Here is a 72,089-nt window from a genome sequence, read left to right as displayed (position 1 = left end):
TATGGGTTTCTTTTGTTAAAAACCAAAGAAGAGATCAAGAGCCACATCTGAATTACTTAAAACTTGAATGAGAATAGAAATAATCTTTATTTTTAGAGTTCAGGGTTTTTTTTTTCTATTTGACAAGACAAAAACAAGACACCTTCCTCTAGGGAGAAAATGTATCCTGCAGATCGAAAAAAAGCAAAGGCTTCTAGAAAATTTACTCTATACCAGAACAGTGACTGAAGCTAACGTTACTGAAGCTAACATCAAAAAACTTACATGACAGGATGATGTGATAAAAGGACCGAGAGTTGTTGGACATGAGGTGAGATATATTTCTGTGTGGAACATAGTTAAGTTATCTAGTGTTGTGAACAAACAGTGTGGATTTGTGCATTTTATATCAAATAATTTGGAGACTCAAAATTTCTTCTCTCTCTCTCTGAGAGAAAGAGGGGGTGGTGAGATATCAACTCTCAAAAGACGGCTGAAGAGGCCCCAAAGGAAGGAAGTGCTGTTTCTGGGCAGATCGATCGTAAAACTTGCCACCTCAGCCAGAAAATGCTCGGTGCCTGACTGTTAAAATGACAAAGAAACACTAACCAGAAATTACAAACAGCCTATCAGAACTCTTTTGGAAAGAGGGCAGGAAACCCTAAACTGCCCTAAACGTAACCATGGCAACTGACCTCCCTCTTTGTTTAATTACCTCACATCAAAGGATATTCTCCTCTTCACGCCCAGTTGTAAATTAGTGAGAAACTCCAGGACACCAGAGGACAGCCCTGAACTCTTTGTGTAAACAAAGTCTCCTCAAAACTCAAAGCATTAACTTATTTAATTAAATTAATTAATCTTTAAGTTACTTAACTAGGTCTCTCCACTCCATTTGAGTAGTTATGTTACCATGTTGTTGTTGAAAAGAATCTAAATAAGTTAATTTGGCAGTGTTTTAATATTCAGCTAGGTCACCTGACATTGCCTCATTTTATGTTGTAACCAATGCTTTGTTCCCAACACTTTATGACACTTCCTTTAGAAAGGATATGATAAAGAAATGTCATCCTATACTCGATTAATTTTCCAGCTCAAATTTAATGTTAAATAACTAAATTCCCCAGATCGTGAGCAAAGGGTTGTTTTAGGATTAATCAAAGCTAGCCTCATGTAACCCGAGCTCCCCTAAGTAGACAAAATAAGTAGTGCATGCCATCTTTCTGAAATGCCGATGTGATTCCTAGGAAATGCTAACCTTAAGGCTGAACTACTGACAATTGTTTTCCTTTTATCAAATGCTTAAAATTAAGAACGGTATACCCATGCGAATTTTGCATAGACATATTAAAAGTTTAAAGAAAAGCCATTTTCTCAGGAAACCGGAAACAAGCCCTCTGGGAACCACGCCCCAACCCACAAAAGCAGCGACACACGCTGTCTCCCTAAGAACTTCGACCCACCGCAGCAAAGGCTCTTTGTTCGTTTCAAGCCACACGCGCAAAGCGCCGCGACCTCGATTTTTCCCTCATTTCCAGCAACTTTACTAGCTTTTTATTTTCTTTGGTTTTGTTTTGTTAAAAAATATCAGCCCGTTAAGTTACACTAGTTTAATTCGAGAACGACCAAGTTCTTTTTAAGCTTTATTCGGCGAGCTAACTTACACTGATCCCACCGACACCGGACCCATCCACGTGGGCCTGCCAATAGTAACAAAGGACGACCAAACCTCTGCCCCGAGCCAGGGTTGTAAAGGCCCCTACTGCAGTTTCTTCAAAAAGCCGACAAAAGACAGACCTCCGGAGCAATTCCCTGGCAGAGAAAGTGACGGCTTTAAGCTGAACGCACGGAACTCCACCAGCGTGAGGCCGCCTACCAGCAACCCGGCTGGGAGAAACACAAGCAGTAAGACCAAAACCCTGCATTCTGTAGTCAGTGATGTCAGATAGTTTGTTAATAGATTATCTTTAACTCTTAAAACTCATAACTTGCGTTCATTATCTGCCTGTGTGAGTCAAATTCTCCCCACATGAGAACCCAATTTACATAGAACTCATAGTTTGTTAGCCATTGCTTATTTCTTTGATGTATATTTAACCACATTTATGTCACCATAATTAGTTAATAAAGTTCACTGTAATCACAGGAATTGTGTGTGTGTATTGCCTACCTCCAAGTTCCCTGTCATGAGAATTTACCCCTTCGATATGAGACTGACTGATTGATAATAATTAAGCGATTATTAACCACCGCTGTTTTTGAGAGCGTGTCGGAGTAGCTGCTTGGCGAGCGTTATATGAGGCACATTTAGCTTGTGACGTCACAGGGATGAAAGGGAAACGGCTGGACAACAAACGAGCTGTTTTCAGGCACCTCAGAGTTTTCTGCCTTAGTGCTGGACTTTGGGCTTTTTCAATTTGCAAACCTATTACATGCACAAAGACGAAAGATTTATATATATTTTATATAGTCACTTTGTAAAGATTTTTTCATATACTAAATTGCGCATGTATAAATCCTGCAAATAGGGTAAAGGAAAAAGGGGAAGACAGCCAACATCTGAAGTGATGAAGTTTTGGTCTGCACAAATAGTGCAGACACATGAGAGCATTATGATTCCTTTAGTCATCACAGAAGCGATCGGAGCGTTGCAAGACTAAAAATAAAGCTGTGGAGGAGCAAACAGAATTCACAATTTCTTTGACAGCAGAGGTTCAGAGGAAAAGAAAGAAAGAAGCTGCAGTAAGTAAATAACATAACCACCTTACAACAAAAAGCAATCCAGTACAAAATACAATTAAGCACCTAAACAGTGTAGCATTACAGCAAAGAATGAGGACAGCAGCAGAATTTGCAACTAGCCTCCCACAATTACTATTTGTCTCCATCTCACTCCACAGTGACAAATATAAAAACCTCCTCAAGGGTATATCCAATGTCCAGTCACACCAGCATTTAAAACCACATTTTTTCCTTTGAAACTGACCACCTTTAAAGGGAACAGGGAATCCAAAACAGGAACCTATTATAGCTGTATTAGCTGCTGCGCCGTTTATTTTTTACTCTTAGCAAAAGAAAACCGGTTTGCATATAATTATGAAACAAGAGTTGCTAGAACTAGTGATTTAACTCTGTACTATCTGACAGAACGCTAGCTAGCTAAAATGGCTATTGTGGCTGACCAGTCTTAGCGTGTTCCCAGCTAGCTACACTCGTTTGCTAACTATCCCAGATGAATATCCGTGGGCCTCCTTCTGGTGACAGGGCCTTCACACTGTGCAAAATCGGAAAAACTCAAGGAACATATTCGGCTGGGGATGATTCAGCCCTGTTCTGCCTAAAATCATTATGTGTTTTTATAGTAAGTACATTTTAAGTACAAGTTTAAAACTCTAAAGAAATTTGTGACAATCTATATGAATAAACGTTTTAATTAGGGCTGGGCATGTTAAACCGTTAATGCTGTTTTTATTATTATTATTATTTTGAAAGTCCGTTGCCCACTGGCTCTGCATGCACATACAGTGAAACCAGGAGGGGCGGGATGTTGATCAGCCTGCAAATCAGCCACCCAAACAAACAGCGGAGCGAGGCTTCGGCAGACTATGCTGGATGCAGAGTGTGGGAGAAGTACATAAACAAAAGCAAGACAAGCGATCAAATGCCATAGGTACACACTGCATGCTGATTAGTAAAACTCACAAACAGCGAGGATCAGTCTCGCATCACGTACAAAAAGTTCAAGACAAATCAACTTCAGCAGCGGGCGGGCGTGTTAACCTGTTGCTCAGAAGGTGCCTGTTACGATGTTATGATCGTATACAACTATAACATTAGATTTGATTCCATTAATGTTTAAGTTGCGATTTACAAGAAATATTTTATTGCTACTGTGTACAGGGAATACTGCTGGTAAAAAGAACGTGTTTGCAAACCACATAATTGCACTTTTGTGTACATAGCAGTACATTTAAATTAAAAGTACGCAATACACTACTTTAGAATTCATTATTCAGTTTTGCGCATAGCAATGCAATTAATCACAGAAAATCATGCGATTAATGGTGATTACATTTTTTTATCGTTGGGCAGCATTAGTTTTAATATTAATATCTACAACGCTTCAACTCTGTACATATTGTTATCTTTTTGAAATGTGTATTCTCACAAATCAGTTTGCTGTTGATGAATGACTGAGATTCATTTTGATATTTTACAGATAAATATGTATTGCTGAGGGCTTTGGTAAACTAAAACACCTTGATAAAGACCTGCTTTGTGTCAGCAGCAAGCCTCCTCTAGTTCAAGGTCCTTGCTGTGGACACATTATTATGTTAATTCAACAGTAAAGGTGATTTTTTATTATAAATACGAGAGGAGAGGAGAAGGGAGAAGAGGAGAGTAATAGCTGTGTCATTATAATGAGGACTTGACCTCACAACAGACATTTTAAAAATCAGGACCATATCTGGGCCTCTAACAAGTTTTAAGGGGGATTTTCAAGGTTGTCGGGCACAGGTTACCCCAAGTGTCATTTAAAAGATTAACAGAATGGCATGATGGGATGTGCGGCCCTCAGGGCTCCTTGTTTTACGAGCCGGCGGCTGGATGATTTAAGTAGCAGACACTGGAGGGACTCAACATCTACCTTTAACATACACCTCCTTCACACACACACACTATTTCCAGTTTCCATATCTTCAGGAAAAAAATATTTGGAAAAAATAAGAAAGCAGAAAGTGTTTTCCATTGACTGACCATTTCTCTGTCTGTTTTCAACAAGTCAATGGTAAATGTGGTAACATTCCCCTGCCTTCGACTTTCCTTGACTTGTTGCCCTGTCTGCCAGCTCCGCCACTTTAATGACATAACCTTCAAACTGTACCACAGTGGCAACACTTCACCAGCAAATCCACCATCATTATTTCCATCTTCACAGCCCTGTAAATCTCTGTCACATGGAAAATACCAACACAGAACAACTCTATAAGTAGGCAGCTGTTTTCAGTGAAAAACTGTGATGAAGCCACTGTACACAACCTGCTCAGCAGCAAACAGCAGACACACTTAGAGACTAGCATTGTTGGTGTTCCCAGATATCAGCAATTAACTTTGTGTGTACAATAGGAATAAAAAGTCCAATTCAGACTAAACAACACATTTTATTTTTATTTTTGCATTTAAAATTGAATTATTATATATTAGGATTAGCATTTGTGAATCTAGCTGTCACAATCATTTTTTTTTTATGTGTTGATCCTTGTTTTGGGTTTACATTGATCTCTCTGCCTGTTTGTGTAATTGATTATGGTCTGTCTGTAAACTGTCTGTCGGCCTGTGTTTGTTCCTCCGTCTAATTTTGTTTTGGGTCTGGTCCTGTCTGTTCCCTGTCTTGTTTAGAGGTTTGTTTGTGTCTGCTGATTATGTCTAGTCGAGTGCCCTGCCTGCCCGTGTGTCTGTTCTGCCCTGATAGGCCTGATTTGTACCCCGTTTGTGCTTCTGTCCTGCTCGTTTGCCTGTGTATAATTGGTTGTCATTTTTGTTCTGTCCTTGCCAGTTCATAATCGTATATTAGTCGTGTTCAAGGGTACTTGTTTGATTCCTTGTCTGTTCCTGTTTATTGTCATATCGGAAATACTACCTGCCCGTTTCATCACTACCTGTATGATCTGGATTTTGTTTCCTTCCCCACTTGGATTAATTTGTTCCTGACTGGACTGTTTTCTCTCTGAACCTTGCCACTAATGTAGTATGAACTTTTGTTAATAAATTATCGAACCCTGCCTGCTGGTGAACGTATCCTGCATTTGGGTCCTAAACTCTGTTATCATTCATCCACATATCGAGTACACAATGAACCAAATGCCGTTTCTCAAGGCCGGTGGTGCTCAATACAAGATTACAATAATCAGCTTACAAGACAAGAAACAAACATGTAACTACACTAATATTAAGGTAAGTGAACGTGGTTTGGCTGGAGCATTGTAAAGTGCGTAGTTCAAGCTCTATATGACTCTATACTAATAACAGCAGCATCAGAAATAAAAATAGCAGCAGCAGAGGTCAGTAATAACGCTGTAAAATGAAATAATGCTATGCAGTGTTAGCTACATTTATATGACGTAACCATAGACTGTATATAAAAAGGACGTAACATTAAATATCTGCATTTCATTACCACCTACTTGTTTGGATTGTTACAAATACTTTGCTGTTTTGTTATCGCATTGTAGCTCATAATAGTAATGAGGCGCCTAGAAAATCTCTCCCCTAGAGGTGACGCATCGAGATGCATCGAGATGCATTGTGATGCATTGTGCAAGATACTGAATCGAATCGTTGACCTGATTTTTGTAATCGAATCAAATCGAATAGGGAGACCAGTGAAGATGCACACCCCTAAAAACCACCATATCATTTAGGTTTGGGCACCTTCATTGTCAAACAAAGGTCAAAAGAAACTAACGCTGGTAGTCTTGGTAGGAAACCCAAAATGAACAGCGACCTTGCCTTTTCAAAGTCAATTGCTTTGCTGACCCATCCATCCAGACCACCAGCTTTTAAGGGTCTATATCAACATGCTACTTCTGCCTTTGCTCCAGACAAAAATATAGTCATAATTGACATTGGCACTAGAGGTCTTTGATAGGAAAATGTAAATGGTAATTTGGCATTTTCGCAAAAAAAAACTTGTGCTGTCATTTTGTAGGGAAGTACATTCTTAATAGGAATGAACCAAGTTGTAATAAACATGAATTATCCTTTAAAGACATCACATAGGCTACCTTCACACTGCAGGCCTTAATGCTCAATTCCGATTTTTTTCCGAGATCCCATTTTTTTTAATTTGACAGTTCACATTATTGTTTAAATGTATCAAAATATCAGACTCCAGTGTGAACTGTCCGCGGCCTTAAAGTGACCCGAATGCGCTCGGACAAGTAGCATGCACATAACTCAGAAGAGAGCCCCGGTCCGGTGGATTTTAGGTATAACAAAGGGAATTTGTGAGCAGATGATAGAGAGGTAGAGAGAAAGAGAGCCACATGTTTAATAATGGCTTTTTGTGGAGCTTTTTCCTTCAGCGCGGTTCCGTCTGCAGCAGAAGAGCTGCTCTACAGTGAAGTCGCATCAAATGGGACCTGAGTGTCCAGACTGAGGTCGAATGAAAAAAAGATCTGTATCGGATTTGGACCACATATGGAAGTGGCCCAATTCCGAACTGGAAAAGATCAGATTCCGTGTGACTTGTTCACACTGTCATAAAAAGATCAGATCTGAGTCACATATGGGCAAAAAAATCGGATTTGGGTCACTTTGGCCTGAAAGTAGCCTAACCATAGTCAAGTCATAGTTGTTGCTTTTAACCAGGGCTGGACTGGGACAAAAAATCGGCCCTGGCATTTTTGGCCCAGGCGGCCCACCAAAATCAGCCGGACACCCCCCACTAACACCATCCTTCCATTTAAGGACTCAGATTAGGGGTGTGACGAAACACTTAGCCTATTAGTAACATTGCACAAGATTGGGGCCATGACAAGACATGAATATATTTTAATAGGCCTCCTATTTTTTTAATGTATAGATTAAATAGTTTATAAGGGGGGTCTGGCGGTCCCCACCCAGAAGATTTTGAGCATTAAACACTTAATTTCCTGCACTCTTGGGACATTTTCTGGAGCTATTTTCTGCAACAGGGAAGCAGCAATCAGGTGGCAGGTGAAATATATAATTGAATACAATGTAAATTAACCTTCATAGTATTTTTATTTGTTTGTATTTTTCGGGGGGGGGGGGGGGGGGGGCAGTAAGAGAAGTGATTGGGCCGGCACAGTATCAGTAGAGAAAATTACCCAATGGGCCGCTGTCCACGCTTCATGGGCCAAACGTTTTTTAAAAACAGTTATATAAATACATAATTTACGTTACACAGGCCCCAAAGGTGCGCATTTGCCCAGTGTGCCAGATTACCAGTCAAGCCCTGTTTATAACTGGACATTTCTAGGCTCTAAGAATATATTGTAATAAATGAATAAGATAATTTATTCATTGACACATACTACGGCCCAGCTAGCAACACAGTTTAGAGCATGGTGGGGTTGTACCTGGATTAGAGCAGACTGGCTGGATGAGGGCAACACCTAAAGCTCTGTCTCCTCAACAACACACCCAAACAGAGCTGTGCGAGTATTTATCCTGAAGTCACCAAGGTCACAAAAAGGTCAGACAGAAACATCCCTGCAGTCTAAACACCATCAAGGGCAAAAACACTGTGTTTTTACTTCCACCCACACTGAATATAAATCAATATACTCTCACAGCTGCACCTGCACTAAAGAGTAACTGCACCCAGGCTACTAACCCTGTTTATGCGATGTTATGTTCACAAACAATCTGATTCTTTTCAATGGCTCTTTGGTACGAATAAAGGAAACCTACTCGTACTTGATGAGAGCCGTACTTTTAATCGTTGTACCCAAATGTCACTAAATGAAGTCCTCTTGACGTGAACAGTGTGCCACTAACGTTACCACTCTAGTCACACACTGTCGGCGACTCACAGCGTGCTAGTGGGTCTACCTGATTACTATCCATGTATGGTGTTGCATCAGTTGGAAGGGCTTAACAAGTTTTGTAATATTTAAGCTACGGTAGGAAATTTATTTAAGCATTTTTTTGGTATATATTTGTTGAAATTCTGACACCAATTAATAAATCAAATGCTGTGACACAGTAACGGGGGGGGAAAATTCAGTATGTGTCACAGGACTGTAAACAAGGCTTATTATGTTCTTCAACATCATTTTAATCTGTGGGCATAGGGAGAATATCGAGTCATTCCAAGTCTAAAGGTAAGCGTCCAAGTCAGGTCACAAGTTGGTGGTGTTTAATTCAAAGTCGAGCTGCAAGCCTTTGGACTGGATTTTTGCCAGATCAGATTTGTAACTCAAGTATGACTCAAATCCAAGTCATGAGCCCAGAATTATCCTTATCATTTGAGGATCATTTGGTAAGGATATGATCTAACTGAAACCTTAGTTACTGACCCAACCACTACCATCACCCTCCACATTAAATATTCACAGTCTTTCACCTCTGTATCCTCATAGCTGTCAAATGCATCTAAAGTATCATCATACAGTCCCCTAGTGCACAGTTTTATCTCACTCTCAGACTGGAGTAATGTCTCAGCTGAGAGGCAGCGTTTCTGAAAGAGTGAAAATGTTCTCTCTCAGCATACTGAGCCTCTATGCAACACAGACTAAGACCAAAGAAATGTCAGGCATGAGAGAAAGACAGAGGAAAAAAGACATATGGTTCTAATTTCCGACTTTCTGAGAAGTGAAAACCTGATACGCAATAGACATGTTTCCCCTAAAACTGTATTTATTTGTAATGTCATCACATTCAAAGCAATTAAGATTCCACCCCAGTATGAAAATACCAAAACCAGGAGAAAGGAGAGGAAAAGAGAAGGCAGAGAAAGAGACTGACATAGAGGGACATCAATGACCAACATTTGGCCATTTCATCGAACAATCTGTCTCCCTGGGCGACAATCCAAACGCAAGACCAAGTCCAAAGATCAGGCCCACAGTTATCAGGTATTTGAAAAGCTGTCAACACAAATGTGAGGCCAGTCATAATATTAAAATCCTCCACACAACCCTGAAGAGTCCACATACACACTGACATGACATCTTATGCAGTGCGACAGCAGGGTGGAGGCCGTGCTGCTCACACACTGCAAAGCACGAGACAGATGAAGCAGCCAGGACTCACACAGGTAAAGAAGCATGGTGTTTTGCACACACATGCATCACACTCATGTACACGTGAAACACACACTTACAATCTGTGCTAAGTGAGAGAGATGAATGGATTAGAGCCCCCTGTTATAGCAACGTTACCGCAGCCAGCACACCTGAGCTTCACTGCTGCCAGACTATGGAAGTCTGACTGTGTCCGTATTCAATGAATAAATAAGATTCTAAATTGTGTTTCAGAGGTCATGTGATTATACAAAATCAATGAAAAGGCACAGTTGGGTGTGAACATGTGCCACTTTTCTCTGGGTGGTGCTCATCCTGAGACTGATTTAAGTTCATAAATGTATGGAGGACAGAAGGAAAAAGAAGAGAAAGGGGTTCTGGAAAGTTCTGGGATCAGCCCCAGATGTCCTTTTTGTCTAAATGAATGCACCTCAAGAGCAGGAAAATACAAACTCATACATAAAATGAAATAACAGATGGAATACATTCTTCAGTTATTAAAAATTAACATTATTAACCTATATGCACCTTAAGGTCCTAGTAGAATCTGTAGTTTACTGCCTGGATTGTTGTGCGTCTGGGCAGGGCACAGTAAGACTGAACGTTTTTCTTCTCTGTCCTAACAGTAGAGTTATTATTATCCGCTGCTTGGACCGACTTGAGTAGAATTCTAAGGAAGTTTCTCCGCTGTTTTGACTGCCTTTGACCAAGATTGTAGCACAAACAGTCTGGATTTGCAGTGACGATCATGAATGCGATGGAAAAAATATCGTACGATAAGAAGCAAAAAAGCAAAAAAAGGGAAGGTGAAAAGCCTGATTATTTACCACCCATTTTAGAAATTACGCAGGAAAAAAATATAGTAAAGATTCTACAAAACAACAAATAGGTAAACCGGGTAAATTAACCTGTTTTTATTTTCTATTTAACTCTCTAAAATTGTATTTAAATGGTTTTTTGATTTATGATTTATGTAAAGTACTTTGAACTGCCTTTTTGTTGAAATGTGCTATACAAATAAACTTGCCTTTCCTTGCATACATGCTAAAAAATAGATTTTGTATTCCAGGGTAAAAGGAAATTAGAACCCCACCCCCACCCCACAAACACACAGTGAATTGTCGACAAGTGTATTGAGAGCTAATTAACTTTTGGAGAGACGTCCAAACCATTACATCATCATCAGTTTCACCAAGCAGCTGCAACCACAGAGACTCTGCAACAACATGAAGACCCAGAGCTGCACAAAGATGAGGAGGACGCCTGAGCTGATCTAACAGGATATGAAGAGTGGCAGCAAACACACACACACACACACACCACAAGGCCTCCAGGAACACCAACTGCTTCAAATCAGCAGTCTGTGCAGAGGGATGGAGAAAGAGAGGGACTCAGAAAATGATACTGAACTACACGGATTGAAAACAAACATACGCCCTCAGATGATGATGTAAAGCCAGCACTCACAGTAACCACAGAGGACCGAACAAAAGAAGCCAAAAGTTGTCAAACATTAACTGAAAACAAGCAGCAATAAAGCAGGCATTATAGTATACAATTGGAAAACGTTTTTTCTAATCAAATCTTAATTAACATTAACAAATCTGACAAGACTTTGATGACTGCTTTCAGTACCTGCTAAGCTACTTCAACATTTTAGTCAGTTCTCAAAAAAGTATTGAGGTTTCGTACCCAGCCCTGTGTTTACTAGTCTGTTTAAATTAGACAGAAGATGCTTAACAAAAACACAACACTCATATACTTTAAGACAGTACAATAAAAACATTTTTACAGATACATACACGATGGATCTGAAATCAAAGCATCGGGATGAATAACACAGATACACCACTCCTAGGCTCTAAGGATCCAGATGAAGTAACAAAATGTTTTCCAGCACACTTTAGGGTGGACACACAAACCAAAGATGAAGATCACAGCCAGCACAGGCCTTACACATTTTCCCAAAAGACTATCCCATTCATCTTGTTAGCATTTTGAGCATTTGGCCTCTGCCCAAGTGTTAATGACATGTGAGTGTTTGAGTGTGAGTCATCTGCAGCACAACTATACCATACATCTGGCAGTGCAGCAGCACCCAAGCTAAGCCTCGAGCTGAAACCCAGCCTGGATTAGCGGCGCTACTAAAATGCTAATCTAATTTCTCCTCTGAATATTCCATCATGAGATTAGAGCACCCAGCGGCATTGGGGGAGAGCTAAGCCTGGGCCATTTTATCAGAAGAAACTGCAATAGACAGAGTTGTTGCCCTTGGATGTTTTGCCTTTGTTTTTTTATGGGGGGGGGGGGGGGGGGGGGTAATGCAACCAAGGGTAATTGATTTCACATTGCAAGGACAAGTTAACACAAATCATGTAATGCAGTGTAATGGCAGTGAATGAAAGTGGATTAAATTACAGTGTTTTTAACAGTCCTGGTCCCTCCACCTAGTAGGACGGCAAACTCAGCCTCGCCCAAATACAGCCACTCTCTCTGGGGTGAGATGTGTCACATTTTAAACCTAAGCTGATATCATGGAAAGGCATTGTAACACATTGTTCTAAAATAAAAAAAATTTACATGTGGACATTACAACTGAAATTCATTTGGCCTACATTTTGCCAGGGTTTTTCCTGGCTCAGAATGGGGCTTTGGGGGGTGACTCTGCACGACAATAAACATGATCTGTACAGTAAAGACAATGAGTTGCCTTATGACCGAAATCTACGCATTTTCTTGTTATTTCTGACCCTTTGATGAACAAAATATATCCACAACCTACAGGAGTAAAGAGTATAAATTAGTGTATTAATAAATATTATAACATTAAATAAAAAGTATTATGTAAGTGTAATAATATATTTACACTTTAACAATATACTACACTTTATTTGGATCTATCTGTTCCATTTTTGTGGGTTGTTTTCAGTCATTAAATTATTGTGCAAGAAAAATACTCTACATGGTGGTTAGTCTCTCATTTGTTCATGCAAAGTACTAACTTAAAAACCGTGCATACAGAACAACAACTTTAATGTCCCGCCTGCTCCAGGCTGTGATTGGTTGGTTCACGAAAAAGAACTTTGACAGGCTTCTTTCTGCACACGGTTGCAAGAAAGGCAAAGAGCTTATCCCTGCTCTGTCTCCGCTGAGACAGATTAGCTGAGAGCGGGAAGAGGTGAGCGTCGCGTGGTCCCCAGAGATCCTGATATGGAGAGGGCAGGAAAGAGCATGTGATAATTGCCGGTAAGCAAAAATGAGTAAATGTAGCACCAGCACAAACGGCTTTTATAGTGTGAGAAGTAATCTCTCCCATTAGCGCTAACTTTGTAGCAGAGAATTCAGGTGCGGTCAAACCAAAGCAGCAGCTTTGAAAAAAAAGCCTGCTCTCCTAAAACAGTAAGACTACACTACGTTCCACAAGAACAAATACAATATACTCTCCATTTTCTGACCACGTCCCCAAATCAGTTTCATACAGTCCCTTACATTTCCAGAATGATTTACGTGCTATATTTAGCTGTTGAGTCATAACATTCCCATTCCTAAAATACCTTTTTTAAGTGAAACAATATTGAGGAGAAAAGCATGAACTCCTCAAAGAAATTCTTTCATGCATTCACTCAGCAGAAATTTCCAACATTTCCTGCCAACTAATCTTGTCTACACACACACACACACACACAGACACAACTCATTCCACACTGTTCAACTGGCTGATGCCCATGTGCAGCTACAAGGCAAAGCCAGCATGCATGTGTGTGATGATGAAGAGTGTTAACCAGTTCATAAGACTAGAGAACCTGATGGAATTGACTGTCATCACCGTGCTTATGCAGCATCCAGCAGACAGGCCCCTCATCAGTGCTATTGATCCACTGTGTGGTGGACAAAATACAGAGTATCCTCATGCTGTTATAAGGGCTCAACCCCACTGGCTGCTGGGCAATAACAACCTTTACCTCAAGGTCTGCTGAACATCAGTCCCCCCTAACTGACAGCACAGAGTGGGAGGGGAGGGAATAGCTCTGATGGATGGGACAGGGACGAATGACAGCATGTGTTATCAATTCCCCGTAGGCCATGTAATTAAGCTGCAGACATGCAGTGTATATACATAATGTCAGAGCAATAGAATTATGACATCTGAAATGCATTTTTGCATCTCTGAAATATAGCAAGAAATCTGTAGGACTCCTTTATGGCCACATGTGAGCCCACAGCTCATTTTTGCTGCATGGCCCCTGGTGGGTCATTCGGCCCTTCTAATTAATACTGCACTCACAGTTTATGAGGAGCTCTTCACCTAGAGTAATTCCAACAAGTCCTCCAATCTAAACGACAACATAGGTCGTTTTAACCAGCGTCCACAATAGCGCCCAACCAGTGGAATTCAAGAATTCAAAAAGAAACACAGACCTATTAATTTTATCAAATTTATGTCATTGTTGCTATCAAGCCAGAACAGTATACTGACCTTACTGAGCAGATCTGGAATCGGCATGACATGATGATGATCAGCAGTTTCTTTGTCATAATTATAGAATAACTCAGTTCCATTCATTCAGGCCACCCACTCAGTTTTTAGTGCTACAGTGATCCCTGGCCTCATGTTACTTACATAAAAAGGATTCCAATGAGTTCCATGCAGTGAGGTATACAGATTCAGTACTCAGTATCAGCAAGTACCTTGAGTTGAGGGGACCGTAAGATGTTAAGACACTGACTACTAAAATCCCAGTTTGGTAATCAGTGGATTAAATCCCAGAACTGTTAATTGGTCTACTTCATACGCTGTTCAGTCAGAACATGAGGCAAATTTAGCAGTGACGTAACTGCATAAAAAAGTCAACAGAAAGACACAGAAGTGGACGGGATTGGATGCCAATTCAGCCATTGTGGAGAGGATTTTTGCGAAGGCGCATCCAGGTCACTTTAAAATATTTCAAATTGAGCATTATCCTGTAGCTTTATGAATCTGCCTCATCAATATCAATATCAATTTTATTTATAAAGCACACTTAAAACAACCAAGGTGCTTCACAGGTTAAAATACAACAACAAGACAGTACTTACACAGTAAAAGCATAGCAATAAAACATTATAATATACAGTATACAATATATAGTGATATTAAAATTGCCAGGAATAATAACAGACTTAACTCAAAAGAAATGCCAAAGAAAAGAGATGTGTTTTTAAAGTGATTTAAAACGTTCAAGAGTTGGGGCGGTTCTGATCTGGACTGGCAGGTTGTTCCATAGGTTAGGGCCTCTGGTTTTAAGTCTGCTTCTAGGTACATCCAGGAGGAGGAGATTGGCGGAACTCAGCATTCTAGCTGGAGTATGAACATGAAGAAGCTCTGTTAAGTACAATGGAGCCAATCCATTAAGGCATTTAAAAGTTAAAAGTAAGATTTTGTAATAAACAGGAAGCCAGTGGAGGGAACGCAACACAACTGGAGTTTCTGGTGAGTTCTGGACCCTAGACTGTACAAACCAAGTCAACATAGTCACCGTGATGTCACCCACTGGTTTGTGGAATACCATTTTTAAGCCTTGAGTTTGGCATTTGGCGGTCGCCATCTTGTTTTTTGGAACCAGAAGTGACCACATTTGAACAAGAGGGTGGAGCTGGGGGGGAGGGGTGACGTGGCCATGAATTTGATCCCCTTCAAACTCAGTTTGCTGGTGAATGGACATTTCAAACACCATACTAAGCTAGCACTCTAACTATCTAGCTTGGTTTCGCACTGTGCATCCGTTATTCACATTAACTGTTAATTGGGAACTTAATTCACTTAATTGGAAAATCAGGCTTAAAAAAAAGTATTTACCGGAAAAAATTAACAGCCAACGTGGTGGTAGTAACTGTAGTCAATCACGCAGCCAGCCCCTAAAGCATACCTGGCTTTATCATCTATTTTCCTCTAAATGGGACCATAATTTACTAAATGAACATCATGCTGTGTTGAAGAAGACTTGAAGCCCAGAAAGGGATTGCAGCCTGTACTTAATGACTGAAAGGTAATTTCTGCCCTGAAAAGTGTTGATTTCATTAATGAGCCACTGGCAACCTTGAGGAACATACTATAACCTCCCTTAGATGAACTGTAGTGTGAGAATCTGGATGCCACAGTGGCATTGAAATCCCCAGCACCTCCTTGAAGGTATTAACATGAATCAAATTCCTCCACTCTGAGCCAACACCAGCACTATCAGCCCAAACTCAACAGGCTATGTGAGATTACACTAGATGACCTTCAAATGATGCCAACAAGAGGGGGCATGAAATTGTCACTTTGTATCACATAAATACAGGGACATAAATTCACCCATGAGGTTCATTTCCTTCTCAAAACAAACTCTCTGTGGATAACATCAATACTCCAGACTCTCTTTCTAACAAGTTCCATAGCACTGGGCACAATTACTATACATGTAATATGACTTATTAATCTGTCACTTTTATTCAAAATCTAAATAGTTGCCCATCAACTAATAGATGAACTGACTTATCATTGCAGCTCTAGACTATTTAATACATGTCACAAATGTGACCCTGGCCTTCCTGCTGCCTTCCTGTATGCGTGTAAATGTAGTTTTTTCCCCTTTTTTTTGGTGTGTCTGCTGGGTGCTTGGTGTGTTTTGGTTTTGTGTTTGTCTCTGTGTTTCTGTTCTCTCCCTCAAGCTCTGGGGCTGCTGGTGGGCGTGGTCGCTAGTGCTCTGGTCTACTCACATCAATCTAGCGCACCTGTTCCACATCCTGCAATCTACTCACCTATAAAAGCCAGACCAACGTTCCAGTCCCTGCTGGATTGTTGTACCCCTCAGTATGAGCACATGCCAGCTAAACTAGCCCTGAACTTTCTGAATCTTGTCTGTATTTTTGAGATATTGAGAGTAACTTGTGTTTCCTTGTCTTGACCGCAGAATACTAGCCTGGACCCTGGACTCAGATCAATTACCAGCACCACAAGACCCCGAGCACTGGAACCTGGACTACAAACCCTCTGACCAACTTTGTGTCTGTTGGAAACTATACATCTGAGCTAGGGCTGGACAATAAAACAATAACAATAATTATCGCAATATAATTTTTTTCCAATAACAATATAACAAATGTTCAATAAATGTTTTTATGATTTTATTCACTTGAATCATAAACAAATTAGGACTTAATTTGTCTTATTACGATGTTTATTCTGTTGAGGAAAAAGGACTGAAAAAGGTTTTACTTAATTTTACTTAAAGATATTTGTTGACAAAGATTTTATCATAAATATTTTGAATGTTCTATCTCAGATTTGTGATGTGATCCACTGTTTGGCATCAAGTGTTGACCATAAAGAAAAGTTTAAACCACAATTACCATCAGGTTTCTTCAACTTTCACTCAGGAGCAAAAATCAGCCTTTAAACCTGAAAGAAAAAAAACTATTTGATACTTATCGTGATAATTATCGATATCGAAAGATATGAAACTTTTTATCATGATAACGTTTTTGGCCATATCGTCCAGCCCTAATCTGAGCAAACCAAAATGACGTGGAGTTGTCCAAGGATCCTTTCTCAGACATCTTATTTCAACATCTATGCTCCCACTAGCTCAGATTATGAAAAACAACTTAATTTCAACAATGTACCCCTTGGTTTGAGTTGCTACACCTACCTTGCCATTAGAGGGCAAAGCCCATACCAAATATAATGTTAAAAAGCAGGCAACATACTGGTGTCTTTTTCAATCTTATTCCAGTCAATACAAAATACACCAACTAAATATGTGCTATAGCTACTTCTGTGCATATCACGTCTGCTGTTTCCTAAGCGCCATTAATCAAGAATTAATAAAAGGATGTTCAACAAAATCCCCTGCTTTTGAAAGTTGTTTAAAACAGTTATTCACTGTTCACTGCATGAACTGTAGCACTCATCTGAGGAAACCTGTGCTGCAACATGTAGGCTTGATATCTGGGTATTGCAAGAAATAGAGGCTTACATATTCAGATTTCAGAAGTTTCATGTCAGAGCAGCATGACTAAAAGAGATCTGTAAGACAGAGAGAGGCTGCTCTCTGCAGACTTCTCCACGCTGAACACTACAGAACATCCTGTAAAGTCATTTATTGTTTAGGTTTGAAAAGATTATTAAGTAACATTTCAAACAAGTGGTGTGATTATTTTCCCTTGTGTTAGGGTAAAGGAAACTCTTGAAAGATGTAGCCTGGATAAGAATGATCTAAGAGCAAACAAAATCACAGAAATTATCCTTCATTATCCACCAACACCAAATCCATCAAAGCCCTATTACATGTCAGTATTAGATGCAAATTTAGTTATAGCTCAAAATTATTGCATCAGATGATGAGCAGCTTGTGGTTAATGTTGTTGGTAAAAGTTACAATCTGTCTGCGACTGTTAGATAGTGTGCTCCTATATGCCATGGCTCCAATTCGGGTGGCTGTGGCTCAGGAAGTAGCGCGGGTTGCCTGTTAATCAGAAGGTTGGTGGTTCAATCCCCGTCTCCTCTAGGCTGCATGTCAGAGTGTCCTTGGGCAAGATACTGAACCTGGTGGCTGTTGAATGTGTGAACGCTGGTTGGAATGCAGATGTGGTGCAAAAGCGCTTTGAGTAGTTGAAAGGCGCTATACAAATACAGAACATTTACATTCACAACTTTTGTATAGTTTGAAGATGTTGGACACAGATCTTACCCGTGTAATGGTAATAAAACAAAGAATCTGATGTCTAATCCAACGAAGGTTAAAGTCAAGGGCAACTGGACTTGGTTGAAGAATCTTTATAGACATCTGATGTCTAATATAACGAAACATGTTGAATTCAAGGTAGGATTATAAATGAAATAAATGCTAAATATCCAGGGTTCTAACTGCCTGCCAGTATGAGGGTGTGTTATGCCAGTAGTGGCTAATGTAGCCTAATGATGAGTATGCTCGCCTTTGACCAGGGTAGGGTTGGGCCGATAGACTGTGGCATGCAATTCCTTTATGATTCAATAATACAATACAATATATTTTTGGGGTGTGTTTGTAATCTGATAACATAAAATTAATACAATATTTGTCGCACTAAGAACTCAATACAAAATAAATAGCGCAGTATGAGTTGTTATAATTAGTAACAACTCATACTTGGCTAGATAAGGTAATGTAATTTAATATAATATTCTAATTGCTTCAGTGATTATTCATCCTGCTCTGTTTTTGCATCTAAAGGCTGTTGAAATATAGTTAAAATATATAATTTTCTAGTATTGGCTTGAAAGCAGCGGGGATAAGGAGTTGGGTTCTTCGTCCCGGTGATCTGGATCTGGATCTGGATGTCATTGGCATCTGGATGATGTAAGTTTAATGTGCGTTAGCATGTTGGATGTTTCCATTCCATTTCAAACCTGTAAACGGATAGCTGTGGACACCACGGATGCGGACTACTTCTGTTTATACTTCTTTCTGGGGTCAGCTTGGTTGACTCGTTCCACATATGCGCAGTAGATTGATTGGTGCCCTGGTAGCGTAGTCGGTCATAAAAAACATGAGGCACGCGGCCGTACGTGTACCCCCTTTGATGTCCATTTTTTCGTCACGCAGACCCTCATGTACTCGCGGACGCGGAAAGTATAATCCTTGGTTTACCCTGCAACAGTGGCGCAACACCGACACACAGACGAGGTCAGTGTGTCTCAGCGCCACTGCCCTCAACTAGTCTGTATCTCTGGCCTTCTGAACTTCAGACACTTGCCCATTCAGAGTCAGCCAGCTAACGCTAGCTTGTTAGCAGCACGTCAGAGACGTTATGTTTTCTTTCAACAACTGACTGATTTATGCAGAGCTTGGATGCCAGAGCCTTGCTCCAGAGCGTAAAGCTAAACACAAGCCATGTTTCCATCTAACTGTCATGCAAATTTTAAGCGTACTTTTGAAATGTCGCAAAAAAGAAATAAAAAAAGAAACTGTGAAATATGTGTTTCCATCAGCTGGTTTGGAGCGAATAAATCAGGCTACAGCAAGCGTAGTTACGTTAGTAGTTGATGTTACACATGGCTGCATAAACGTATGGGTTCCAAACCAGAAACAAAATCCGATGGCCAATGATCTTAGAAAAATGGAGAGAGGTCCTCAGAAATGTGTTTCAAGCAGGCAAGTTGCTACAATCCATGTCTCCGTACGTTATGGGAATATCCGGTGTTATGCCTAGTTTTGCATGCCTCCCAAGAATTGCATGCACCTCCAAATAATTCTTTTAAACGCTACAGTATCCTTTGTGGGGTTCATCAATAGTGATAAATGATTCGAAGTATATATTTTATGAACCTTTAGAGTCATTAATATTGTATTACACTTATTACACAGAAGTATGCATTCACTTCTTAAAGGTGAATGCATACTTCTGTGTAATAAGTGTAATTCGGCAGAACAGATGATGAAGGCTACCTGCCGAGATCTGCATCCACCTCTTTTCTCAGCAGAAATGAGCGTTACCAGCTGCATCCGAGGTGCATGAAATCTCAGCAGGCGTGCAGAACTCTGCACAATCAGGCAAGACGCTGACAGTAGAAACAGCTGATCAGCCGTGAGTTACGTCAGAACTTATTTGGAAAAAGTGTTTCCATCTCCCATTTAGCGCATTTACTCTTTTTTGACAAAGGCAAAAACCACTTCAAGCGAGCGTATTTTTTTTTTTTGCGAAATTAAGATTTTTTTTTCTAATGCGATACTTCAAAATGTGCATTAAAAAACGTTGATGGAAACACGGCTACTGACATAAACAGTAACGTTACCTGTACCTAAAACATCCAAGTCATGCAAAACAGAGTCAATTGTAAAGTACACACACACAAAAAATACTTATTTATGAAGTTGCGGCATTTATTTAATCCTACGAAAGGACAAGAAAAAATTTAAGAACTTTGTAAATGAAATTTTATTCTTTGTAAATGAAATATAATACTTTTTAGGCCGTATTTTTAGAAAAGACTTTTTTAATACTTTTAAGACCCTGTTTGACTAATGCCAGACCAACAGATTCATTTTCTAACTTGTAGTCACATTTATCAGACCTCACACAGCTCCCCTTAGAGCCACTAGAGGATTTATACTACGTTTACACATACGCAGCAGTACTCCCCAACACAGGAAACACACATTAATGTGGAGAAAAATAGGTGGAGATCTCATTTAACAGACATTAATCATACAAGTCACAGCTTGTTAGCCATTGTACAATTTGCCGTGGATCGCTATATTGTGTAGTTTTTTGAAGCCTCTAGTGGTGAAGTTTCAGATTGCAACCGCTATTTTTCCAAGTGTGTGCTTGAACTAATGAGAGAACCAAAAAAAGTTTGTGTTGGAGTCTGTGTTGTGCTGAGAGCCGGTCATTTTTGCTGTTAGCGGACTCCATTTTGACCTAGAAACAGGTGTGTGGTTCGTTTTTATGTGAGGTTACAACCCTACCCCTGCTACATATAGCCCCTTTAAACACTTATTCTATAATCAGATTCATATTTTTCGCCTTGAACCCGCAGCAGACACATTCTCTGAGCATGTTGTCAGATCTCCAGAGCGTCTGATGGATTTCTTTTTACATGGCCAGAGACACAAAAGATCCTGAAAGAAGTGGAAAAGAGCTGTCTGATTAAATAGACAATTGTGTTTTTTTGGGAAATGAACAGCTCCTTCTGTGACAAACACAAGTGCAGTCTTTGTCCCCTGGAGGCTGCTGACCGTCCCTGGACAACAGACTGCCATTCAGACTGCTCACACACACACTCATACAAAACAAGAATAGCCTCCGGTCCGCACCTGATTCTATCAATGCGGTGTACCGCCCTGCACTTCACATGTCCTGCTTGTCCTCATGCACACAACACACCCACACACACAGTGGCTTTTTATACCACCTCAGGAGGCCCAGTGTAAGCATGCCACCAATGTGACACATGCCCACAGCCCAGCGCCTGGAGGGCTGTCTAAAGAGTCTCTGAGCCCACACCAGTGCAAATATGCTGTCAGCGCCTTCGGATTCAGATCAGAGAGTGCGTCAGTGAGTGGCTGAGGAGGCAGTGAATGAGGCTCAGAAGAAAAGGACTAATCCGCATCCTTAGCTACAACCCCAAAATGCAAAGTATGAAAGTTGAATGAGATAAATCTGAAATGATTTGGCGCTATACATATAAATTAAATTGAATTAATAAAAAGGATTATGGAGTGTAGCATCATGATTTTTTTGGAAGCATGGCTCAACAGCAGCATTCCCGACAGCACCATCAGGCTATCAGGGTGCTACGTCCAGACCAGAGGTAAGGGACTTTACATTTATGTAAACAAAGCTTGGGGCACAGACACTGCTATAATTCACTATAAGTCACTTTTGAATATTTCATGGTACACACAACAGTGGCTGGCTTCATCAACAATGAGCCTGCCTACAGGGATGAGATTTAGCAAATGGCAGCGTGGGATGCCGACAATAACCGGGCCCTCAACACCAAGAAGACCAAAGAGCTGATTGTGGACTTCAGTATCAATGGGACAGAAGATGAGCATGAGTCACCAGTTTTAAGTTCCTGGGTGTCCACATCTCTAAGGACCTCTGTTCCTCAACACTTGGACCCTGACTCCGAAGGTTCACCAGCAGCTCTTCAAGTCTTCAGATTCAGAACTTCTACCGCTGAATAATGAAGAGCATCCTTACCAACTGCATCACAGCATGGTACAGCAACCGCTCTGTCGTGGACCAGAAAGCACTGCAGAGGGTGGTGAAAACTTCCAAATACATCACAAGTAATCCCCTTATTACATTAACACGCTTAAAGTGCAACTTGTGGATGTTTAGCAAGTAATGTTTACCTTGGTCGCAATATTAATTTAGCATCTTAGCATTCATTTGCTAATTAGCATTAACCTGAAAGTACAGCTCAGGCTGGAGGAAATGTCATTAGTTCCCTACAAGCCTAAACTCACTCATCAGCAGACTGTGGTTTGTTAAGATCAGCTCTAACGCCAAAAGTCCACTGACTCCGGCTACGCCACATTACGGCTGCGCCACGGTTTAGATCCGACCATAGCGTCAAAGTCTGCTGGAAGGGTCTCAGAAAGCATGAATGAGAGTTTAGGCATGAGTGAGCCGTTACTTGGATTTTGATGTGCGTCTATCATTTTAAATACCGCATAAAAGCACTATAATACACTTCATATGTTAAATAAGTCATTATATTTATATATTATTTTGATAAATTAGTTTTACCCTTGAGTTAAAGTTCAAAGAAATCCTTACTTATAAATTATAAAAATAATTTTAAAGTTCAATAACTGTTTCCAAAGTCGATAATCATGTTAAAATCCCAGGACTCAAAAGTGGATGAACACTAGATTATACAATACAATATTTGCGGATGTTCTCCCTGGGGAGCGTGACTTGGATGGAAGGACCAAACAATGTATCATCCCTAGGCCTCTCCACTAACAGGGCAAAAGAATACTGAAATGTTTCAGAAATCAAATTCATCTCCATGTTAAAAAAAGAAAGTGAGACAACAAAAGAACCCTGTAAAATTGTATTTGTCTGTGTGAGGGTTTCTCCCTACTTAATTCAGCTGTCCTCAGGCCTCCATCACGGCACATGGTTGGCTTGTCATCAGCTTATGTGTCCGCAGGACAAGCTTGTAATGGGATTTGTGGGATAAAGTGATGGGAAGAGGAGAAAGAGTCATAATGTTGGCTAATGAAAGGGCCCGGTGAACTAGAGTAACAGAGAGTCAGAGAGCTGAAAAAACAACTAATGTGTGAAGGGAGGAAGGGGGAGGATAGAAAGTACAATTCAGAGATATCATGAGATAACAGAGGAGAATGAGTCAGATCTGTGAGTGCAGTCTCACTGGACAGATCATCAGCTTCTGATTTACTAACAGCAGCATGACACAGCAAACTGAGCCTGGTACATCTGTCTACTGCCAGCTGAGCAACACATCTGTGTAGTGTAATACCTGCCAGACTGCCAGTAATCCACCAAACCCCCCATACTCCACAGCCATACACAGCAGAAACACGCACTGCCTACTGATTACTGAGTAATTGCAGAGAAGGCCAGGAAGCAAACAGACAGAACAGAATTTCGGCAAATTGCAATAGCAACTAATTGTCTTGAGAAACTTTAGGCAATGTTGCCTTTGTACTATTCAATGAAAGTACAAACAGGTGACACTTGCACATGCACATCAATGACATAAACATGCTTGTGATGAAATAAATCACGAGCACAGTAGAAAACAAGACTAAGAATCTACAGCCATGCTAGCATCTCTGTGAGGCTATTTAGCTGAATGCTAACATTATCATATTAACATGCGTGTGATAATGCCAGCATGTTGATGTTTAGCAATTAATTAATTAATTAGTTTACCTTGGTCAATTTCTTTATTTAGCATCTTAGCATGCATTTGCTAAGTCACCATGTTATTAAAGTTCATCATGAAGGGAATATTAATGTCTGCACCAAATTTCATGGCAATCCATTCAATTTAATAGTTAAAAAGCAAAACTGTCAACCTCATGGGGGCGCTAACGAAAAAGTAAGGGGTTAACTATTGAAACCATTCACTAGATGTGGAGATATTTTAGTTTGAACCAAAGTGGTAAACAAACAAACCAACAGTGATGATCAGAGGGCTGGGCAGTATATCAGTATTACGAGGTATACCAATATCAGTTCAAAAGAGATCTAAAATCAGACAATACCGTTTATATCCATATAGTTTGATGCTGAGCCCCACTCTCCCTCTGCATCTGCGCGCAGCCCCCCTATAGCTCACAAACTCTCTAACATGGAGGGAGACAGTGCTGACATTCAGTCAGTGTTTCTCAAACAGACTTTACTTGGGCAGGCCGCCCAGGTATATCTGACGACCCATTTTAGCATTTTGCAGGGAAACATAGAGTTGTTATCTAATATTTTACAAGCATGGACCAGGTAAAGCGACAGTTACACACCAGGGGTATAAATTAACTTTTTGGCTCACCTGCCAAGGTGGCTGGTAGATGGAAAAAAATCCACCGCCAAACATAGTTTTTACCAACCTAAATAACGCGACTCAAACGGCTTTGTTCACATACTTGCCTGCGTACTTTGCGTGTACCTGGAGGGTTAAACCTGAATCCACTAGGGGGCAGACGAGGGCTGGATCATCCCTTCCCAACACCGGATTATCTTCCTTGACAACCTCCAAATTTGCACATTGTACACAAACCAAACACGGCGACACTCGAGGACGTTATGATTTTAATGAGACATCATAACGATCTCGGTAATTGCAGACTAGCTCCAGAGTTTTATTGTAAAGATCCCGCCATAAATCTCCTTTTTTAAGTCTTCTGCTAACTTTCTTCTTCTTTTGCGTTTAATGGCGGTTAGTAAACCAACTGCATACCACCACCACCACCACCTGGGGTGGTGTTTGGAACAGGAGACTGCTGATGACCTACCTCAGCTCGACATACTGCCCCCACGTCCGTGTGCTGAATTGCATCTCGCGGATGCGTAGCATTAATTTCTGGAGGCGTGCACAACCTACATTCCAAAGGAACGCAGGATACTTGTGGCAGCCATCTTGCGTACGCAAACGCGTAGTTAAAAGCATGTGTGTCCACGCTTTAACGCCCACCGCCTTACAAATCTACACCAATCAAACACAAGTTACATGAAATTAACATAAACAACAGCCAATGAACCCTCCTAGTCCATGTGCTACACAGTTTTAGATCCGTTTAAGTGCTACACACAACAAACAAGACCACGAGCCAATTACCGTCAAATAGCTATTATATGGCGATATCATGCCGAATACATTTACCTGCTAATGTGGCAGGTAGCCTTCCAACATTTAGCCGACTGGGTGTTAATTTCCATCCCTGGAACACACCAGTGCAGATGTCATTCGTTTGCTACCACGTTGGTTTTGTTTTGATAGGCTACGCTGTCAACACGCCTCTTCAACATGCAGTGCAGCTGCTGCTGTGAACGGAATCGTGGGTGGAAAAGTCCAGAAGACCAGTTTTGTTTTTTTTCAGTGACTTTGTATAACGTAGCCTACTGATGGAGAAAGTAAACAGGGCAGACATACAGGGAGAGAGGGACGGAAAAAAAGAAGCGGGGCACACTGATGTGTTTGCAGCAGAGGTACGTTAGGTCTGTGAGAGTGAGGGAAAGAGAACGGAAGGAACACGGAGGCACATTCAATAAGTGAGTGACACTTTAATAAGGTGTAGAATGAAGTATAATTAAAAGGGTGAAACAAGCTATTGTGTGTGAATGATATGTAAAGGAAATTAAAAAAAGTAAATCATATATAAATAATTATATGACAACTCAAATTATACATTTGTGATGCACTATGACTATTCAGCATATATTGAATTATAGCTTTTATTTTGAGAAACAGTACTCGATGAAATGTAGATTGACAAATGAATACTGCAAGAAACAAAACAGCCCTGAGGGAAGGGACTGGGAAGAGGCTTTAGCTAAAGTTTGTTTGTTCTGTTCTTTTCTTTGCAAATAAACAACAAAAGGATTTGTGGGAAATGTAGTCCAGATTTGGGAAATACTAACATTAAAGACACCACAGGGAGAGGTTATTAATAATCTATACATACATCTATCGCATCTGTTTACAGTATTTATCAAGGTATTTGGTAACAATATGATGACTAAACATTTTTAAAATGCTTTTTAAGAATATTTCTTACATCATATTTCTTACAAAATCTTTATCTTTCTGTAAGTAAGGCCCAGTTTACAGCTACTCACATATTCTTAAGTGTCTACTCCGCTTGGAAAATGCTTAGTCATGTCCTGCAAGGTGGAGGCAGACAGAGGCAGATGCTGGGCGTTGTGACTGCAGAGGGGGAAATTAAGTACCCTCGAGCACAACTGTGACCCTGCTTCTGCTCCTAAACCCAGCCATCCCAACCCACCCTCAGTTTATTTGATATTATTCAAGTACACATACACAAATTGCTCCATTCTGTGTTTGCTGCATAGTTTTAAGGTGAGGTGCGTTTCTCAAGATCATCATTTATTACAACTCTATTTCACTGTAGTAGTGCGAGATCTCAGTGACATGTCTTCAGGTGATGAATCAGTGTCTGAGAGAACACACACACACACACACACACACACACACACACACAATGCTTCCATTACCTACATATTACCCAAACACTGTCATCCACCATTTTCACCTCCTACTTCTTGCTTCTTATCCTCTCCCTCTCTTCAACACATTTTTATATCCTTGGTGGTTGTGTATTTTTCCCAGAAAATGTAAATTACCAAAAAGTATTTCTATTGAATTAATTTAGCATAGGTGTGAGTCAGCTGTGTCTCTTTTTTGTGCTTGACACAACTTTTTGTGGCACATTTCCTGTGTACAACCGAGTGCCACACTATGAATGGCTAAACAACATTTAAACAACATCACTCCTCTCTATGAATGCCGACTTCTTAGTCCACCTTTGAGTGTGGACATTTGGAAAAACATGTATAATTTCTGACATGGTCAGACAACATTTCATTTTATAAATGGTGCTGCATTTCCAGATGTCAACAATTACTTTGAGTACAATGTTAGTATTAGAAACAAAAGCAAACATTACAAAAATAAAATCCAGGTTATAATAAACCAGAATGATTCTTTAAATTTGCATTGTGTGGGAGCATTTCCCTCACTTTCTCCATCAGATTTACAGGGACAGTAAGTGATTCTAATCCAATACACTTTCAGCAAATATTTCCTGATGGTTTGCTAACTCTCACAGCCTTGGCTCTGTAAATCAAAAACGCAGAAAGTAGTGTGGACCTCCCCACACAACACTGTTTCAGTCAATTAGCAACAGGTGTTGTTAGTGCTCGTGCACAGGATTGATGGGGGAGGGGGGCAGTGGGAGAGAGAGTTCTATACACCGGTACATTGGCACGTGCTGGACTCCAGGCACTGTGAAGGTGAGATGGCCAAGAACCAGCCAAAGAGGACAGAAAACAGTTATATGACCAGGCGAGGGCGAAGTCGTTTCAATGCTGGAGAAACCTCAGAGAGTTGAAATTAGGGGGGCAGAGTCTCTGAGGGAGCACTAGAGTGAGGGATGTATTTGTTTGGCAGTTGACCTTAAATATGAACAATCCTTCTGCAGAATCACTTACTCTCTGTTGTGGGATTTGAATTGGCAAAACGCTTCAAATTAAAACCCTAACTCAATCTGCCTCCCCAACGATCATATTTCTCACTGAGCTGCAAAGATGGAAACTGAATCCTAAAGGTCTTTTCAAATGGGGAGGTGTTTGATGCGCCTAGCAATTAATTTTCAATAAGAGGTGAGCGGGCAGGTAGGGAGGAACAGGCAGTCTGACAGGCGGAGCTACAAGCAGGCGCAATCCCTGAAACTTTCACGGCCGTTCTTGTCTCAAGCACACGCATGCCAGCTGCAAGAGTTAAATTGTGACATGAGGTGAAAATAAATAAACGACAGACCGGGGGCAGAGCTAGACTCTCAGCACAGTGGGGGTGGAGCTTCATCACGGGGCCCACCTGCTACAAAGTCATTTAAACCGTTTACAACAAGTTTACATGACCCCGGACTCGCTCCAAAAGTCCACTGATTCCTTCTGCTTCTCTGCTGCCAGAGCTGATCGTTGCCATTCTAGTAAATGTTTCTGCTCACACCAGAAGCGCTGCAGTGCGTCCCAAAAGCATCCAGATCAGACAAAAAAGAAACAATTTAACTACATAGCCTGCTTAATCATAGTAGAAGCACAAAAAGCAAGCAATAATCACCAAATCAACAAAATCTAAACGTGTTGGCAAAATCCAGCATGCAAAACGCTCTAATTCTGAAATGCTCCCTGTGGTAGTTGCTTGATGAACCCGTCAAGGCGATGAATGAAAGCAGGCCACAGAGTGCTTTGAGGAATGTAGCAGAAGCACAAAAAGAACACACCGTATTAAAAATGAGTCGTTAACGGGGGGCAGGCTACACGCTGTGTTGCTGAAATTCCCTCAGAATTCCCATGATGCACGAGGGAGAAGGGAGTTTTGTTAAAATGTGCTAATAAGTTTGCCATTTGTTTGAAATACAAATGTTACTGTATGATTTATGTTTATTAAAACGTGTCTCCTTAGAATCTAGAGTTTTTTGTTGGTAATTGTCATTGTTGTGGTGGTTTACCATTGAAACCATGAGTGAAGAGACGGTTTCATTTTATAAGAGCCGCTGAATGTTGCCAGCACACATGTATGCAGCGTTATTGTTCGTCCGCGTCCACCTCAATGGAGCTAAACTATACGGCCCACGTATGGTGCCCACTACCAGGCGGGGCCCTAGGGCGGCAGCACCCACGCTATCTCCGCTTTTGTGAGAGACTGATCCTAAATAAAACACTTTACATATATTTTTAACTAGGCTATAAAGACAATACAGGGATACTGTAGTGCACAGAAGACGTTTCAAAGGTTACCACACATAGAGCTGGCGTTTACTCGCAGAGCGCTTGTCTATTCTCATAAGGAGCACAGTGAGACCTCGCGGATCCGAACGAGTACGTAGTGTCGCTTTCCATCTCAAAAGAACTTCATGTGCTAACTTAGTGACTATCACGTTAATATCCTTTAACTGTAATCGCGACCAAAGCACTGCATCTCTCTTGTCGCCTCTGTCCCTCCTTCTGTTTACATCCATGTGTCTGTTTCAGCATCACACTGCCAGCGTTGCCACAGTCTGATTTTTTTCTGTCACAATCTGACCTTGGCTAAGATAGAAAAGCAAGTAGCAGATGTCCTCCTCTACAGGCGCAGACCTGGCGGCAAACGACACCTTCACCCCCCTCTAACTGCCCCATCCGTCATCACAGCCTCACACCCCACTCTAGCATTGTTAATCACTCCACTTTCACACGCCCGGAGACGAATATGCTGAAGGCTGTGACGGCTACAAACAGGAACTTGCCTCCGTTTTAGGCCTGAGCTTCTGACGTGAAACGAAGGGAAGAGGCTCATTTGTTCTTCATGGCAGTGTAGCCTGGAGGAAGTCATAGGCTTCCTGAGTGGCTCGTGTACTCAAAATGTGAATGTGGATGAAGCCCCTATCTGTTGGAGTTGGATGTGATGATTGCATTTCTCAAATTATTCTGAAGGCATTGGCCTAAGTGTAGAAAAATAAGACAATTTAAGTAAAAATTGGTGCAGTCGTGTTGCTTTCAGCCTATTCATCTCAGAATCACAGAGACCAATCTGTGTCTTTTTTAAACTACCACTAGGGCTTGCCAAAGTTAGAAATTGACATAATGGCTTTAAACATACAACAACACAACACTAAAACAGAGAAGTGTGACTTGATGACTGGATCTCAAGTTTTGATAAAGTGGTAAAATCCCTGAACAATACACAAATAAAAACAGCATCAGGCAGGCCTTGCATCACACACCTTAAATATTTGATTATTAGGCCTATGCACTAAAAGGATTGGGTTTCTGTTAAGTACAAGCTCTATTAACACAGACAGGAAATGTTTTAATGCTCCACTATTCAATGATCAGCATTTAAAGACCAAAGATCATGTATGTGTTTTAGATGCTTATCATAACGCAAACAGCTGTGAACAAACTGTGATTTAAGAATGTTATTCTTTCATATTGCATATCATTTTGATGCCTAGCCTATTGCATGGATGTTTTGTAACTTCTTCAGCATAAAATTGTGTGAAACTGTGTGTGTAATTCCCTTTCTGTAAGTGACAGGTTGAAATATCCATACTCACATGTACAGTACATGCAGTGCTTTGCAGAGGTCATTTTGAGCGCTAACAGGAAATACTGCAACTGTGGTTGAATGGAAAACACTGGCTAATAGACAACATTGTTTTGAATGTTCTGCCTCAGATTTGTGAAGTGATCCACTGTTTGGCATCAAGTGTTGACCATTAAGAAGACTTTAAACCACAATTAACCATCAGGTTTCTTCAACTTTCACTGTATGTGGGGAATAAATCTGCCTTTAAACTTGAAAGAAATAACGATTTGATACTTATCGTGATAATAATCGATATCGAAAGATATGACACTTTTTATTGTGATACCATTTTTGGCCATGTCGTCCAGCCCTAGCTCTAGCAATCCTTTTTTCAAGATTTGTGTGCTTTCAAAACTGTCAGTTTTGTCTGCCAGCCAGACTGACAGCTATCAATATTTACAAGTACCTTAAGCTGTTCAAATAAGTGATGATGGGAGGAAGCACATCCAAAGACGGGGACACAGCAAAGTCTATCCAAGTAATTGAAGCTATACTGATGTAATGACTATTCACAGGGCTAGTACCAACAATAGAGTCTGCAACAAATATGAATCTATGCCAAATGATGTGCCCAATATGAGTTCTCCAAGTTAGCTGTAATGGGCTCCATCTACAAGATTCACTATGCATCCTGGCATGTATAGGTTAGAGGTTTAGCATTTTTGTACCATAAACCAAACAAACTGTGAGGATGACCATACCAAGCGAAACAATTTCACACTTAAAACAAAGAGTTAATATAAGGTGATGAGTGCTGAGAGTGGTTGTTGCACGAGATCTCAGCAGTAATGATTTGATCATTTACAGCAATACACAAGCGACACCATTAACAGATGAAGAATAATACTTGTTTTCTTCTGGCAAAATTAAATCAGAAATCAGAGAATTTTGACTTTTTACTCAAACCGATGAATTATCAAAAGGCTTGGCGCTTAATCTAAGAGTTGACAACTAATCAATTAAAGCTGGGGTAGGCAACGCTGGAGAACTAGAAAGAGACAGCAAGATTTTGAAAGTGTCAAACTAACAAAATCCCACCCCCTCCCTTCAGGCCTCCCTCCAAAGCCACTCCCCCAAACGGTGGCAGAGTGCACACAGGTAGGTAGACAGGCAGGTAGGCCTGTGACAGCGACAGATACCCGATTGTTTTCATGTTTGTGTCAGAGCATTTGATGTATTGATTCCTGTCAGGATGTAAAGATACTTTCAACAAATGTGAAAAAACATGCTTCTGAAATAAAATGGCCTACCTTGACTTTACTCATTGGATGAATGGGTTACAAATATGATTATTATTGAAAATCTGGCAAGACTAGTTGGCGAACTACTGTAGCTAACATGATAGCAAGCTTCAAGCAAGCAAGCCATGGCTCTTCAAACGTATATTCCCAGGATGTTCCTCAGTACACTTAATATGACACATTAAAGGAGACCTTTCAAAGGGTTTTATGTTCAGAAATGTCTTTTCCTAGGTCAAATGTTTTATGTGTGTTTCCTGTGTCAATATGTTGAAGTCAGCCACATACAGCTTATAGCCTACGCCTTGAAACCAAATTTGCAGGCAAGACAGTTTTGGTGACTTTAGATATTGATATGTCCACAGTGGCAGAACTGATTTTTACCATTACCAACTGCTTTTGAAACATCCATCTCCCTTCGTTCTTTTACAATTTAAAGGTTCAGTATGTAATATTTAGGAGGAACTACTGACAGAATTGCAATATAATCTCCATAACTTTGTTTTCAGTGGTGTATAAAGATTTTTATTACCTTAGAATGAGCCATTTCTATCTACATACAACGCGTGTCCCCTTACACCATGTTTCTACAGTAGCCCAAAATAACAAATGGCTCAACAGAGCATGTTTTGTTACTACGCTGAATACGTACAAAGAAGAAAAACAACAACAACAACAAGTAACGTTAGTAGTAGTCATCAGGTTTATTAGAAGTAAGAAAATAGGGAAATTAGGACAAATGGCGGACCACACATATTTAGCACGAGATCACATATTGCATATATATTTTGCAAACATGTAATTTGGTTACAACGGTTAGTTTGCTGTCCATGTAGAGTGAACTAGATGTCTGCGGGTTGTTTATGTGCTCTGATAATGTTAATCCAACACGTCTTTGTAGTGTTGATTCCACATTCCGACTTAAGAGCACATGAACACACGCTGAAGTCGAAAGAACCACTTCAAAACTCGGGAAATAGGACCATCCAAGCATGTGAATGCACCGTGAGCCACTGGTTGCAATACGCAACCTTCACCACTAGATGCCACTTAAACTTACATACTAAACCTTTAAATGCAAAGACAGCCTTTACCAACCCCGGGGTCATAGAGATGAAACAAACAAGCTAGTTTGTAAACTGACAGGTAGCTAGTGAGCTAGCCTGGTCACTATCTGGAAAAAATAAATTAACATAATTAATATGACTGTTTCACTCATTGTAAAACATGCCTCCAGTGGTGAGGTTTATCCTCCAGGGGAGCACAGTTACATCAAATTGGAGGATGCAACACAGCTAATAGGCTGACAGCTCCATCTATTTTGGACTCTTGTTGCCAATCTCCCAAAAAGGTCAGCAATGTGAATAAGGTTTGCTATTGGTCTGCGGTGCAAATTCACATGTAAAGGTCTCTACAGTGGACCGCGAAAGGTTTGCACCGGTTTGTCTCCTCCCACAGATTCCCTGAATTAAATGATTTCCAAAATATTGTCATTTTAAATCTGTAATACTGAACAAAATACCAAAGATACATAGGTTTACAGTTACCTAGTAGTTGTTCACTTACTACATTAAGGACAAGATTATAGGCTAGCATTTCCAGCCAGAACAGATAACAGGCTTCTTGTAAACAAGGCATTAAACGTGTCCAGCCCTAATTCTATTTTTCCCAAACAGACAAGGCTTTGACATGGTTTAACACCTACCAGGGCAGAGTTTACAAACCTTAAGAACATGCTGTGTGCTGTTTATTGTCATATACAGGATTTCTGGGTACTGAAATCCTAAGAATTCACAGACCCTCTGAATTCCCCCCCACCAAACCCAGGTTACAAGCAATCAAAGCTGTAGCCTACATCTGGCATTCACTTTGTCCTGTCACTCCAGCAGTGAGTACACATTAGGACATCAGAGCCACCAGACTGGTGACACTGATACCACCATACACCTGTTGTGAGGGCCTCAGTTTGGAGCAGGCTGTAAACAAATTCACCTTTACAAAGACAACATGCTGTAGGGTGGCTAAACTCTGAGTTTAATACTGACAGAAGCATTATGTTGTCTCTCCTATGTGTGACTCATTCACAAGCACGCAGTTACCTGCAGCAGTTTGGCAGGCAGAGGAGAAGGAAATAGATTTCATTCATATTTCAACATGCTCAGGACTATGATTTTTTTTTAAATGTAGAAAATAAGATACAAGTAAATTTGCAAACACTGGGGGGGGGATACTACCTAGGTGTTATCTTCATATCCACACCATCATTGGCTCTGGTTAAACAGCAGTAACAAGATTAGCAGCCAGCAGCTTCACAACTTTCCAGCAGTGATTTGGACGGCCATGACATGCCTGTCCAGCTAGAGCCTGCTGCCATGAGATAAACTATCCAGTACTTAAGTATCATTATGAGCGACGTACAAACAGTTTGTCAGCAGCGACAAAACGTCACACCAAACTCCATTGAAAATATATCAGGTTTAGGATTGCTTGGACATCAACAAATGTAAATATATGACATCGACTAACTTAAACGTCGCTCGCACATGTCTTTATGCTATGTTAAATTCGGTGTGCACTGGTTTCACCAAGTGGCACTAATTTTAATAAAATCGGAACTTTTATAGCGAGTCATCCAGTTACGCTTCACTGTTTACTTTGTGGGACGTGGTTACTGTAAAAACGATTTTGAAATTGCATTTAATTTTAAAGCATGCTGGTTAAAGTATTAAATGCATGCCGATTTAAAGAGTAGTTTCTGCTGACTCATAGAAAACCTGACATCAAGCTCTTGCACGCATGTGCCTCAGCAGATGCCCGAGTTACGTGTTAAACTGAGATATTTCAGACGAAGTTCGGTAAGTTGTTTTTTACACGTCAGTGTGAATGGAACGTCTGCGTGCATGCAAAGGGAGCACGGACGTGTACCTGTCGGGTTGTAGCGGGCTCCTCATTCCCGGTGGGTGAAGGTGTCCCTCCTTCGAGCGATGCTGGTGTGACCGGAGAAGAAGCCATGTTCTGCCCCGTCAATCACTCACTAACAGCTGCTCCCGGTGTCCTCCAGCATCCAGCCCTGCTGCGAGAGGACCGGCCACGGCAATGGTTTCCTGTCCGAGCACAGAGACTGTCTGTCCGGCTACACAGCTGAGCCTCTGTCCATCCTCCGCCCGGTGCTCGTATGCTTGTAGTCCGATAGTCCAGGCAGATGACGTTCTCTCCGGGTCTCTCACTCACTCACTTTACTACACTCACTCTCTCTCTCTGTCTCTCTCTCTCTCTCCTTCTGTTTCACACTCATCCTCTGTGTCTTTGACTTCATCCCACTTCACTGTGCTCTGGCGTATTTTGCAAGAAAACTCTCTCCTATCTTCCACTGAATCAGTTTGTGTGTGTGTCTTTTATTTTAGCTCAGTACAACATTTCAGAGGCAAGACAGGAATTAATCCCATGTGGTCAACACAATATGTTCACTACTGATAATAATGGATGGAAAAAAACGCGCACCAATCTGATTAAGTGCAAGTTAATAGTACCAAATTTTGTGCTTTTGGGATAAACATGAGGGGATAAATACAGTTACTGTGTCAGATGACAGCAGTGAAATTCCTGCCTCCCACGCACACACACACTCTCTGTCCTCACAATGTCAGATCTCACAAAAGATGCTAGATTTTGTGAAAAATGTCACATGATATTGCACATCCACTGTCAAATTCATCACAGCATCGTCAGCCCCCTGCTTTTGTTTTGTATATCCACTTGTGATACTATGACAACATGGGAGGGGGGGCTTTAAAAAGATGACTGGTTAAACTAGACCCCAGAACAGAGGCAGGATAGGAAGAGGGGCTTCCTCTTATAGGAAAGGAGATGGAGCCTGCAAGACTTTAGATAGATATTAACACTTTTGTCACAAGTGACCTCTTTCACATTACACGATACAGTAATTTGATTAATATAAATATATTGATCAGTGCAGCAGTTTTTGTGGCCAACCTAAGGCACGCCTGTGCAATAGCCATGCTGTCTGATCAGCTAGTGTTGTAGTGAAGACCTCCCAAACCGAGGCCAAGACGAGACCAAGACTTTTAGGGGCTGAGACCAAGTCGAGACCGAGACCGAGGGATGGCGAGACCGAGTCAAGACTAAGACCAGTTCCCCACATTACATAACACACAATAAAATGTGGAACGAGATCATAGGTACTTCTCAAACTGATCTGAAAGATCCACATTCCCATTCAAACACCCACATACAAACACTAAGAGCTGAAATCAACGTAAGCATCTTTATTCAACACTGCTTTTCCATGTTTACCATCGCAGGGAGGGGGGACAGTTGTTAACAGTAACAACACATTTTTAATTAGGGTTATTGGTTGCATTTGAAGAAATACAATTTACATCCAATCAAAGTTCAGGTCTTGGTCTTGAAATAAAATCCCGAGTCCTCAATGTCCAAGACCAAGACAAGCCTGAGCACAAATGCTGTCCAGTCTGAGACGAGTCCGAGACCATCAAAAAGTGGTCTTAAGACCGGTCTCGAGTACTACAACACTATGATCAGCATCTGGATTATCTCAGCAAAGGAGAAGTGCTCACTAAAACAGATTTTGACAGATTTGTGAACACTATTTGAGAGAAATAGGCCTTTTGTGTTCATACAGAAAGTCTTAGATCTTTGAGTTCAGCTCATGATGAATGGGGGCAAAAACAAAAGTGTTTTGTTCAGTGTGTATAGCAGAATTATTTATTTATTGTAGCCAATGCACATTATGTTACATCGTTCTAAAAGCCAAAGTTAACAGATAGAGTTGAGTGACTGCTAAAACAAGGATGGCAGGATGTTGTAGTGTAAAAAAAAATTATATACTGAATAAACTGTATATGCTGTATATCAATACCTGTATTGCATCTGTTAAAACCAATGGAAAAAACAGATCCTTACCTTAACCCTGACATGACCTAAAAACCATCAGAGCTCAGAAACATGCCTTAAAGCAGGTTAGAGCCCCCTTTCCCCCTGCTGCACACACACACACACACACACACACACACACACACACACAGTGGTGGGTGGGGTGTCTGATTTAATCAGTAACCCAGCAGGCAAAAAAAGAGCTGTCTGTGGTCACTGAAAGAAAGATAGATGATGTCATATTTCTGAGTGGAGGAGGATCTGAGGCGTAAAGGCAACAGAACTTGTTAATCAGAGATACATGGACAGGATCAAGACTCCAGGACAGCGACAGTATCATCTAGACAGATCAGAGTTTGTAGGTTTATTTCAGGATTTCCATGTCTCCGAGTGCTGTGCAGGGTTGTTGGTGTGTATGCATGAGGCCAAGAGCAGGCACAGAGATTATTTTAGCATTGGCCATTAATGACTCAGTTCACCTGTCAAAAAATATCACAGGGTGAAAACCCTCAGTATTAGTGAACAAGGACTGCAGTGCCCCCAAGGAGTTCACTGCTGTGTTTATGTGTATTGTTTTATGGAAAGACGACAATATCATTTGGATTGTTACAGTGAAAAAAATTATACAGGGATTCTGTGATCAGCTTATATAATTTTAATGTTAATTGAAAGTTAACTCAACTTAAAAAACTCTGATATTTTCAGACAATTTCAGAACTTAAATACACACCTACTGCTAAATCAAGGGTCTGAGATTTGTGATATTGGGCTATTTAAATAAAGTTAACTTGACTTCTGTCTAAATGGCTGTCAGCAAAACTTGATATCGGAAGTTTTAGAACATATTTTCTCAAGTTCATTGAAATGAACCCATCTGGTTTTACATTTTCAAGTAATCATTCAACTGAGGTTCAGTTAACTTGCGTTGTTAAGGCAGCAGGGAACCAGCCTGAAATGTTTTACAGTGTACTGGCCCAATATCTAATAAATGAATACAGGACAGACAACACTGAGACTTTTTTCATCTTGCAAGGCTAGGAATGATCATCATTTTCATCATCAGTCTGTTTCCATTGCACGTCTCATTTTCTTATTCTCAATACATGTCATATTTTACATTTTCCACCCACTTTAATGCGCTAATTTAAATTGCGCATAGAAACAGCTGGATGGAACCCACCTCTACTCACCAAAATAATTACTGAGATATAGCACCAGAAATAGGTTTGACTGGGCAAAAACCATAAGCAATCTGGCGATGACACAGGTTGGAAACAAACTGACAGTATAGCCAGATTAGCTAGATTTAGTTGATACCGATGTGGGAATAACCATAACATCGCTATAATCCCTCATTGCAAGTACAATAGGTTAAAGGTGAACCAGGAAGTTGGTTTGTAAACCACAGCCAATTTGTGTAACACTTTTACACTTTGCTTTTGTTTCTCTTCCCAATAACTATGGCTAACTTGGCTAATTTACGGTGGGTCCAAGCGGGAACCTTTGGGTTTGAAATGTGAAGCCAATGGATTGTTCGGTTTTTGCTTGTACTAAAAGATACTGTAATGAGTCAGCTGTCCATTTTAGTATTTTAGTAAATTAGCATCCCAATTAATAACACAGTCGATGTAAAATAATGGATGCAGTGCTATCCAAACTAGCTAGTTAGTGCTAGCTGATAGCTTAGTATGATGGATGAAATGTACACTCACCCGCAAATTGAGTTTGCAGAGAATTAAATTTATGGCTATATCACTCCTCACGCCTTACCCGCTCCACCCTCTCATCTAAATGTGGTCACTTCTGGTGCCATAAAAACAAACTCGTGGCTTCAGAACAGCAGTCCACAAACCAATGGGTGACGACTTCTTTTATAGAGTCTATAGGTGGGTTAGATGTTGTGCCCATTGACGGTGGTTTAAATATGTTGGTGAAACAAACTATCAATAAGAGCTTTCTATCTAGCTAACTACCTCATCAATGAAAAATAGCGATAGAATTAAAGCTGCAAGCAGCATTGAAAAGACCCTTGTGAAACGTGTCGCAGCTCTGCTGACGCAGCTCTAAAATATCATGCATTTGGGACGCTGCACAAATGACTTAAACGTCACCTCCTCTGTCCAATAAGGGGCACTAGAGAGCACCCTGTAATTATACGTTATGTCCCAGTACGTCAAGTGTGGAACACCTTGAAAATTAAAAAAATCTATAACTGAATATTGGCACGTAGATGTGTTCAGGGGCCAGACCCTTCTCAAGCATGTAAAGTTTGGTACAAGAACTATTACGTATGTTAAAGTATCATAAATTAATTGAGTCACAAATTAGATCTGGCATTGGTTCACATTATAGCTTGCAGTGTATGAGTCATACATGCATATGTGTGCCCACACTTGACAGATGCCATGGATAAATAAAGACAGAAGTATTTGGAGACTTCAGGGACATGTTACCCCTGAATGATCAAACATAATGTCCCTTGTGGTACAATACCCACTGCTGAACAGTCATCTGTAACCTCTGAGCACGTCCCAAAGGACGGTAAGCATGTTTTTTCTCAGGCTGTGTTGTCTTGGCTCCAGTGTAGGGTTTCAAATCATTTCACGTGGAAATCTTGCTTTATGTGACTCTTCTGTGCATGTCTGCAGGGAAAATGAATAATAGTGGTGCTGGTGTGACGTCATCCTCTATCTGCGTCAGAGTGTCGGATAGACTGAGGGCTGAGGTATCCCAGTTTGCTCAGCTGTCTCCCTCTGATCTGCTAATGTATTGTAATGATTTTGTTGGTCTTTACTGCCGGACAAAATATTCAGAATCTGAGGTTTCTCTACATCATGTATTAACAATATTTAAATGAATCATGAATACAGCGTTCACAGCCAGTATGAGCCAGAATTTGGAGAGGCTAAATGTGTGTGAATGGTCAGTGTCAGTTTGATTGATCTAGACATATTCTGGCAATCACCCTGATATCCCTGATGTCACAGTTATATCTTCACAGACCTGTCAGAATCCATTCATATTCCTTAAACCACACATGCAATCTTCAGTCAGCCAATCACAGCCGGCTGTCAGAACCCAGCCCCTTATGATGTCACAGCGTGTGTGTGTGTTTGTGTGTGTGTGTGTGTGTGTACTGTAACTGCTGCAGCCATACAGTGTGTTGGCAGTGGAGGCTCCCTGGCTGAATGGAAAAATGTCTCTCAGTCACAGGAACAGACTGAGCTGTCAATCCCTCTGTCACCTTCCTGCGTGGCTCTAACACAAAGGACAGTTGGTTTAATGCATACGCCACCACACACACACGCATATTTACGTACATATAAGCCTTTACATACAATGATTATTTTGATATGGATATTTGTATTGATTTTCAAATAAATGCTGTAAAAAATATCCTGTATGTTGCCATTAGTTGCTTTGTACAACACAATTTACAGAAGGAAATTACATTTAGACATCACACCATTAGCTATGTAAAGTAAAAATGCACGAAATGTGCCTACATAGTATGTGGCTGTGGTGTAACATTTAAACATAAATAAGTGCTGCGTTGACCTTTGACCCACATGTTGACACTGATGTTAATTCAGAGCCTGATGTGGCAGCTGGACAGATCTGCAGCCTAGCCTCACCAGCTAGCCTCCAGCTCGCATATCCAGGCTTCTCAAAACAGGGATAAGGGCTTGTCCTGATTTGTGAAACCAGGACATGGAGTTTACATGCGCAAAACATGCCTGGGATACTCTAAAACCCTGATAATAGTGCGCATATAAATGCAATCATTGATTGGCAGCAGTGATTCTGTAGCTCAGCTAACTTATAAATAAAAAATCGAGATAGATTATGATTCGACAAAAACTATATCCACATATTTGTTGTTAGGAGGAAAATAAACACAAATGTAAGTTTAATGTGAGGCTGATCTTTAGTATGGTTTTTTGACCCATGATTGTTAGTGTTATTTTTAAGTAACTCTTAGGTTGTTGGATTAAAGAGACCCCTTGTTGTGGGTAGTTTTCTACAAATGAGTACAGGGTAAAGTTAACCATTTACTGCTTGGGTGCTATATTAGAATTGACCAACACTGGGTGAAGTTCTAGTGGGCTGCTATGTCAAGCCGACTGCACAGAACATGCACATGAGTTCTCATTGACCTGAATCTGTTGTAACCCCTAAACACCACATAATTAAGTTTTAGAGTAAATGAAAGAAAGTTCACATTCTAGCATGAAAGTGATCTGAGAGTAATCTGAATGTAAACTTATTTATGGTACCATTCTACAGATCACTGGGGTTAATCTTGGTTTTCATAGCTTGTCTCGGTCTCAAGAGTAGTTTAGGGCTATTGCTGTCATTTCTGTCTCCTTGAGCAAAACTGCTGTAAAGATGATCCTTAAATTACTAAAAATAGCACAGATGCATACAGTAAACTGTACTGTCTAATTATACAAACAAATCCTTCACTACCTGTTGTGCTTATTGTGCAACAAGCCCTTACTGTTTGGTTATTCAGCAGAGTCAGATGATAAATACTGGCATCTTTTACTTGAACACATTAACACTTTTTTTTAACCAGTCCTAAGTCATGAATTTTCTAACAAGCAATCACTGCACATCATCAGGTCTTTAAGTTGTTATTTAGTGCAGAGCCTAATTCTCTTGTGAATGCACCACTTATGAAACATTATCCACAAAGTATAAGGAACATTGGCACTAAGGGTCAATTGTGATGTTTAAAATTATAGCTTGACAGGCAATGGAATGCTGACAAGAAAATTATTGACCTTACCTTAGAATCAGAAGTGTGCAATTTTCTATGTTAAAAGTGAAAACAATTCAGTTAAAATGGGGGAAACAGCATCTGTGTCATTGTATTTTGGACTGTTCCACGTGTGAGTCAAGGAGTGGAATGGAAACGACGTTTGAATAGAAAATAAGCATTACATGTGTGTACTCACCTCTGCAGCACCGTTGGGTCAAAAAGTCAAAACTTTACATCTCTTGACTAACCGTCATGGCGGTGGTGCTGGCAGTGGCTGTAATGTAATGGCACCACCTACTGGGGATTATAATGACCTGCACCAGAACTTTCCACATCAAGGCTACATTTGATCTTCTCTTTTTATGAACAGTTTCAAGAAAATAAAGTTAACTCTCTGATTAAGATGATTTATCTGTTGTTTTTGAAACAGAATCAAACAAATATTTATTGCCTGTGTACTCAAGGGCCCTGGATTCTTTTCTTTTGGCTTAAATTTGGTGGATTTAGGCAATTTGGGATTTGTCGATGCTATGGGGGACACTCTGAGGTGTCCAATGATAAATCTAAGAGGTCATCATCGGATGATTAAAAGGACAAGAAAGGAAAAAGAGAATTTGTTACACTAAGTTTTGCTTACTTTTCTGACTTAAAATGGCAACTCTTTCAAATGAAACAATGCCAGAGGGAAAGATCACTCTTTGACTGACCTGCTTACTGCACATGTCCACACATAATCTGTTATGATGGGACACAAGTAGACATTGGGTCATTTTTAGGGGCCAGAAGCTAAAATCTGTATTGGAAAGCACTGGCATCGGATCCTGTGATCACCAGCCACTGGTCCCTGGGTAGAAGGGAAGAACCATTCTTTCTGTTTCTATTTTTTTTTTAAACTGTTTTCTTAAGATTTCATTAAACTCTTCTCATTTATCTTTTCACAAAACAAACCAACTCATTATATACATATAATTAAATCACGCACACGCGCACACACATGATTTCTAGATTCATTTGGAATAGCAAAAAGCCAAGAATAAAACAAACACTACAACCACCAAACAGTTATGGGGAATGGCTATTTGTATGCAGTCCAACTCAGCATGTGGCCTGCTAGTGTAGACCTGACCCAGACATGTTAATGGATCCAATTGTAGCAACTATGCTAGAAACATGGAATGCTATAGTAAAAAATAGAAATTAAAGAGAGGGCTTTGCACACTGAGGTGGTTTACGTATGACTTAAAGTTTAAGACAGGGGCGTGTGATCCAGTATTGAAAGAACGGGGCACAAAAAGGCATAACAGCAATGTAGGTTTCAGAAAACAGTGAAGTTATGAGCTCCCAAGATTAAAAGGCAAAGTAAGGTCTCGAAAACAAAGATTTTTGAAATTTGCAGTGACTACTTTACAAAAGAGATACCCAGATGAACCTTGTGAGTGGAGTGACTGTGGATGCATACAAACAAAAGAAGCTTCAGGTCATCTATGCTTTTTACCAAGCTTTGGGAGGAAGCAGCAGGGAAACAACACTCTACACAGACTCAAATAACAGAGGAAGAATAGCATCAAATATGTGAGACACAATGTTCATCCATAAGCTCCACTAATATGGAGGGAAGTCTGTGGGAAGAATTTAACTTGCCTTTTCATAACAGCCAAAATAAAAAGCAGGCGAATTGCTGCACAACAACACTGTTGGAGGCTGTGTGGGGACATGAGGCTAACCATGCACATATTTTCTTGAAATGTACAAAAATGCAGTTGTTAAAGATATTTTCGGGTTTGAAATACCAAATATCTGCCCTGTGATTTACCTAGGGAACACTGACTATGTGATGATGAGAGAAGACCTCTAGGCTAACTAATGCTTTAGTTGAAAATGGAACATTTATGTGAGACAGACACCAACTAAATAAATGAAATGTTTTTTGTTACTTTTTTGTTTGTGAAACTTACTGTGTATTTTTTTTTTGTGTTGATGTGCTGTTTTTCATCTTCGTGAAAACTCAATAAAAACTTAAGTGAGAAACAAGAGAAATACCGATCCTTGAAATAGCCTACTGCAATGAATGTCATTAGCCTGTCCTATCGATTCTACTTTTTGTAGTAGTTGTAGTTTTTTTGTTGTAGTCCCCATTATAAAACTATTGGCAATGAAATCCGTGGAATTTCATAGAAACCGTAAAATTAGTTTCTTCCCTTGTGTTATTTATTATTGTAATGTTGTTTTGAGTCGCATTAACGTTTCGACTGGATGCTTTTACTGTGAATAAAGCTGGAACCGGAAGTACAGCTGTGGTTGCTGCTTGCGGCAGGGCGGAACACGGGGTTTGTATGAGATTATCTTGCTGACACAGTGCAGGGATCACACTACCTTGCTCTGCGTTTGGTCCGCTGCCGCACACAGAGGTAAATTACCGTAGGTAAAAATCCGACAAGATTTAATTAAATGTCTTATTTCCTGTTTTCCTGTAGCGTGACGTTGCTAACGTAGCAGAACGACATTATGCTATCATGCAGAATAACTAGTTGAGCCGTAAGCTAAGTTAATTTAGCTAACTTTGGCCATCACATTCAAAACCTTTATGTCTTAATACCATGTCATGCTAAGATTATATGGGAACAAGCCACTAGTAATGTTTCTAAAACTGTTTTCTGTATTCATACAAAACGTATGCGTTTGTAAATGTTGAAGTTTGACAAAGTAGCTAATGCTAACTTACGTAAGAAGGCCGAGTTGAAGTTGAAGGGCTGGAGATGTGTGCGGACAGGTTTAACTGGAGCCCTATCTCAACTGTAGGCAGGTAACATATAAACACCGTAAAGAATAGTTGTTCTGATTAAAATAAAGATTTTCTACAGAGAAGTTTAAAAAGGTACCATTTTTCATGCCAGTTTATGGGTGTGTTTGTAAAAATGTTAACAATAATAGAGATACTAATTATTTTGAGGAATGTTACCTTAAACATGTTTTTCTACAAAACATTTTTTTTTACTTAATAAATAAGGCAAAATTGTGACATGTTAAAAGTTTTCTAAACATAGCATACTTTGCGTTAATATTCTGTAAATAAATATAACAATATGTAAACAAGACAAAAAAATCAGACATTCAGTTGCAGCTCTTGTTGCTGTCACTACATTGAAGTTGGAACCAAAATGAAATACAGAGGTTCAGTACCCAGCAGTAGTCATTATGATTCACATTCAATATCACTATTTAATATTTTCACATTAGACACGCCTTACACACAGTGCTGGCTGCTCTAGACCTGTTACATTACACAGTAACATCAGGATCATAAAGTGACTTTGCATTCTGCTGCAGAGCTTTAGCCTGCACTTCTTTATCAGTTCACTTCTCACACATAATGTCTCTCAGTGGGGGAAATGAACTGTAGTAGGTCAAGATTTTTTGAATTGTCATTCTGTTTGTGTTCATATTCAAGTTCATTTACAAGCCCAGCGTGTCAAACATTCAGCTGCACGTTTCTCTATTTGAAATGTTGTCAGATTGCTAAAGAGATTTAATTACGTAAGCTTAGCAAAACATGGGTTCACTAACCCTCGGCTCTACCAACACAAGTGGACTGCAACCTTAAAGGCTAATCCATTTCCACGCTGAATATGGAAAAGACAGGCCTGGGAATTATCCTTCTTTAATCTCTGTAAAGAGAGACTATGTCCCTATTTGAGTAATTTGGTCTACATGTGCATTTAGCGTGTGAAAGGTAGAAAAACAAAAACAAAGGAAGACTTAAGAGATTATTTGTTTGATTTGATCAAAATAATGATTTGTGGTGGATTGTATGGAGTTTTAAAACAGACTTTTATTTCTATTTCTTATAGTTTTGTACTGACACATAGAAGAGGATGTCTGTGACGGCAAATAATCCTTTTCAGCATTTAGTTGAGCCTCTGGACCCCAAGGACCCAAAGCAACAGTTTTACAATCTTTCCAAACTTGGAGATCCCAGATATGGTAACAGCAGTTCTTTACTGAATGCAGATATGAAAACTCTTATCAGTGTAATTGAATAGCGTAAGTGGTAAATATTCTACTATGCATCTGTTCCTCAGACCGTCTGCCCTTCTCCATCCGGGTCCTCCTGGAGTCTGCTGTCAGGAACTGTGATGAGTTTCTGGTGAAGCGCTCAGATGTGGAAAGCATCCTCAACTGGAAGCAGACCCAGACTGAAACTGTGGAGGTACCATTCCGACCAGCCCGGGTCATCCTGCAGGACTTCACGTATGTGGACACTATTCATTTTCATCATGTCTGTGAGCTGCTCCATAGGTTGTTAGAAACGGATGAAACCCTTTACAGAGTCTTACAAAATAGCCCCAACGATGCCATAGTGATGTCATCAGGGTAATCACAGCTTTGATACTACAAATTTATAGAGTGTGTGCAGGTAGGCAGGCAGAAGGTGCTTACTACAGTCCTGCGACAGCCACAGATGCCAGATTTGTTTCATTTTTGTGTCTGGAGTGTTTTGATTTATTGATTGTGGTGTGGGTGTAAAGAGAATTTCATCTGAAATAAATGGCCTACTTCAGCTTTAAAACTGCAGTGACCAGCTGTTTAAGAATTTAAAAAGTTTAAGTCTTCAGTAGAAACCAGTGGGCTGAGAGTCTCAGACAGGGTAGGGAAGTCAGAAAGAGTGAGAGACGGACTAACACATTGTTTGATTATTGTAATTTCATGAGATTTGTTGACATAGGCTGTGTTTGAAATGGGCTAAACTGCTGTCTCAGAAGGTGTCTAACAGGACAGCGAGGCATCGAGTGCCGTTCGAAACGGCTGGAACGATCTGGATTTGAAGGCAGCATCGATGTTGACTTGATGCTGACTATTACCCATAAAGCAGCGCGGCTGCGGCAGGCGTAGCTTTCGAAAACTGGTCAAGATGGCGGACAAACAAGCCAAATTTGTAAACAAATACACGTTTTAAAACGTTTTTAGTCGTTTTCTTGCTTTGATTTTTGAAAAGCTATCGAGAACTAAACACTGACCTATCATATCAGCCCGTGACTGTAAACAACCAAGTTTGTTCAGTATGATTTCTGAGGCATCTGTTTCAATAGCTAGTTAGCAGATGCTAAGGCTAGCGTCTCTTCTGACAGCCAGAAGAGACGGCGTGCTGACGTCACGCGTTACTGTAAGTGCTGCCCTAGAAGGCTGTTTTAAACCAATGTTAACAGACCTGCCTTCATTTAAAAGTGATGCCTTCTGAGGCAGCTGTTTATTATGGTAGAGAGAAAACAATAACTTCTCAGTTTTATACTTTAAGGTAACTAGAAGATTTGCATCTGATGTACTGATGCAGCCATGAAAATATGAGTCAACACATAGTCATAATCCATGCTTTTCTCTTTATTGCTTAGGACAACAACTTAATAATTTCTAAGAAAATCTTGTCTTCAGGTGTGTTTTTAAATTTATAGCCTCATTAATTGTTATTGAGATAAATGTGACAGTTACTTGTGATATTGATTTCAGGTGATGTCGCCCAGCCCTTTTTCTAGATGCCGTACATAATCCATATTGAACTGATGAAGTGTGAATGATGCTGCAGGTGACATGTTGTGACTCTAAACTCTCCTTGCAGTGGTGTCCCTGCTGTGGTGGACTTCGCTGCCATGCGTGATGCGGTGATGCAACTAGGCGGTGACCCAGAGAAGATCAATCCCGTTTGCCCTGCTGACCTCGTCATCGATCATTCCATCCAAGTGGACTTTAACAGGAAGTAAGACCAGGTCCACGACACTCTTTCCACCATGGCACCACCGGTTAATAAAAACTGTATTATTCTCCATGTAGATACATTATCCACTATGTAATACAATTATCTCTTCCTCTATAATTTAAACATACTGGCTCTTTTTCCTTCAGGTCTGATAGCCTTCAGAAAAACCAGGACTTGGAGTTTGACCGCAACAGAGAGAGATTTCAGTTCTTAAAGGTACAAAATTTTACCAAACCCAGTGTGTCTGATGTAAAGGTAACTATGAAGAGATGTTTGTTAACCGTTTAATGTGTTGTCTGTTCTCCCCAGTGGGGCTCTAAAGCCTTCAGGAACATGCGAATCATTCCTCCTGGATCAGGGATCGTTCACCAGGTCAACCTAGAGTACTTGGCTAGAGTGGTGTTTAACTATGACGGGTACGTCTACCCCGATAGCCTGGTGGGCACAGACTCCCACACCACCATGATCGATGGACTGGGAGTCCTGGGCTGGGGTAAGAATATGTCTTGTCATTGTGTGTTCAGCTGTGGGTTATATGTGTTGGTGGAGAATGTAAAGGTGGATCATAGAGGAAAAGGTTTCCAAGAACAAGTATTGGCCTCTTAAAACCCAGCGTGTTCTCTGTTTTCATTATGTTGAGGTTATTTAGTGAGCCACTGTTTTTTATTTTTACCCAGCAGGTCATTTCACAACACAAAGTCCTGAAAGAAATAGTTAGGTCTTTGCGCTCTTTTCGATAGTGAGATGAGATGATTTATATGAGTCTCGTGCTTCTCCACTGAGGAAAGAGCTGCTGTCAGGATGTATTTGGCCTAGCTTAGCATAAAAAGCGGAAGCGGGGGGAAACAGTTAGCCTAGCTCTGCCCAAAAATACACCTACCAACACATCTAAAGCTCACCGATGAACAAGTTTCTCGTTGTTTAAGCAAACACAAAAGGAAATGTTAAAAACGTGTTACATACTGGCTAGTTAGCCAACAGACATGAGGCTGATAGTCGTCTCATCTTACTCTCAGAAAGAAAGCTTATTTCCCTGGAGTTGGGCAAAATGACAGTATATACTCTGAGACAATATACATTTGTCAATTATCAGAGGTGTTGCCATGCCATTTACACTGTGGTGCGTATCCCAGTGTGGATATTGTTGCAAATCATTGAGCAGGACTCTAAATATTTGCTGTTTGCATCAATGTAGTGAAGTACCTTGATTTGTCAGGTATTTCAGTTGCTGGATAAACCAAACCATGAGCATGCTAGAGAACAATATCTATGGATATAGTGAAAAAATGACATTTACAGCAATGAAGAAGTTTGTCTGTGTCAGCTGATCTTATCGTGTACAACAATAATGAAGTTTTAACCAGTTTCACAAGACGCAGCTTTATTCCTTGACCACTACTATAAAGATGGAAAAGGGAAACCAAAGCTGTCAGTGAAGATTCTCAGTCCTCCAGGTCATAGTTATCCAAGGAAGATTAAAATCAAGGGCAACTGGACTTGGTTGATGATACTTGAAGACTTTTCGCCTCTCATCCAAGAGGCTTCCTTAGATTTGACTGACTGGCAGGGAAGGCAGTCGTTGTGGTCATTGAAGTCACATGGGGCCAGCTAAAACGCTGGTGAGGACAGAGTATTTGTTTTAATTCTCCGTTTGTAATCTAAAACGGAGTAGTGTAGATGGCCACAACTACTGTCGTTACAACCGCCAGGAGCACCAACGAATCATACGGTATCCATCATGACGTCACCTGTTGGTTTGTGGACTGCCGTTTAGAAGTCTCAAGTTTGGCTGAAAGGGCGCCGCCATGTTGAGTTTTTGCAACCAGCGGCACTGGACGTGACTATATTTGGAAGAGACTGTGGAGCCAACAGCTCTGTGTGGAGTTAGCTAGCTTGCTTAGCTAGGTGCATCTGTAATTCACATTAACTGTCATTTTAACAGAACTGAAAAAACTTCTCTGATGAGAGGCGAAATGTCTTCAAGTATATTCAACCCAAGTCCAGTTGTCTTTGATTTTAACCTTCCTTGGAAACCAAAGCTGTTTACTTGTTGCCAATGTATCAAGTGTTGGACCATTGTGTTGTTCAAAGATTTACTCTGTTGCAATGCCTGCTCTCATTTATTCATGCAGCGGATGAGCTTTTAGCTAATGATAACACGACACTTACCCAAACAACCTTTATTTGATTGATCATTGATTATGAAGTTCTAAATAAAAGTTGTTGTATAACCTTCAGGTGTCGGTGGAATTGAAGCCGAGGCTGTCATGCTGGGTCAGCCAATAAGCATGGTACTGCCTGAGGTGGTGGGATATAAGCTGAGCGGTACCCCAGACACACTCATTACCTCCACTGACATCGTCCTCACTGTTACTAAGGTAAATTGAATCAGCTTTTACAATTAAACTATTTACCAACGTAACATTCAGAGTGCAGTAATACAAAATAAGAGGTGTGTAGAGTGTGTGTGTGATCATGTTGGGGTATTTATGAGATGTCCACTTCTCTTGAATTTAACATTGCTGACATCACCGTTTGACATGGTCCCTTTCCCCTTGTTCTCTCAGCACCTCCGTCAGGTGGGTGTTGTGGGAAAGTTTGTGGAGTTTTTTGGCCCCGGTGTTGCTCAGCTGTCCATCGCTGACCGAGCCACCATCGCCAACATGTGTCCAGAGTACGGCGCCACAGCAGCTTTCTTCCCCGTGGACGACGTCAGCATTAAGTACCTCGAGCAGACCGGTCAGTGCCAAGCTGTAGAGGATGCAAATAATGTTGCATGGTGGCTTTACTGTGAGGTCCCGAGCTACTGATTTATATTTCCTCCATCCCCATCAGTGTGCACAAGAGTTGATTCTCCAACATATGTCTGTTTTTTTGTTTGTTTGTTTTTTTTAAAGCTAGCTTGCACTTGCACACCAACATTCCTCAAATGAAGAAAAGGCAGTCTAACAGTACTGCTACAGAGATTATTTGCAGATTTAAGATTTGAACCATTGACTGTATATAAGAAATGGACGTAGTCATGGTGACGTCACCCGTTGGTTTGTGGATTGCTGTTTTGAAGCCTCGAGTTTGGCCGATAGGACGCCACCATGTCGAGATTTTACAACCAGGAAGTGCCCGGAAGTGACGATACGGCGGAGCTAACGGTCGTGTGTGGAGCTAGCTAGCTCGCTTAGCTAGGTGCAACTGTAACTCATGTTAACTGTCATTTTAACAGTGCTGATAATTGTGTCTAGCCAACAACAGTCTTAAAACTAAATGTACTCACCAGAGAAAGTGAACAGCCGACTCCTAATAAGCTTTTTAAATGGTGCTGGTTAAATATACACAGTGCTGAGGGTACGAGTCACTCTAGCCTGAATGACAAGTCGCCATGGTAACAACATGTCAATTATAGATAATCCCGCCCTGAAACATACTAACATACTCTGCTTTGTGGTCTATTTTAAAATAAATGGGACCATAATTTACCAAATGCACATCATGTTGGATTGAAGAAGATTTGAAACTAGTGACTGAGATAGGGCTGTACATATCGATTATTTTTCAAATCGATTAATCTAACAACTAATTTTGTTTATTCTAAAGGGGAAAAAAAGTTGCCTATTACTTGATTTAACATACTAATTTATCCAAAATAAATATCAAAAACATGTCTAATCAGTAAATCTATATTTTATTCAATCATCCAGATGAAGCACATTAGAATAATGACAATAGCAGCAAATCTTAAAATGAATCAAATTTCCACGTCACTGATGTGTTGTGATAATAACAATAACAGACATTAATTAGGCTACTTTACTAAAAACTTTAAATGTTTCTGACATAGATTCATATCAATATTAAGTAATGCAGTATGATAATAAAATGTATTTCTGCATCAGTGAACACCTGAAAGGACTCACAGACTGTCCTTACTGTCACACAGTGTCTGTAATTAGATTAACTGTTTTCTCGCTCATACGTGGGCGTTAAATAAACAGAAAATATGAAACAGCCGATCGTTACATGACTCGTGGTGTAACGTTACGTTACCATGACAGCAGCGGGGCAGAAATGACTTCTAACATGAAGGCAGTGAAGAAATACTACATGTCCTCGTGCTGATAATGTGCCGTGCTTATGTGGCGACAGAAAGTAAACACGATTTACGGTGCTGCCATCTAGACAAAGTGTTGCGGGATACTTTCGTTTCACGTTTTCGTGGACAGCATCGGCTTCATATTGTAGACTGGAAGCTTCCCGCTTGATTTGAACTAAAGGGATACCTAATTTATAATAAAAATAAAAAAAGTATTATTAATTAGTTAAGTCAGCTTTCTGATTTATCACAAGGAATTTTATTCCAAGTTTTTTTTTATTCAGGGCGGGAAGCAGAACAGCTGGCCTACATTACAAAGTACCTGAAGGCAGTGGCCATGTTCAGAGACTACAACGATGTCTCTCAGGACCCAGATTTCACTCAGGTCAGTCTCTGCATTATTTTGAAGTTTTAGCAGTTTTAGACTGTTCAGCTGAAAAGTATGAATTACAAAATGATTACTATGAACCACGTCTTCGAGTATATCCTGATCTCTCTGTCTCTCTCTGTCTGGCTCTCAGGTTGTAGAGCTGGATCTGACTACGGTGGTTCCATGCTGCAGCGGTCCCAAAAGACCTCAGGACAGAATTGCTGTGTCTGACATGAAAAAGGACTTTGAAACCTGCCTGGGAGCAAAGGTAGGCACCGGTACACTTTTCATGTTCATCATGCATTACATTATGAAGAATCAAGGATTCTAAGGTGAGTTTGTCACAGATGTAAACGATACATGAATGTGTATGCTAAAACACTAGTTTGAAAAATAAGAAAATAAAGGATAAAACAATTAATATAAAATATCATAATAAAGTATATAAAGGCTCAACGAATAACTGTATTATTGTTTTAATTTATTTTATGTTACCAGTTTACAAATGAACTTTTTTAGTATTATAAATAGTACTTTGAACAGGACAGCTGCTTCTGTCAGCTGATTGCTGTGTTTTGTGGTGGATTTGTAAATTCACCAGGTGTTACCCTCTGTTGGACAAACTATGCAACAACAACACTCATAACTTTCTTAATTGTCATTTAACAGCTGTTATAAACACAGACACTGATTTATCTGTAGTTAACTCGGCCAATAATATTGGCTCGCCTTTTTATCGGTCGGGCTCTAGAACAAACATCTGTTGTTCTTTGTTTCTTTTGTTGAAAGAAAGCTTGTTATGTCATGTTAATATATCATAAGTAAGGTATCATAAAATGAACCACTGTTCTGGCGCATTACACATGTTTGTAATGTATTAGGTTAGAATCAGAACATTTCAAATCCAGCCCTATTGCTTTCACTTTTATCCAGGACTCCGTTGCTGTTACTTTCACTTGGTTCCACAAAACAATTAATTTCCGTTTGTTTTGTGACATTTTTAGCAAGGTTTCAAGGGTTTCCAAGTGCCTCCTGAACGTCACAGCACCACAGTCCCCTTCCAGTTTAATGGAAAAGAGTATACGTTAAGCCACGGCTCAGTGGTCATCGCTGCTATCACCAGCTGCACCAACACCAGCAACCCATCTGTCATGCTTGGAGCAGGTGAGTGTACGGTACTTCTGTTCATGGAATCTCTGCAATATCATGGGATTTTGATAAGTGTCTCCTAGTCAGGTTGGAGACGTGGGAAATGTTACCGTCCTGTTATTCTGACAGTAATCTTACACACTCTTTAAAGATAAATGCTCTTCTTCTAGGACTCCTTGCAAAAAAAGCAATTGAGTGTGGCTTGAGCGTGAAGCCGTACATAAAGACCAGCCTGTCACCTGGCAGTGGAGTGGTCACCTACTACCTGAAGGAGAGTGGCGTGATGGATTTCCTCTCTCAGCTGGGGTAAGCTACTCGAATTTCTTATTCAGTCAGTTTTCTTTATGTATGGAGGATCTCCAACATGTTCGTACAAAGCCACGTTATGTGTTGAGTGTGAAAGTTCACCCTTTACCCTGGAAAACGTCTTTTTCACGCACACAAAAACTAATGTCATGGTCCACTTACTAGCTTTTCTCCTCATCTTTGAACTTAAGTCTTCTGAAGCAGATGGCGTTTGTTCTGCCATAGATAGAGCTAATAAATACATAGATTACATGTGTATAAGGAGATATATAGATAGAGATAGAGATAGAGAGATGTTGGTTTATGTTATATACGTGTTTAAAATCTCAGCATCTGATTTGGTGTCAGCCTTACCAATCACATCTTGCTTTAATGAAACCGTGTCGTTTACACAACTGCACAGTAATGCATGTGACAGTATTGCCATAGTACAGTCCTGCTCATTGATTTAGAATATGGAGATACTAAAGAAATTGCTACAGCAGTAGAAGCGGGGAAATGAAGCTTTCTGAAGCCGCTGAATCACTACGAGAAAACTGCTTAAAAGGGTTTGTCATTTTGAAGCATTTGATACAGTGTAAATGGGGACATCTGCTGGCTTGTCCTTGGTATTGCATGAGCGGTGAGTGAATTGTTGGTTGTAATTCGCAACCCTGAATCTTTAAATCAAAACCATAATGACAGTCAGAGTTTAAGTAGTCTCCCTGCTGTCATTATTATTAATTTGATCAGTCAAGGTCGCCATTACAAAACTAACCACAGTTTACAGCTATGCTTTTTAACACCGACTGATTGTCAAGCACACCCTGTATTCAAACACCTCTTTGATACAAGTGATGATGGTCATGTGATTTTTGGCGGGTTGGAGACAAAAAACTGTGTGAGGTAGTCTGTTTCGAACTAAGCGTCACTGTGTTAGAGCAAAATGTCTCGTCAGCAGACCAAAGTTCTCCGTAGTCTCACAGTAAATATTGTCCTATTGTCCAAGTCTAGTACACAAAGAAGTGCTACTTGTTTTTCTTTGCTTGTGCCGTTTTTTTTCTGCCCCACATGGCACAGTCTACTGAAGTTAGTATGATGCTCTTTGATAATTGATAATGATCATTTGCAACCGTTTTGTCTTTCCTGCTAGCTTTGAGGTTGTTGGCTATGGTTGCATGACCTGTATAGGCAACAGTGGGCCGCTCCCAGAGCCGGTGGTGGAGGCCATAACCCAGGTACCAAGAGGCCGTTTCCACATCCCTGCTGTATCATTTCACTGCACAAGCACTCATTACTGCTTTTCATCCTCTCCCTCCTCCAAGCATTCCTCACTCACTTACATGTCCTGTGGTCCTGTGTGTTGTTTGCTTGGACTTTCTCTTGATCTGAAGTATTTTTCCTCTCTAGTTTTACAAGCTATGTAGATTAACAGAATACATCTCAAAATATAACTGCACACGGTATTTTCAGTCATGTTCATTGGAGGTGTTTACATTGTTTTGGGTTTCAGGGAGATCTGGTTGCTGCAGGGGTCCTATCAGGAAACAGAAACTTTGAAGGAAGAGTCCACCCCAACACCAGAGCAAACTACCTGGCTTCTCCACCTCTCGTCATTGCTTATGCCATAGCCGGCACTGTGAGGATAGACTTTGAGAAAGAACCCATTGGTGAGTAGTTCCACTTTGAGAGTAGTAAACTTTACTTAAGCACAGAATGTGCTGGTTTGTGTATGAGATTGGCTGTACTAAGGTACCTCATGGGGGGGAGAACTGAGTTTAAAAGCAGGTTGGTGAAGACATGGCCAATGACAAGCTCATGATCACTCTCTTTTTATGTGTCATACTGGGGAGGATCAGAGTTTGTGCAGGAAACTTGATCTGTAAATTATAGCCTACAATTTCAACGGGAACTCCACTTAAAAAGTAGTGTAAAGCCTTCAGTGTCTCAGAGGGAGCTGGGTGAAGTCTGATAAATGTCCTCAAGTGATGCCACTTGAGTCAGCGTCAGTTAAAGACTACAAATGAACCGGCTCTGTTGGTGTGGAGTTAGAAAGAGGTGAGCTCAGCAGACCTCTGCAGCCTACAGGCTACATTAGCTGCCACCAACACCTGAATCACCAACAAAACTCCAGTCCAGTTGCCCTGCGGGTTATGTAGGCGCAAGTTCATGACAAGGAGGAAGAATGTGTGAAATTTAAAAAAATTATGTCTCTGCTTCTGTTGCATCGGTTGAGTGAAATGCTAAATCATTTTTGACTGATTTTTGTCGTGTCTTTGCAAAGATTGTGGCTCTGTGGTTGGCACACTAGGCTAACTTAGCGTTGCTAGCCATCACAGAGGCTGTTGGATTTAAACAAGAGGTTAATGTCTCTTCTTTCTCAATAAATATTTAGGGCTAATTAACCATAATACTAACTTATAACCTCTACACAGCGTGGCTGTGATTGTGTACTGGCACTTCCCACACACACTGGAAGAGCCTCTCGTATGAGAGACGTTGGCCGAGCTGCAACTCAGGTACCCACACAGTGTTGGAGGCATTCAGTACCAAAGCACAGCCAGCGTCTGTGCCTTTCCAGAAGACTGTCAGAGAGATCAGAAGCTGCTCCAGGCTGGTTAGCCCTGAACATTTTTATCACTTTGGTTAAAGCCAGTCAAATCTGGGGCCTGTGTACAGATCTCATTATAAATGCAAGCTGATGTTTTCACAGTGGGATGCTGTGGGATTGGCTACAGTCTGTCTTTGGATTTAAAAGTGACACTTGCACAAACAGAACTGTTAAAATTTGATCAGACAAACTTGACATTTAAGAAGATAGCTTCCAGGGTTGGCCTGTGAATATAAGAGTGACTCATGTGGATGCAGTGCAGTTTGAATTAGGGTTGGGCATTTCAAGCAAAAATACTCGCTGGGAACTCTTGTACCATTCTTTAAAGATATGTCTCCCCGCTGTATTTGGAAAAGAGTCATCTCAAATCTCGCCTTAGCACACTTGAGTTCTTCAGTAAGCCCTGTGGCAGTTTCAGGGCTCCTTTTGTTATGTAAGTAGATGCTGCTTAGAGATCTTGGCATTTCCAGCAACTTTTTAATGAAGGAGCTCTCTGTCCTCTCCAGTTTTTCAACTTGAGTGATGGGGACCTCACATACAGTGAACGGCCACAGCAAGCGAGGGCACTATCCCACCTGTAGACACCAGAGTTTAAGGTTTCTTGGCAGAAAGGTGTTGTCGATGGTCTCTTCTCTCAGCTGCTTGACTTGGTTTGTGTCACTGAGATTTGAAACAGCCCCCCAAGCTCTTCACTGGCATTTCTACCAGCCTGCTCTTGACTATAGCGTTGCTCATACACTTGCTTGGCTTGATCTACGTATGAGTCTAAGATGTATCCTCCTTTATGCTTAAATCATTTTTAGGCCTGAACAGGCCGTCTTGACTCTTCATTTTTGTCATTTGTGTGATGTCATCAGGTCAGCCTTGATGCTGGAATTAACATTTGATTTAACTTTTATGTGTGATTTAAATCTTTTGTTTTCCTATTTATGAGCTTCACAGACGCAACTACTTTTGAGCTTAAAGCATAAAACAAAGGTAGTTTCACATGTTTAATTCTGCCCTCTTGTCCTCTGTCGCCTTTGCAGCCATTAACTCTGAAGGCAAAGAGATTTTCCTGAGGGATATCTGGCCCACACGGCAGGAGATCCAGGAAGTGGAGAGAACGTATGTCATCCCATCAATGTTCAAAGAAGTCTATGAGAAGATAGAGGTAAAATAACCTTTAGTCTGTTAGCAAGAGAACTGGGAAGCAAGCATTCCTGCAGTGTGACGTAGATGTGTGACTGACATGGATTTGTTGGGATGTTGTGTTGTTGCAGAAAGTGAATGAACGCTGGAACTCTCTGGTTGCTCCCTCTGATAAGCTGTATACCTGGGACCCCAAATCAACCTACATCAAGTCACCACCATTCTTCAAGGATTTGGTAAATATACAAAGCAGTCTTTCTAAATGTATGCAGCTTCTACTTTTACTACCACTGCTAATATACGGAGGACCAAGGCTGCAGTTATTAAAATGAAATAATTTAATCTGATAGAAATTTAATTTTGCAATTTTAATTTTCATGTTTAGAAATGGTGAACTACCTGCAAAATGTGACAAATAGTTATGAGTGAATTCCAAAACAAAACACTGCAAAAGAAAAATTCAAATTTTTATGCTTATATTAACGCTTTTCTGCAAAGGACCATAAGTGTAGGAACAAAGAGTTTTATATTTCATATTTTAGTAGGTTCACTGTGAAAAAAGAAAGACATAAGTGCAATTTTATTTTTTTAATTTAAAAATTGTATATTCAATGTCCTATATTTTCATTAATATATAAAAATAAATGAAGTCATTTATGCTCACTAGGGCTAAACAATTAATCAAAATATTGTGAAAAAATCAGTATGGATAAGTGTAATATCCAAATTGCAGGAGCTGCCATTTAAATGAACATACCATAAAAATGAATCACTGGTGCTATAGAGAAGTCCCAGCCTACAAATCGTGTTCTCCTGACATTTCAGTTAAAATGAAATACAAAAATGGAGTTGAATTATGTCCTGAGTTTGATTTCTTGTTTAAAAAAATGTTTTCATGATCATTATTCACCCAGGGCTTTCTCTAGGAGGGCTACTATTCTTTATTACTAGTATTTATTACTTTATACTTCTGCTACTACTGGTACTCAGAAGATTCTTCAGACAATATTGTACCCATTTATTTTTGTTATTAAGTTTTGGGCATGGTGTTACTGTATCATCATCTTGCCATGTTGTCTTCATTCAGACCATGAATCTGCAACCACCCAAATCCATAATCGACGCCTACGTGCTGCTGAACTTGGGAGACTCGGTCACCACAGACCACATTTCTCCTGCAGGGAACATCGCCAGGAACAGCTCTGCAGCACGCTACCTGACCAACAGAGGGTGAGTCGCCTCTCCACTTTCCGCTGTAAAGAAGTATCAACAGCAGTCTTTTACGTGGGTTTTGTCTCTTGGTTGGTGTGCCCTTTAAATAGTGGTACTAAAAGGCCACATGCAAGCATTCTGGAAACAGTGAATTTGACATAAAGATATAATAATAATAATAATGATACACAGACTTCCAGGGCAGCTGTGGCTTAGGGGGTCGAGCAGTCGTCCACTAACCAGAAGGTCGGTGGCTCGATCCCCGCCTGCCCGACATAACAAAGGCAGTGAAAAATGCATTCATCTAACTAAAACAATCGGATAACAAGAGGAAACCCTGGTCTGAAGCTAACTGGAATGAGACTGACCATGAAAGCTTTCTGTTTCACAATTCAATTGACAGTTTGACCCACCGGGACTACAACTCATACGGCTCACGACGAGGCAACGACGCCATCATGGCTAGAGGCACGTTCGCCAACATCCGCCTCTTTAACAAGTTCCTCAACAAGCAGGCGCCACAAACCATCCACCTGCCAACTGGAGATACGGTCAGCATGCACCACCTGACCTGTCTATAACTTTGTAACGGTTACCATGCAGATGCTGTGCTGCTCGACACACGTCATTCTTTGAGCTCAACAAAATGCTCAGTTGTCTTTGTCTCAGCGAGTAGGGAAACTTTTACATGATGCTTCTGTTTAAGCTTCGAGCAAAGACCTCACCGTTGCCTCACATCCTGTAGGCTAGGTGGACTATTACACATGAACTAACTCGTTCATATTTCACCCTTTTTGTCCAGCTGGACGTGTTTGATGCTGCAGAGAGATACCAGCTGTCCGGGGTCCCTCTGCTGGTTCTAGCAGGGAAGGAGTACGGCTCAGGCAGCTCCAGAGACTGGGCAGCAAAGGGCCCCTTTCTGTTGGTGAGGATCTACTTTTAGTAACCAGTAAAAGAAAATACATGTGATATTAAGCTAGGCTCAGAGTGAACTCAAGGCCAATTATTAGCTAGTGGGCGATAGAACAGCTTCATGATAACCCAGAGGGAAGGTCAGTTGCAGTTTGGGCACAAAAAGGAGCTAAAGAGAACATAAAATCTTAAATGTAGGTGAACCCTGCAGAAATTCTGATAATAGATTATTTTCATATTGTGTGGACAAAGGGAAAAAATGTAGTTGTCAGTTGTGGAGTTGAGACTGAGATGCAGCTGTAAGAAGTTCCTGATAAAGCCAGAGATTTACAGGGTGAATCTTAACTTTTTCTTTTTGTTTTTAGGGTATTAAGGCAGTTATAGCAGAGAGCTATGAGCGGATTCACCGCAGTAACCTGGTTGGGATGGGAGTGATTCCTCTGGAGTATCTTCCAGCAGACACTGCAGACAGCCTGGGACTGACCGGCCGAGAGCGCTACACCATCATCATCCCCACGCAGCTCACACCCCGGATGATAGTGGACGTGAAGGTTGGTTAGGGACGGTTTCTTGTGGAACGGTGGACATGGTTCTGCCGCTGAGGTGACATGAAGCTTGATGTTGTCTCTCTCTGCCCTCACAGCTCGACACGGGGAAAACATTCCAAGTGCGGATGAGGTTCGACACTGACGTGGAGCTGGCGTATTTCCACCACGGAGGCATCCTCAACTACATGATCCGCAAGATGTCCAAACACTAACAGCAACACACCAAGCGCAGCGCAGGGAGAGAGCAACACGTGTAATTTTTCTTATTCTCAGCACCAGTCCAACATGGCGTCAGTAGCGAGTTCATGTAACGGTGACAGGAATACCGTCCAAAAACTAATTATCCATGTTTGGTGCCAAGAAACATAGTGTCTATAGTGTCTATCACAGTATTCTCATTTTTGAGAATGATGCTACGTCGTAATTCCAGAGCAGACCTGAATGTAAATGAGATGTGAATATTTAGTTTGTAAGATGATGTTTGATTTAAAGATAAAAAGAAGTCTGCTTAAGCTACTAACACCTCCCATATTTCATTTTTCTAAGATGAACCCATTGCTGCCTGCTGTCTGTGGGGGTCTATCAGTTGCCATAATTTACATTTAACACAACATTTGATTGCTAATATCTAGAGCTGGGTTTAACAATGTGCATCTTGATGGTACCATCTGCTTTGGTATGACAGTATTAAGAAGGTAATCCTGTCGGCCTCAAGCAAGGATCCCCCCCAAAACTTGTTTGTGAATGGAATAACAATAGAGGGAGATCAGCGGAGCAGATTCTATGACAGGAAATGAAACGTTCCAAAGTGTCATCATGTTTACAGAAGTTACTCTGTTCCACCGATCAACAGGTGGCAGCAATGTGCCAACAAAGAGGTTAGAAAACACTGATGAAACACAGAATTTATCAGAAACCACGAGAGTAGAATATTCTGGCTACTCCTGCAGCTATAGGACAGTAATGGTTACATTGCACATTTCAACCCACTGCAGTTGCTTTCAGTAGATCCACCCCTGTGGTGGCTTCAGGTTCTTCACAACCAAATATTAATTTATATTCATGTGTTCTCTCCATCTTTTCTGCCTCCGGGCTCTGATGACTGCCCATTGGTTCTTCAGAAGATTCCAAACTTAAATTGTTAGTCTGCCTTTGTCCCTGTGTCAAATTCATGTTATTGACTGCCTTGATAACTAACTATGTGATCTTCGTTAAAAAGGTGTTTGTCTTTTGTCTTAAAATTCTGATCATTGACAAAACCATGTTATGCTTTAACTGTCCCATGTTCATTACACTCAGAAGAATAGAATAAAATATCTTTGTGGAAATAGTTTTCCTGTCATTAATTTGCTTTGGCATTCTTAAATTTTAGTTTATTTGTTAACTGTATATTTATTTGTAAAAGCAACCAACTGAAATGTTTTTTGTACCAATCCGCTTGAAGTTAACAGTCCTGGATTACTTTCAAAGAATATTTGGAGAAGAAAGCGAGTTGAAACGCTCTCTCTAAAGTACAGTTTTTCAAACACATAGGGGAAATGAGAGCTCTGTGGTCGCCTGCCGAGTTGTTTCTGATGTACTTTCATACTGTGAGTGTGAACATTTTGGTTTTACCAGCTAGAGGGTGCACTGAGCAGGAACACTGTGCTGGCAGATTTGTACTGAAATGCGGATAATATGACCGGGGTTGTTGTATTTCAGTCACACTAAATACAGTATACAGCTCGAGCAAGCTCCCGCAGTGTGGAGCTAACGCCTAGCTCTTCAACGTAAAGTAAAAGACATTTGAAAGCCCTCAGGTCCCCTTAAGTTTCCTCTGAGGTTCTTATAAATGAAAGAGTGTGCTGTGACAGTATTACACATTTATATACAATACCAATTTGACAAGGATATATAGTACAGTATCAGCTGAAATTCAGCACATAGTACTAATAAGCAGTTTCATAAGGGGTTCTCTTGAGGTCTCATTTCTTGGGAATCTTTACAATGTTGCCATCTCTGCAGTCTGATGGGACTTTATTTTCCTCCCAGATAGCCTGCGTGAGGTGGTGAAGCATGCTGCCTGAGGTGACTGTGTCTGCCTTGAGGGCTTCAGCTGCCTGTCCCTACTCTCCATGCCTTTAATGGCTCTCCTAAGTTCCATCTTGGGGTTTTGAGCAGGTGGAATCTCAGTTGAGGGGGTTGTCTGTTGAGCAGCTCTCTTAAGTGCACCTTTTGTGTCCTTGCGCTTGTTTGAATTTGCCGCTGAGCTTCATTGTTGTTAGATAATTTTTCCCTGCTGCTTCCTCAACCTGCTGTGCTAAATCCTCAATGTACTTTTTGTCCCTTCTGACACTTTCCTTAGCTACCTTGTTTGCTCCCTCATATTCTTTTTGTGCTGCTGTCTTGGTTCTAGTTGTACTTCCTCCTACATCCCTTCTCACTCCCTTTCTTGTGTGTTTCTGTGGATAGCCAGGGTTTGCCTTTTGTATTTTTTTCTCCCTACCACTTATTCTGCACTGCAAACAGGAACCCAAACTGAGGCTTAAGTTGTAGCCCACAGCTAACAAACTGACTCCATGGCAACATAATATTTCCTGTTTACACCCACCTTACAAAACTCTGGACTTACAAAATCCATTAATATGTAGATGGAGGGTGTAGGGTGACAATGTCAGACCTTTAAAGTACCTGCTTGAGTCTTAATGCTGTTTCAAATAATACAATTGGTGAGGTATTAAAATATATAGTCTTATAAAAATGTATTGAGTATATAAATATTGGAAGCAGCCTTTAACATAACAATGCATGTACATTTTATTTTTTTAAATAGTTATTACCCCAGGTTGCTAAAACGCCCAGATTCCCAGAAGAAATCCAGAGGATCATTTTACAGTTTTGAAAAAAAATCAGCCTGACATATTGCTCTGCTCAAAATCTCATAATTTGATTAAACAACTGGAAAAAAACAATGAGAGCAGATTTCAAACTGAGCTAGTCTAAGTCAGTTTTTGTATTAAAAATGTTTGGAACTTTGTCATCATACGACCACCTGCACAATAAAAAGCAAAAGTGATCCGACTATGTGGGGTGAGGATGAAACCAGAGATGGATTCCTGACACCTGACTGATTCTGTCCAGGACTCTTGATTCAGCGTAGCTGAGTGGTTCTTTCTCTGTGGTTCATGTTTCACCAGCCATTTGTTTGTGGTCTCGGCATGTCACAGTAAAAAGAGACAGAGGCGTGAGGGGGGAGCGGAGTTTGACATGGAAAGCCAGCTGCATGTGTTGCCCACGCGTTTGCCCCAGCCGAGGTCCAGCACACCTACAACATGTGCAAATACCAAGTAGGAACACATACTCTCTAAACGCTCAGGCAGTGCTGGACATGCAAATCAGCACACAAACAGAATTCATTTGAATTATTCAAAACCTAGACTTCACTCAGCTCTGAGAGACTGCTTCCCACTACACAGCCGATCAGTCAAGATCAATATCATCAACTATTCCTTGACAAACAACAGATCTCCAGCTATAGGGCCAGATAGATTGTGTGAGCACAGGTTTTGGTTTTGGTCTCGCTGTGATGACAACATGTCAGGAAGCGGCACGCTGTCACTGCGCCTGAAAAAGTTCCAGCACATGACTTTCTCCACAAGCATAAGAACGACCGGAGGTGTCTGCATGAGAGAGAGAGAGAGAGAGAGAGAGGCACACAGCTGTGCTTGTGGGACTGAAACAAACACAGTTAGAGAGATGCAGTGGTTTTCAGAAATCTCTACTTTAATAATTTGGGAATGATCATCTGCCTTTGCTGACACATACAGGAGAGTATCATCAGCGTATCAGTGGAAATTAAAGCCATGACTGTATAATTAGGCCAAGAGGTGAAATATAAAGAGATGTAGTATTATCATAGAGCACACACACTGAGTTCAATCGAGAGCCAGGCCAGAGACGCCAAATTGATTTTCCAGTCAGCGTGGGGTATACTGAATCTACGGTATCCAAAGCTGCACAAGAGATCCAGTAAGAGAAGCACTGAGGTGGAATCTGAATCCATGGTGAGCAGAAACTCATTTACCACTTTAATAAATGCAGTTTCAGTAGACTGACAGGCCTGGTTACTGATAAAGAGGTCGTATTATTATTTTTGTGAAAAAGAATGTCCTCCCCAAAGGGAGTTACCAAAACTCTCCTCCTGAACTGCCTGAAAACTTTTTAGTCCAGCCTTAACTTCTGTAACCAATCTGTGTCACTATGTAACACGTCATAATGCTCGCCTAGCGGGCTAGTGTGGCTCGCCCTCAAAAACACTGGAGGAGAAACACACTGAGCTGCAGCACACACAGTGACAACACGTCCGCCCGCTGTCTCCCCTCACCCCCTACCCTCCCTACCAAATATTAGCTATCAATACAAAGTTAAAACTTTCCGTATGAAAAGATTCATTTGTAACAAATTAATAAATTACCACTCTAAAACTCTTGCTCCAGTCTAGGTTGCAAAGCTGGTTCAGGTTGTTCTGCCTGTGTTGCAACCTATTTTAGTACAACCCCTAAAATTAAATTATAAACCTAAAAATAAGCATAATTTCACCTCTTTAAGTATGTGGGCAGAAAGTTGCTACAACAAGTCTTTCTAGCACTATTTAATAAGAAAGGAAGGTTAGAGATGATTAGGGTTGATAATTACTCACAGGGGGTTGAGGAGGCAGGTGGCTTGTTTAAAAGCTAAAACCAGCCTAGACAATGTTTCAAGAGAGATATTCTCAAAATGTGTAAGAACAGAAACTAGGATTCAACATATGAATGTTGCACTGCCCATTGTACATTAGTAACTGGAGAAGGAGTTTATTTTGATTCTAATTTCATTTATTTTTCTGAAGGAAAAAACAAAAAAAGAATGAGCTGTAAAGGGTGAGCGGCTAACAGACAGCTGCTTTTGAGTAAGTTTGGTCCCAGTGTCAAAGAGAAACCTTGGACTTTGCTTATTGTTACTGATTAAGCGAGAGAACTAGACTGCTTTTGGAGCAGAGCATGCTTGTAATTTAACACATTCATGTCATGCGAGGTAGAACGTTTCCAGTTTTGATTTTTGCCATTTACATTCAAATCTTCTGCAGGCCTGCTTATGAGCATGTTTCATCTGTAAACCAGGGAGTAGCCTCGCATGACCAGACCTATAACCACACTTGTAGTGATGTGCCAGCGCTGAAGAAAGGGCTGGCTGAAACCATTACTATTCTGGTGCAGGGGTAAATACGCTCTGGCTTGTTTGTATTTTCTTTAAATCAATCACATTCGTCATGGTTGGCGCTAAGCCCGGGATGCAGCGACAGTCGCTCAACAAGTGCAGTTAAAGTTGACTGATCAATGTGGCAGGTGGTGAATACATCAGCACCAACATTACAAGGACAAGCAAGGACAGTCGCTTACTGTCGACGCTAGAAGAGGAGTCAAAGTAATATCATTCAAGATTCATCCTCTGGGGATCCCAAATGTTTGTACCACACTTCATGGCAATCCAGTTGCTGAGATATATCAACGCTGCTAGTATTAGTAAATAACAGTAATAGATCAAATTGTGCGTGATTTTGGCTAACAATCTTGCCACACGATTACATATGATTACATAAATGAACTGCCACGAGGATATTAGTTATCTGCATAATTTATTCAGTAAAACTCAAATCATCCATATTAGTTAGATACATTATTAGATACATCAATTAACATAATGGAGGATCGTTTTCACTTTTTCAGCATTTTAACAGACAGATTCTACAGTTATTCTCCACCTCTAGTAATTAATCATTTAAATGCATGTGTAAATAATGTATTAGTGTTGTTTTCCGGTCACCCCTGAGTACTTCACTTGATACAGTACTGGCTGTAAGTCTAACATTCACATACTGCACTCTGCTTCAACATTGATCGATTCAAGTCTGACATCCCACCGTCTAGAAGGGTGGAGAGGGGGACAAGATTTGTTTCAGCGATGGTTCGTCTCAGTGACAGAGTGACAGAAATGCTCTGTTGAGGTAGAAACATCGCTTCAACATTGGATGCACCGTTATCTGATGAATTGGACTATTCATTAGAACGCACTACCTAAACCTGAAGAAAGAATACAGTACTGCAGAGTTGATCCTTAAAGGAACATTTTGAGGAGCTTTAAAGTGCCCCATAACAGCATGATTATCACAACCTTTCAATATGGTCCTTACTATATATACTCCATCGTCATACATAATTAACAACTCAGCTTACATCACTAATCATTTTCTCTTGTGCAAATTAACGCATCTAAACACAAGTAAATGTGCAGGTATGAGTAGAACTTATACAGTGTTAATCATATAATTTCTAAAATCAGACCAATATGATTATCAACATGTAAATGTGACACATGAGTAAGAGCATATCATTTCATTTGTAACTCCCTCTGAGGTTGCTTGACAGGACAAAATCTACAAAGACAAGACAGAACAACATGAAAACAGAGAAAACACACGTAATCGTCATCTGAGCACTGACGATCATGGTCCACTTTCAGTGTGCAAGTGATCTCAGAGCAAAGGAAATTTTCTTGAAAGTGTCTTGTTCATGGACATTTCAGGAGGTGAGTTCTTGAACACAGTGAACACCCTTGGTTTCCAGCACATTGATTTTTTTGTGGGAGGCAGAAAACGGACTGAATAGAATCTGACCCAGCAGAAAAGAAAATGCCAAAAGCCAGCACAACATCTTTCTTGCCAAAATCTTTGAATGCACATGCCAATCAGTCACGTACGCATGCGTCAGACCATATATATATATACTCATTTTGGTTGGGATATTAGAAACTGTGCAGGACTAACAGGCTATATTTTTGTTTAATTTTTTTTATCTGTTATTGAACATTAGCTTACCAGGCTAATGCGACACATTAGCTACACTGTCTGTCTTTCCCCCTTCTCTCTGGACATTGCAAAACTACTAACACATGACAAACACGGATGATAGACAGTCATAGAGACAAACACAGGATTTCTTAATAAATTAAAATATAAATCCCAAACCAAACGGGCCGGTCGGGTTTGGGCTGGGTAGCAGAATTCTAGAAAAAAACAAGAAAGCAGGCATCTACATATATAGGTTGACAAAGGGTGATAATTAACATTTCTGCCTAGCAATAAGGTTATTGCTGCATACAGTTAAAAGTTGAATAAAGAAATGGTAATGTTTGCATTTAATCTACATAGTAAATTATTGTCCCAGTTCGTGCCTCTCATGTATAACCATTATATTCAAGTCACAGACTTAAGCATCCCTGTTTCTGAAATGATAACTACGCAATGATCTTTGAAGACCCGGAAGATTCTTAAACTTCATTTAATGTTATTCTGAAAATATTTCAAGACTTCTCAATCACTTCTCTGTCCACCCACTGCCCGATTAAAAACATTTTTAATCCTCTTCCCAAGTTGCATCTCTACAAAATAATAAAAAGTAACATTGATTTAGGCTACAATATAATATAATTTAATATATAAATATAAATATATATATATATATAATAACAATATGTATGCCAGATAAATGTATTTGGTTTTGTTGTACAAATCAGCAATGACATTTCTTATTAAATAATGGTGCAAATATGGAAAACTGGGTTTAAGATTTTTTTTATGGTGCTGTGGAAAAAATAGTTATTGTTCCAGATGGATGGAAGACGTGGCCCCCACAGTCCTGAAAGGTTATATATTTACTAGCTTCAAAGAAGCGGTAAGGGCTGTTAAATGACTCAGAGATTGCCGGGTATATATTTTTCTGAAGGACACTTAGCTCTTCAGCTTGAATATAGTTATAATACATGAGGAACAAACTATAAACCTAATCTATCTGTCAAGTGCAAATCTATCCAGGAAGTTACTGACAATGTAATACAACTACAATATTGCCATTATGTCACTTTTCCAAACTATGGCTTTTGCTCTAAGGGGTTGCTGTACATCACATGGCATGAAAAGCCTCTGTGGAAAGTAGCCTCTGGTTTCATCATCGTCATTTAATCTATGTTCACAATGCAAGCCTTTAAACTGAAGTCTTTTTTTGAATGAGAGATTTTAATAACATGCATACCACTTCTGTGTACTCCAGAAAACCCCAGTAAGCTTCTCACACTGATTAGAAAACACCAGATTTACATCACATTTAATCTGAACTAGAGCACTTTAAACAGCGTGAACATAATCTATGGGGAATTATTCATCAGTGTAATGAAAACCACACATACAGCAGATATATTCACTTCCCTCTGAATATGTTTCACATTTAAATAACCCAACTGAAGATGCCAGCAGGACATCATTCTATGCTTCAGAAATGTTACGCGCCCTTTAAGGTTAAAAACAGAGCATGGCTTCTTAATGACAGGGCCTGTTCGTCCGACCCCCTGAAAGTGCTTAACTGTACGACTGATACAAGCTCTCAGCTATTTCAGGCACACTTCCTGCTGAGGGTCACTTGGAAAAAGAGAGGAAATGAGACTGCCTGTGAGCATTTATGTAAGTCAGAGGAAGCGAAGGTATGGTTAGTAAAGGTCAGAACAAGGGATTCATGCTATGTGAAACAATGGGTCCAACTGCAACCAGAGCAGAGAAAGATCCACTTTGAGGTCAGAGCAAGAGGAAGTGCAACAGCGGGTACTACTTGACAACAGACAACGCACCAGCGACTTCTGTAAAGGATGACGCTGACATTTAAGCCACATTACCCAAATGTTACGTGGAACATGTGTTCTTCTGGGTTCCAACACCTTTCCTCTGCCCTCAAGTGTACAGTCCCTAGAGGTAGTTATTATCACCACTGCTCAGACATCCTGTTGGAACATGCTGGAGCTGCTTAGGGAAAAGAACTGGCAAGGTCTTTCAATGTTCACTCAACCAGACAGCCACCCTGTGGTGAGCTCAGAATATAATCCTTTCGTCTCACATTGTGCCCAATTTCCCCATATGAAAGCTTGCAAAAAGCTCTCTAAGGGGTAGGAACATATGAGGAACCTGAAATCGGAAGGGTAATATTGTTTTACTTGTGCGCTTCTTCTTTGTGGCATGGCTCTGTATGCATGTGCAAATCTTTCTTCACAGTCAGGATGATTTAAAAAAAAAATGGTTTGTCTTTGTGATCAGTGACATTTGAGGTGATTCTTGGGGTGTTCCTCTGCTAGCTGGTCGCCCTGGGGTCCGTAGATGCAGTTGGCGCGCCAGGAAAACCACACGATGATGGAGATGATGGTGGTCTGGAGGAGGAGCATCACCCCATAGGTGGAAGCTATGGTAGGTCCAGGTAGGTGGGAGAGGGTGGCAGGGGGCAACAGCACAGTTGGGCTGAGTAGGATTGCCCTCACTTCAGCCTTGATCATTTGGAGTTCGTCTAGGATGGACAAAAACGTGCAACAGTGGAACCACTGGTGGCTGTGCCCCCAGATGTCAAAGCGACCCGGGGCTAGCCGCTCAGGGAACTTGCTGATATTGAAGACAGCTGACACCAGCAGCCACAGACAGTGGCGATAGAAGAAGCTGGAGGTGGAGGTGGAAGCAACGAAGGAGGAGGAGGTGGTGGAATAAGGCGATCTGGTGAGGAGGCGGTAGAAGACCGGCGTGGAAGAGATGAGGAACGGAAGGAGGAAAACTAAGGTTCGGATGATGTATCGATGCCGCCTCCACCTCTGGCGAGTATTGCAGCAAGAGAGAACGCAAATGATTGCTACAACACATGCACACGGAATATAGAATATCTCAAAGAACACACTGAACTCCGGGATTGCATAGGATGATGTAGGAGCCCCTGCAAGTTCATGTTTCAAGTCCCCCTGGGAGGCGTTGTGGCCTCCTGTCTCAACGATCCCTGCCCGAGGGTGGATGTAGTAGTAGTACGCCAACGATGAGCCTACAGTGTAGGAGCTGATGGTCCCGTAGTCCACAAAGAAGCAGACTTCTCTTACTACCAAAGACATTGAGTTGAGCAGGTGGGCCATGCTGCTGGCCATTAGGAGACAGAACACCCCGATAAAGTAGTTCCACAATGGATAGAAGAACGGGGCGTCACCATGTGGCGCACTTTCCCAACCAAACACTTCCCCAAAGTAGTATGAAAAAATGAAAACTGGGAGGAAGTGTGTCCAGAAGTTGCCTGTTTCATTGGTGGGCCTGAACGCTGACAGTAAGCAATCCCTCAGGCTGTAGTTTGGGAAGCGGTAGCCAGTCAGGATGAAGTTTTCTATGACCCGAGGCGGCACATCCGTATGCCTCAGAAGAGGTAGCTGCTGACCGCCGTTCAGAAGCATAGTGGCGACAGTTTATGTTGCTGACAGCCTGAAAAAGTCTATTTGGATGCTGACCACAGCATTATTGGTGATCACATAACATGCAACAATCTCTCACTTATGAGCAGATAAGGCATCTGCAGGCTTGAAAAGACCTTTCAGCCCTGCTCTTCTCTGGCACTTTGAACTGCGGGCCTTGTGAGCTGCTCGCTAATCCAAAGAGCAGAGCTAGTGTATAGTCCAGCAGTATACAGCAAGAAAACAGCAGGGAGAGTTGCCTCAGGCCACCTGCTTGATTAATTTTTCCTCCTTTCGACCATGGTGCATTACAAAAGGTCAGCAAAATGTCCAGCATGCAGTGCTTTTCATGCTGTTTATCTTGTTCCCCCTTTTTTTTGCATAGGACATAGTCTGCTTGGATGAATCTCTTGGTTCAGTCGTATGCACATTCAGGTGTCCGGTTATGCACAGTTCTGCAGCAGCAAATAAAAATGAAGGTCACTTATTACTGTGTTACAAGGTTGAACAGGACGTTAGTTACTGTCTCGTGTCCATATTGCAGAGATGTCCTGAAGTCCGTCCATTAAGCTCTGTGGAATGTAGGTCATGCTGGCGTTGAGCACTAATTATATCAGGCTGTTGTTCTTGGTCCATCAGTCTGTGTCCATGTCCAGCGTTCAATTCTTCCAGCTTCCATTCCGTTACAATGTAGGGCGCTGCAGAGAAGAATAAATCCCCCGTGTGTGCCGGTCTCCAGTCCGCTGGGTCACGTATAAAAATGCAATTTAATATCCGGGAACTTCAACATATTCGCCGGTGAAAGCTGGTACACAGCCGCGAGTCTTCAGCCCTGTGAGGCTCGAGCCGGCAAAAACACTGAGGAGAGCAGACCGGTTGACAGGTACCAGCGTCAAGTTACACACGCGGTGGTACCGGGCTTCCGGTTGTGACTTTCAAAACAAAACGCAGAGGCTGTGACGTAACACTATTTAGAGGTCATGTTGCTAGATTCCAGTTTCCTCTTCGCTAAATGGACGTGATTGTCACGTCGTGAAAGTAATGGTACAAAAAAGATTAAAAAAAAAAAAGTGGAGTCAGATTTGGAGGGGACCTTTTTTTTTGGTAAAAGTACTTTTTCAGTATTGCATTTGGGACCCCACACAAAGTCACTTATGCATTTTGGGGGAGATTTCTACAGCAATATACATTTTCTCATACATTTTTAATATACCACAGAGCATCTTGGTTTAATCATTTTTGTGTTATTAGCTTCTTATATAGTAATACAATAAAACTATGAAGTAATAAAATTAAATTCATTAATATAACTTGACGTTATTTTGGGACCTAAAAGTAGGTTAAGTGCAGGACAGGTTCAGAAAGCCCCTTCATGTTGTAAAGACATATGATCTGAGAGAACAGATCTTAAAGAGAACTTAAAGAGAACAGAAATGTCTAAGTTGAGCTCTCCTGGATGACATCTCCTCAGAATGAATACAATTGAATGTGCATTCTGAATAATAAGGCCAAGCATTTTTTCTTTTTTATGAGTGCTGAAATAATGGAATAAAATAAATTTACATACAATTTGACAGACCAATACAAAATTCATTGACATAGGCTAGAAGGCAAAAATCTTTTTTGATATTATGGTATAAAGATTTATTTGAAATTTTCTACCATTATAGTGTGTGCTAGTAGCCTATGTTGTGGTAGTATAGTATGTTGTACTGTGCATAGACTATAGTAATGTCAAGACATTTATTATCTGCTCTTTTTTTGCATTCTGAATAGTTACACTGACATTGTAAACGTTCTTTGAAAATGCTGTGCTTAGATTTGCAAAATTAGAATTTGGAAAGGAAGAAAGAAAAAAGCTTTTAATTTGATAGAATTTTCACATCATTTCCGGCCTAGCCTTGCGGCAGCTGAACGGAGTGCGCAACTTCTTCAAAGCTTAGATTATGCAGCGTTTTTCTTTCCTTGTATTTTGCTGTTTTGAGGGTATATTGAGGAAAAAACAGCTTAACATTGAAGAGCGAGAGGAGTAAAACCGAGCCAAGATAACTGTGTACCCGTTATCTGCTTAATATGGGCACCCCGTCCCTGTTGAGTAATCCGGCTAAAGCACCCCCTATGTGCCTTGAATACCTCAACCTTTAACAAGTCCTTACCCTCTCTCTCTTTTTTCATTGTAAAGAGACAGTGAAGTTCCAGCACTGCTA

General features: G+C 40.7%; 2 protein-coding genes across 4 annotated transcripts; one reads left to right on the top strand and one right to left on the bottom strand.

The window, feature by feature from the left end:
- Positions 1 to 43,783: 43,783 nt before the first annotated feature.
- aco1 (aconitase 1, soluble) lies at positions 43,784 to 60,904 on the top strand. Of its 3 annotated transcripts, none has more exons than XM_038730354.1 (21): positions 43,784 to 43,928; positions 45,369 to 45,501; positions 45,600 to 45,768; positions 47,132 to 47,269; positions 47,416 to 47,485; positions 47,579 to 47,762; positions 49,508 to 49,647; positions 49,837 to 50,008; positions 51,641 to 51,741; positions 51,878 to 51,994; positions 52,731 to 52,890; positions 53,046 to 53,181; positions 54,314 to 54,398; positions 54,674 to 54,830; positions 56,800 to 56,924; positions 57,034 to 57,138; positions 57,990 to 58,132; positions 58,518 to 58,665; positions 58,917 to 59,039; positions 59,392 to 59,577; positions 59,670 to 60,904. In XM_038730354.1, exons 2-21 carry the CDS (start codon positions 45,393 to 45,395, stop codon positions 59,784 to 59,786), a joined length of 2,685 nt encoding a protein of 894 aa, XP_038586282.1. In that variant the 5' UTR covers positions 43,784 to 43,928; positions 45,369 to 45,392; the 3' UTR covers positions 59,787 to 60,904. The 3 variants fall into 3 exon arrangements, with proteins under 3 accessions (XP_038586282.1, XP_038586283.1, XP_038586284.1); XM_038730355.1 differs by having other exon boundaries at positions 43,838 to 43,942; XM_038730356.1 differs by having other exon boundaries at positions 43,864 to 43,938.
- A 4,306-nt stretch (positions 60,905 to 65,210) lies between these two features.
- On the bottom strand, positions 65,211 to 70,768 carry paqr9 (progestin and adipoQ receptor family member 9). Its single transcript, XM_038730357.1, has one exon. The coding sequence runs from the start codon at positions 69,883 to 69,885 to the stop codon at positions 68,725 to 68,727; it is 1,161 nt and encodes a 386-aa protein (XP_038586285.1). The 5' UTR covers positions 69,886 to 70,768; the 3' UTR covers positions 65,211 to 68,724.
- Positions 70,769 to 72,089: the final 1,321 nt, after the last annotated feature.

Source organism: Micropterus salmoides, unplaced genomic scaffold (assembly GCF_014851395.1).
Source record: "Micropterus salmoides isolate LMB-PRFRI ecotype aquatic unplaced genomic scaffold, ASM1485139v1 Ms_hic_scaffold_2, whole genome shotgun sequence".
Classification (NCBI taxonomy): Eukaryota; Metazoa; Chordata; class Actinopteri; order Centrarchiformes; family Centrarchidae; genus Micropterus; species Micropterus salmoides.
Note: the sequence above shows the minus strand (reverse complement) of the source record. Positions and strands in the feature narration are given on the sequence as shown.

What these genes read in the sequence shown, in the direction of transcription:
- aco1 (XM_038730354.1), top strand. Translation starts at nt 45,393, where the DNA reads ATGTCTGTGACGGCAAATAATCCTTTTCAGCATTTAGTTGAGCCTCTG. An exon ending in AAACCTGCCTGGGAGCAAAG is followed by an intron (nt 51,995 to 52,730) that starts GTAGGCACCGGT and finishes TGACATTTTTAG; the next exon opens with CAAGGTTTCAAGGGTTTCCA. An exon ending in ATCTGTCATGCTTGGAGCAG is followed by an intron (nt 52,891 to 53,045) that starts GTGAGTGTACGG and finishes CTCTTCTTCTAG; the next exon opens with GACTCCTTGCAAAAAAAGCA.
- paqr9 (XM_038730357.1), bottom strand. Translation starts at nt 69,885, where the DNA reads ATGCTTCTGAACGGCGGTCAGCAGCTACCTCTTCTGAGGCATACGGAT.